The 64,643-nt window shown below is 48.5% G+C and overlaps 1 protein-coding gene, 3 long non-coding RNA genes and 2 other non-coding genes across 8 annotated transcripts in view; 3 read left to right on the top strand and 3 right to left on the bottom strand.

The window, feature by feature from the left end:
• Positions 1–4,474: 4,474 nt before the first annotated feature.
• LOC109284772 (uncharacterized) lies at positions 4,475–9,164 on the top strand. Its single transcript, XR_002092349.2, has 2 exons — positions 4,475–6,710; positions 7,420–9,164. It is a non-coding gene; the product is annotated as an uncharacterized LOC109284772 (long non-coding RNA).
• Positions 9,165–16,592: 7,428 nt separating this feature from the next.
• ST6GALNAC2 (ST6 N-acetylgalactosaminide alpha-2,6-sialyltransferase 2) lies at positions 16,593–44,694 on the top strand. Of its 2 annotated transcripts, none has more exons than XM_006269266.4 (10): positions 16,593–16,829; positions 33,747–33,839; positions 35,244–35,301; positions 36,817–36,991; positions 39,090–39,255; positions 40,399–40,537; positions 40,927–41,030; positions 41,859–41,942; positions 42,385–42,484; positions 43,143–44,694. In XM_006269266.4, the coding sequence occupies exons 1-10, from the start codon at positions 16,729–16,731 to the stop codon at positions 43,308–43,310; spliced, it is 1,188 nt and encodes a 395-aa protein (XP_006269328.1). In that variant the 5' UTR covers positions 16,593–16,728; the 3' UTR covers positions 43,311–44,694. The 2 variants fall into 2 exon arrangements, with proteins under 2 accessions (XP_006269328.1, XP_019349873.2); XM_019494328.2 differs by lacking the exon at positions 16,593–16,829 and adding an exon at positions 30,310–30,473.
• Positions 44,695–46,567: 1,873 nt separating this feature from the next.
• Positions 46,568–51,087, bottom strand: LOC102568400 (uncharacterized). 2 transcript variants are annotated; one of them, XR_001372680.3, is made up of 5 exons: positions 51,001–51,087; positions 49,873–50,018; positions 48,629–48,714; positions 47,790–47,916; positions 46,568–46,645 (listed from the first exon to the last, which is right to left on the bottom strand). It is a non-coding gene; the product is annotated as an uncharacterized LOC102568400 (long non-coding RNA). The 2 variants fall into 2 exon arrangements; XR_002092414.2 differs by lacking the exon at positions 51,001–51,087 and adding an exon at positions 50,855–50,895.
• On the bottom strand, positions 48,322–48,394 carry LOC132252364 (small nucleolar RNA R38). The gene has a single exon (XR_009464258.1). It is a non-coding gene; the product is annotated as a small nucleolar RNA R38 (small nucleolar RNA).
• LOC132252363 (small nucleolar RNA R38) lies at positions 50,091–50,169 on the bottom strand. Its single transcript, XR_009464257.1, has one exon. It is a non-coding gene; the product is annotated as a small nucleolar RNA R38 (small nucleolar RNA).
• A 10,715-nt stretch (positions 51,088–61,802) lies between the features above and the next one.
• The window catches only part of LOC106739427 (uncharacterized), a 3,284-nt gene continuing 443 nt past the window's right edge, over positions 61,803–64,643 (top strand). The window contains exons 1-3 of the long non-coding RNA XR_002092359.2: positions 61,803–62,139; positions 63,225–63,297; positions 63,511–64,643. The exon at positions 63,511–64,643 is cut by the window's right edge and continues 443 nt beyond it. This is a non-coding gene — a long non-coding RNA (uncharacterized LOC106739427). The remainder of the gene's footprint in view (positions 62,140–63,224; positions 63,298–63,510) is intronic.

Genomic DNA, 64,643 nt, shown 5'->3' with positions numbered 1-64,643 from the left:
AAGCAGGCGGCACGCTAGAATTAGGCACAGACGCTTAATGGTTGGTTCAAGATTGTTTACTTACACCGAAGATGGTTGCGGTGTAGGCTGGACAGTTTCCCAGGTAAAGCTCCGCTTAAATCCCCAGTTTGAGGACTCGGACAAAAACTCTCGCTCACACGGAGTTGTCGAGGCTCCGTGGATCCGTTTTTTGCGCGCAGGGAAGAGGGATACATCAAGGATTGAGCTCGGCGATGGGGAGAGGCGAGAGGCTGATCAGACCTCTGTAGCCTTCTTGAAATACGCTGGGTCCAATAGGCTCCGCAGCGCTTAGAGATCTTCACAAGACGTGAAATCTCCTCCTCCTGATGTTCATGGAGCCCTCCAACTTGGGCGGAAACCACTCAAGCCTCTTATACGGCTAGCAAGCCAATCGCTAGCCGCCACGTGGGAATATTTTAACACAAGCCAATAATGGAGCTCGAATTTTAATACAAATGGCAGGAACTCCTTGCAACGTGCATCTCCTTTCTGCAAAGAAGAAATGCACCCTGCAAAGAAAGCTTCAAATTGGCAGGAAAATAATTCAGTGGTGTCAAAGCACACACAAAACAAAAATCATACCCTTGGGTTGTGACAGTGTTATGCTTGTACTTTGTAATGGGTGAATGGCTTCTCAAGTGGCAGTCGGTAAACTTACCTGCTGCAGAGAAAAAAAAGAATTCGGGAACTGGCAGGAATGAAACTTGGCTGGACATCCCGTGGTCCAGCATCTGTGGTTTCATCTGCATGGCAGTGGTATTGTGTCCTGGCAGGGATGCCCCCGGTGTGCCCTGCCAACCCCTCCTGCTCACATGCACAAGCTGTGAATGCATCTCGGTCTCCAGCTGTCGTGGTGCAGACGTGCCCTCCATTACAGCTAGACTCCCTGCTAGATTAAGGGTGGCACATATCATTTCAAACATAAGAGCTTCTGGGCTGTGTTGTGAGCGTTCCTCAGAGCCATCAATGAAACACAGCACGTTCTAGCTGGGGTACGTTTAAGCCCTGGCTGGCACCGGCACAGCTTCCCCCTTAGTGGAGGAGGATCTAGAACTACTCGAGTCAGCGGTGAGGCCCCCATTGACTTTAGGGTGCTTAGACTCAGGATAACACTACGGCTGGTCCCATCTGTCAGCTGCTCCTCTGCCTTCTGTCTCCTGCTTGGGAAAAGGAGAGACTTACTGGGTTCATCTGCACTGGCTTAACCCCGAGCCCAGTTCCTGGGATAATTGTACGGATGCCAGCCGGAGAGGTACCCACCCAGGCCTCACAATTGCACGTCTCTCTGCCTTATCCATCCACCAAGGGGAGGACACAAGTGCTGGAGCCAGGTTATTCCCTACACAGTAAGTAAGGGTTAACCAGTGCTGTGGGGAGCCTGGGTCCAGCCAGATGCCAGTGCCCCTCCCCTGTGCACTCACTCAGGCTTTCGCTGCAGGATCTTTTATTCCCTTCTGCAGCCCTTTCTCTCACAGGGCTTGTCTGGCTTTCCCAGGCCTGGCAGCCCCCCCTGCTCTCCTGGGAAGGCTCCTGGGCCTTGAGTTCTCCCTGGGATAGCAAGAAATCATTGGTCCTTCCCCGGGAAATCTGGGCCGTGCCAAATTACTCCAGGTTGCTAGGTGACCACCTCCATGCTGGTATTCTTCCCAGCTGAATAGGCCTTTTTTTATCCCCCAGAAGTTGGATGAAGTTTCTCAGTTCCCATCCCCCTCCTCTTTATCTGCCCCTCTTTCTTCTCTCTGCTGGGAGATGGGATTAGTTGAGAGGGAAGGAGGCTCCACATCAACACTGAGGGGCAGAAAACCATTAGCAACAAGGCCAAGGCCAAATCAAAGGCAACAGGAATGGCCCCAGTGGCTGGAGCCTGGGCTTCTCTCCAGCACAGAGGCTCTGTTCGTGGGCTCAACTCCTTTAGTATTCAATAGGGAGAAAAGCTCCTGCCGCTCAAAAGGAGGAGGCCAAAGCACCATCACAACCCTTCCCCTTCCCCCACAAGGCTCATTCCCATCTATCTTACTCATTCAGGAGTTAATGTTGAGGGCTGCACGGGGCAGAGAGGAGAGGACAGCATATTTAGTACTCACCAAAGTGAGAGCAGCTTCCCCTGCTGTTCCAGCCTTGGGATCCTTGTGCACACCTGCCTCTTCCAATACGCACTGACCTGGATCAGCAAATGCCTCCTGCTGGGCAGTGGGGGAATCAGGCCCCTTGACCCGCATGTGTAGTTTAACCAGTTTTGATATGTTGCAGCACAATGTGGCATTGTCTCGCCTGTTTAGCAATGCAATGTCCTGCAACACAACGCGGCACAGTCCACTACGGCCCAGTTTCAGAAAGGTGCTTTGGAGCTCCAGTGGGAAATGCCATCAGACCTGTCTGTATCCGGATTGCTGCGAGTACAGTAATACCTGGGGACACTAGGTGGCAGCAGCTTTTTAGACACTGAGATGATTTATCCTGGCATAGCGCAGAGGTGGTTAGCCGTGCAATGTTGTACCATACTGTGTGCCATGAAACTGAACTGCCGTGCCATATCATCTAGACCAGCGGTGTCAAACTCACTTGGTTCCTGGGCTGGATCTGGACTGCAGAGCCCCTTGCAGGATGGATCTGGACATGGTGGTGGCAGGAGAGAGGGTTAATACAGCTCTCCTCCCCCCTGCCACCAACACAGGGGACATCACCAGCAGGGCTCTGTGCCTTGGATTTCACAGTGGGTCCTACCTCCAGCCCTTCTACTAGCCCCAGGGGTGCCACACCACAGCGCCAGAGGCCTGATCCAGCTCACAGGCCACAAATATGACACCCCTGGTATAAACAAATACCCTAATCTGCAACACGCTTTGGTACAACGCAGCAGAGTGCTCTACAAGCTGCTACAGTAACATATACTGTCATCACTAAATCATAACCATCCCCATAGCTCACAGGCACTATCCTTCTGGATCAGGACTCCACTGTATTGGTGCTGAAGCAACATAGGACAAAAAGACAGTCTCTGCCCCAAAGAGCTTGCAAGTAAAAGACAAGGCAAGAAACAACTGATGGAGACAGATGGGAGAGCAGAGAGGAATCGTCAAACGGTATTGGCAGGAGCACAGTGAAGGGCAATGCATGCTACACTACTGTCAACCCATTGCGCCAGGGCTATCCAACTGGTGGCCTGTGGTTGGCACGCTGCTAACAAAGGGTTAATTTGTGGCCCCCAGTCTTTCTCCCAGCTGCCATTCCCCCTGTCACTCTGGCTGCAGTGGCAGCCAGGGTCTCCAGGCTCCAACTCCCTCATCCAACTCCTGTCTCCTAGCCCTGCCCCAGACGCACAGGAAGGTGCAGTGCAGCCCAACTTAAGCCTGTGGCTGGAGAGCTGATGGTTAGGCTGCGGTGCTTCTGCTGTGTGCAGTGTTGGGGAGGCACTTAGCTCAGACTGATGCAGCCTTTACTAGTGCAGGGCCAACAGGGCGTACGGCCCCGGCCACTTGGAATTGGACAGCCCTGCACTACACCATAGATCAGGGGGTTTCAACCTCGTTAGACTCAAGGCACCCCTTGGAAAATGCCAGCTCTTCGCTTTCACTTGTTTTTTGACTACAGAAAATACTAGAGCAATTTCTCTGTTACAAAGAACTCAGAAAGACCACAGCAGATCAGCATGTTTTTTGGATTCGTATTTGAAATCTCTGGGTTTATCTTGTGAATTGTGCACAGGTGCTTACCTACCCAGGAGTACTAAAATTGTGCAGCACTTCAGGGCACCCTTAGAAGGATCTCATGGCACCCCAGGGTGCTGCAGCACCATGGCTGAGTATCACTGCCATGAACTGAGCAACAAAGGAGCACATGGCTGTATGCAAGAGTAGCACTTTTTAAAAAAAGTTTACTCTGATTGGTTCATATAGACTTTAACCAAACTTGTTGACATGCTGGACTGACAAGGCCACAACAGTATTCGGATCCCAGCTTTGCTCCCATGAACACGTCCTGTCACAGGCAAGGTGCACGATAGCTGTGTCACATAAGGAAGGCCTTCTGCTCACCCAACTATCTGCTTGCTGTGCTGCAACTTTATAATACCAAAGTAGTCAAATCACCCCACCTTACCCTGAAAGCTGAGGTTTCTTACAGCTGCTTTTGGGCTTTGGGTACCTCTTTCCCATTCAAGTGAATGGGAAGGAAGTGTTGCCAAATATCAGCCTATGGATCTTCCCTGAAGAAGTAATTCAAACGACTCCCTCATCTCCAACCCATGCCAAACTGCCCTTTTCCAAAGCAAAGCCTTCAGCCTTCATTGAAAAGGCACTTAATTACACCACTCACAACACTGTTTGTGAGGAGCTGGGTAAGCAGTGATAAGCACATCTCTGAAGAAAACACCTGCTTTGGACTGACTTCAAGGTCATTGCTTACAGAGGAGGAGGAGGAGGAGGGGATGGGAGGCAGGGAAGGTGGGCAGAACTGAGGTTCCCATGTCACCCTGCCAAAATGTGGTCTGGTGGCCTGGCCTTGCTGCTTTGCAGGAGACTGGGCTGTGCATGGAAGAAAGAAGAAATGATGGGGGAGGAGGAGGTGCAGTAGCACCTTGCACAGAGCCATATGTAGCCAAGAGATACCACCTTAGCCTGCGACCAGCCAGACAAAAGTGACTCCTGGAAACCCACAATAAAAGCTCCCACGTGGAGCAGATAGGAGGAGCAAAATGCCCAGCAAGGAGCAGCTGGACCCAGGCTGTTTTCCAAAGGAAGAAGGTTTCTGGTAAGTCAAAGGCAGACAGAGTCTACTGTGACACCAGTTAGCCCAGCAGATGCTAACAGGGTAGGAGGCCATACCAGGGCTGGTGTCTCCAGTGGGATGGGTGGGAGCCAAAGAGATGGGGAGGAAGACAGGCAAAAGGAATAAAAGGAAATCCCACATAGCAGGGACACCTGCCCTGTAGCTTGAGGAGCTCCTTTGAAGTCCCAGTGACATGGCTCACCATGGGACCAGACACTGCAGCCCACCATGGGCTGGGGTGCAGTGTCAGCCTTGCTTAGGTCTTTGGGGTAAAAGCCACACATGCCCTGTCTCCAGTAGGCTCTGACAGTGAGATATGATGGAGACCTGGCTTCTATTCTTGGTGGTGCTGCTAACCTGCTGCGTGCTCTCAGGGAAGTTGATTCTCTTCTCTCCTCCCCCTGCCTGTCTTGTCTCTTTAGACCATAAGCTCTTAAGGGAAGGGGATGGGTCTTGCTCTGTGTTTGCCCAACTCCTAGCAGGATGGGGTCTTGATCTCAGGTGGGGCCTGTGGGAGCCACTGACTGACAAATAATAATGGTCTGTGCTCTTGCTATTCAAGGAGGATGAGCTGGTACGGCGGGGATTAACTGGCCCCAACCACTGATGCAGATAAGGCTGTAAACAAGAGCAAGCCATGTTCTCACATGGCGCCACCATCACAGTGTTTGCGTAGCATACCTAGCGCACGGTAACAATCACATGAGCCCAAATTAACCCCACCCCAGGACTCTGCTCTAGTTCCTGCACACATTATAGTGGTGCTTCAGCTCTTTGCATTTCTCCTCTGCAGATCTCCAAGCACTTTATGAGGAAGGCAGCTAATGTCACTCCCTCTCCTCCTCCATTTTATATGTAGGGAAACTGGAGCACAGGATGGTGATGTTACTCAGCTAAGTACATAAATGATACACCCAGAAAAACCCCACAAGTTTTCAGGTGAACAGCAAGCTGTGATGCTGTCAGGTTGCCATACCATTTAGATGTCCACACCAGCACCCATCTAATATCAGGTACATTGTGCACAAATTATTCACTGGCTGATGGAAACACATATGCATCACTTCTTTACCAGCTATTTATCATCACAGCCACTGGTCAGATGGGGTTAAATGGATTGTCAGATCTTTTATTCAGCGAGCAAAGGGAAATGGCCCAATCCACTGTCGAGGCTCACTATTCCAACAAGTTCTAATTGCAGCTGTGCTGAGCTGATGCAGCATGAAGCAGGGCTGGAGTCCTTCATTTCTGTGGCTTGGCAGCAGGAGGATCCAGTTCACCCAGGAAAGCCATTGCAGCTGGTCTGAGAAGGGGGCCCAGGGAGAGGTGAAGCCAGCGGAGTGCTTTGCGTTATAAAATGCCAGGTGACCATTTTACAGCCTTCTCTTCAGGCAGCCCATGCTGATGATTGCTGGGTGGAAGGTGGACCGTGTCACTGCCTGCAAACAACCCCTCAAGGTCAGTCCAGTGCCAGCTCATTACCTCTGCCGTGCTGGCTGGTCTGGATCCCATGTGGAGGCATTTGAACTGTACGAGGAACATAGATGCTTCATGGATGTTGGTTTGGGATTCCAGGCTGAGACCAGGAGCCTAAATCTTAGATTTTGGGGCCATAACAGCTGGCCCCTAGTCTGACTCTGTGCCTCAGTTCCCACCTGTCCAGTGAGGACAGCAGCACTCACCTACCTTACTGGGGGTTGTGAGGAGGAAGTGATGGGAGAGTGTGGGGTACCCAGACCCTTTGGGAATGGGGAGGTATCTCGATGCCTGCAGTAGCTATATGCTCTATGCCTGCAATATGTTCCCAGTTCCCTCCATGTCCTGGCGCAGGGATGCTCAGTGTGGAGTACAGCAAGCTTCCTCCTTGTCCTGCTGCACTTGGGAAGGAAGCTGAATGCCATCATTTGGCTTCAGTAGCCAGGGTGAGTCAGTGCTGAGATGGCGGAGAGCCTGGTGCTTCACGCTCAAACCCTGTAATTACCGCATGGCTGTCTCTCCCTCCATGCCAATATGCAGCTGCTGAGCTAACATATGCATTGTCCTCCCCCCACCCCCCCGACCATATAGGAGAGGGAAGTGCGTGCCCAAAAACTGCACCAGGTCTTGTTCATGTCCCTGGATGAGGGTGGAGAGAGGCATTTGGGGCAGTGCAAAACAGGTGCACCTGGGAGGGCCTACAGCACCATTGCTTGGGCTCCAGCTCCTTGGATGGGACATATCTGCCACTGGCTTTGGCTCCTGGGCTCTGCCCTTCATGTGGGCAGGGAAAAGGTTGTATGGAAGATACTCTCCAAACCCACCTGCCCCTGGTCCTATGCTGTCAGAGAAAGGCTTCCATGAGGGTGGATGAGTATCAAAGTGTGGCTTCTGCAGGCCTGGTGTTGGTTGGTCTTCTTCTGGTCCCCCCTTGTGAGGGAAGGAAGTGTTTGGCTCACTGTGTGTCCGGACATGCCTGTCTTTGGTGGTTCTAAGGCCAAAGGGCAAGGGGTGATTTGACCTAGGCAACTCCTCCACCGTAGAGAGGAAGGAGCAGTGCCAATGAGCACTCAGTCTCCTCCTCCATGGGGCTGTGACTTGAGGCCTGAGTTGTGGGTCCCGGAGTGAACCACCCTCTGCCTTTCTGTGTTTCAGGTTGGCCAAAGTGCTGTTCTTAACAGTTGCTAGATCCAAACCAGATGGGACACTTCGGATGAGGAGGACTCGATCCAAGGCTCATCTATTACCATATATTTTCACCTGAGGGAGCTACCTTTGGGCTGCCCTTCTCCACATCTGAATATTCAGGAAGTGACACAAGCAGTCAAAGCCAGGAGATGCAGCAGCAAGATTGACAAGTCCCCCTCAGTATTTCACACCGGCATGAGCTGAGGGCAGAGGCTGTATCACACTTGACTTGTGTTCATCCCTGTCGTTTGATGAGATTATGAACCACTCATGTCCTGCCAGGACTTCTTAGGTCCTGGCCTTCCCTTTAAACCTGAATCTCTTCTCCAGATGTGATGGGTAGTTGGCCCAGAGGTCAGAAGAAAGAAGAAGTAACACATGGGAACGTAGGGCAAGAAAGGACCTTTGAGCATAGCCTCCTGCTCTCAAAGATAACTATACCATACAATCTTGAGATCCATTTAAAATGTAGTGAGATGCATGTCAAGATTCCTGGGCTCTTTTTCCCACTCTGGCATGAGTCCGTGGCATGTCCTGTGTAAGCAAGTCCCCTTGACATCTTCAGGTCTGTTTCTCCATGTATAATATACTGTACATTATACATAATGCCTATACCTACCATGTAGGAGCAGGGCGTCTCATTGATGTTGTTAGAGTATTTTGAGATTTTCAGGTGAATGTGAGGAATGCAAAGTAGCATGTAGTTCTTTGTTCTGTGGACCTTGGATGGGAGATCCTGTGAGCCACCATCCACCCTTGTCCTGAGCATCTACGAAAAATCAAATCCCACATACTTGTTCATACTCTTTGGTACTACCCTGGGGTCATTTGGGGCAAATATCCTTCACACTCAAGTGACCTTGAATCCAGACCATTGGGCTGGGTAACCAGAAGCCACCCCAGAGAGACAGGAATCCCACCCAGCTGCACAGTAAACATTTCCTCCGGTCCAAATACCAGGTGTCCTTGGAGCACATGAAAGTCCCCACCCACAATCCAAGTCAGAGTTGGGAACACTAATGACTGCCAGAGCTGTGTGACCTGTCTCCTCCTCGTTATTATTTTTTGTTGCAAAAGCACCTTCAAAGCCCAGTAGAAATGGACTGGCACCCTGGCACCTGCTGCCCCCCGCCACTGCCTGCAGTTCAGGCTGGTCATGCGTATGCTGCTCCTTCACATGAAGACATGGCCTTTTTCCGATGGGTGAGCTGGCAAGAGATCGTTAGGTTCATTTTCTCACAGCTATGCTCACTGTGTTTGCTACCAAGGGGTCTGGCATCAGCCTCCTGAATCATCTGCTATTGAATCTGCTGATGTACTGCAGCCTTGCCTCCATAAGCATCATATGGACTGTGTTCCCCTGTGAGGCTGACAGAACATAAGTGCTGCAGGTCCAGACTTTGATCACAAGGGAGATTTTTTTAGGCCAGACTTTCTGCAGTTGACTGAATGCACCTCTGGTCTCTGCTGAAGAAACCATGGGCTTTAAACACACTAGACGATCTTCCGGGATTTATTTCATCCAGCAGGAGACTGCATCATAATACAGCTCATGAAGCTTTGTATCACTAACTTGCCTCTGACAGCAATGCAAAGCAAAGTGTTCTTGTTTTTCTCTCTCTAGCAATGTTGAGGCTCTGGCTCTGTTTCCAAGATATGATTACTTGAATGAAAAGTGATGAATAAATAAAATATATCCAGTTTTTTTCATCTTAATTTCTTCTTCTTTTCAACTTTACCTGGTAACTTCTATAATTAAAGGCTTCCACACTTATTTAACTCCTGGATAAACACCACATACTTTTTAGGCTGACTCGTCAAATTGCATCCTTTCCTAAAAGAAGTGAGTTGCTATATATATATGTGTGTGTGTGTGTGTGTGTGTGTGCATACACACACACACACACACAGAGGTTTCCCTCGATTTATGTGGGTTCTTTATACGTGAATTCACTCTTATGCAATGAGCATATTTAGAGCCATAATTCATTATATGTGAGGTAAATTCACTCTTATGCGATCAGCATAGATGCCCCTCTGCCCAAGCAGGTAAGTTTGTGTGGGGAAGAGAAGGGCCATGGCCCCACTCACCTCAGCCCCAGCTGCAGCGGTCCCAGGAGTGGCTGGCGCCAGCTGCCTGCAGCCACCGGGCTGCACGATGCTCTGCCTGTCCCCTCGTGCCTGGGCTTACCCCAGCTCCTGGGCTGCACCGTGCCATGGTGCAGGCAGCTGGTGTCGACTGCTCCTGGGGCTGCTCTAGCGCAGGCTGGGGTGAGTGTGGACAAGTGGAGCCCCGGGCAGCACAGGGCATAACACTTACCCCAGCCCCAGCCGCAGCAGCCCTGGGAGCAGCCAACACCAGCTGCCTGCACCAGGGCACAGCACAGCCCAGCCCAGGAGCAGAGGTGAGTGGGGACAGGCAGAGCACGGTGCAGCCCAGTGAGTGCCGGCCACACTTGGGGCCACTGCAGTTGGGGTGAGTGCCACTCTGTTCCCTCTGCTTTCCTGCCTTGTGCAACCCGGGAGGGGCACCCCTCCCCACACCCCTTCCCTAGTCCCAGCCTCACTCCCTCTCTCCCTCCCTCCCCACCATGGGAACCTGTCCCTATTTGTTACATTGTAAAGTGGGTTCACTTTATGTGAATTTGATTTATGCGCCGTTCTCCAGGAATGCATGTACAGCATAAATCAAGGGAAACCTGTATGTGTGTGTATATATGTAATATATATATTATATATGTAATAGCATGGAAATATGAATGCAGGGATGGAACAGACTTCAGGAAGCCATCTAGTCCTCTCTCCTCTGAGGCAGCACAAGTATACATAGTATGCTTATACCAACCCTGACAGATGTTAATGTTATCTATTTGTAATAACTTCCAATGAAAGACGTTCCATAACCTCTCTGTTCCATTGCTTCCCTATGCTGCTTCTTACATATGTCTTAATAAAACAATCACAGTTAATTGGTATAGTCTGTAGAACCAAGAATTATTAACAAACAGAGACAGAATTGCCATGCTGAGAATATGAGGTGAACTGATAGGTCTCAGATAATGAATCTCCTGTTTGTAGACAGGGTTTTCAAAACCAAGGTGAGTTATAGTTTGGGGTTTTTTTGGAAAAAAATAATTGTCTTCAATAGTAAATTAACCAAAACTTATAGTCCTTGATGTTATGATCCCCTTTCTTTCCCCCTCTCATGAAGCCTGGGAACCTGAAGAGATAGAGTTCAGAGGACTAGGTGAACTTAACCCTTAATTAGAAAACATAATTATAGATTTAAGTAGCCTAATCTTTAGACTACAGAGTACAGTAAGTGAAGTAAGCTATTTTACCACCTACTTGGAAGCCTGACAAAGGATCCTTTAGTCTGCTTGTTTCAATTCCTCCTGCAAATATTCTCAATTTCCCTTTTTTTAAATCTCTTTTCTCACAATTTTTCAGAGATTTAGTTAGCTGTGTTGGTCTGACGTCCAGTAGAAGGCAGGGTAGATTTGCACCTTATAGACTAACCAAAGTGTGTATGTGTGTCTACAGACAGGTAGATGGATCAATTGATTGATCTATCTATTGATTCTGTAAGGTGCAAATCTATCCTGCCTCACACATTGCCAACAGCTATACATGACATACATTTGTCCCACCATTTTCTGTTAACATAGACATATGATTATTTCAACAGGATTGTAGCTGACTATGCATAGGTAAAATATCAGCTACTGCAACTGTTACTTTTAACTATTATTAGTATTTCCAAAATGCAATTATCAGCACTTGGCCTAGCTTGAGACTGGTGGCTTTGATTAACAATGTCTTTTTTCATTCTGAAGTTGCAGAAGTTTTGCTTTCACAAGAGCTCTTATCAGATGGAGCCTGAAAGGGGAGATTCCAGCTCCTGACACAGAATGGGAGGACTCCCCATGAGGCATTGCACAATCTGCTTTTTTTCTCAGGCATTCAATGAAAGCAGGACTCCCTGCCTCTTGTTTCATCTCATCAGGCCCAAGCCCTTGCTGGGAAGGATCTATAAAATGATACTCTCCAGTGAGAGACCAAGAACAGTTATGGGGTTTTCCAAAGAGAGTCAGGTATCACTACATCTCTAAAACGCTAAAACAGAGACTTTGTAGTTACTATAGAGAATTTTGTCAGTTTGTGTGAACATTTGTTTACAAGTATAATAAATACAATTATATTTTTAAGACTACAAGCGCATTTTCAAATGTCTATGTAGATCAGTGATTTTCAGCCAGGATGCTGCTGCACCCCAGGAAGTTGCAAGACCTTTTTTAGGGTGTTGTGGGTTGCCATGCAATAGTAGCACTTAGGCCTGTGCGAAGTGGCTAGTATTTGCTTCGGATTTGGATTCGGTCGATTCGGGGGACAGCGATTCGATTCGGTGATTTGAATCACTGTCCCGATTCGATTTGGTCAAATCTGATTCAGACATTCGGCTATTGCTGAATCTCCGAATCAGGCAGGCCAGGCCCATCCCCTGCTCTTCTCCCAGCCTGGCAATGGCCACCCTGCCTGCCCGTCCCAGCTCCTGGCTTTGGGGAAAAAAGCCCCAGCTCAGCAAGTGAGTCCCGGGGCTTCTGTTGTTTTTTTCCCTTAAAGGGCTGGAGCTGGCCTGGGTAGGGCACCCGTGGGGGGGCTGAAGGATCGGGGGGGTCGGAGGGCTTGTGCAGAGCCCCCCCAGGCAGTGTGGGGCAGTGGGGGGCAGTGGGGATGCCCCCCCGCCCGGCAGCACCTTGAGCACTGGGGCTTTTTTTTAAAGCATGGAGCTGGGGCGGGGGTGGGGGGAGGTGCTGGCAGGGGTCCCCCCCATGGTCCCCTCCCTCCTCCCCCAGCCCCTCCCTCACGCGCCCCCCTAGTACTTACCAGCTCAGAGTCAGCTGCAGCTCCCTGCAGATTTGGAGAGCTTTGAATTGATTCGGACCTTTTAATTGGTCCCCTGCTTCGATTTGGATTCAGAGATTCGGCTACCGAATCAGGCCGAATCTCCTCCGAATCGAATCACCATCTGAAGCTTTGCACAGCCCTAGTAGCACTGTTAGGTGTGCAAAGACCTACGCATGATTCAGAAGATGAACCTTGAGATTTCAAATAGGAATCCAGAGTGCCAAAAACATCCTGACCTGGTGTGGTCTTCGAGTTCTTTGTAAGAGAAAAATTGCTCTATTATTTTTCTAGTAAAAAAAATGAATGGAAGTGAAGAGCTGGCATTTTCAAAGGATACCTTGAGTCTGATGAAGGATGCCTTAAAACCAAAAAGGTTGAGAACCACTGCTCTAGATGCTGACATACCATAGTAAAGATAGAGCTTAAAACTGCCTCTTTGCCATTGATTCTTCATAAACTGTGGACACAATTCTTCCTCTCACACCTGCTTTATGCAGGCTTAGCTGCAATATTTTATGACCATTGTGCATCCCTCTGTCTTGGCTACTATTATACACTGAAGTTGAGGAGATTAATTTCCACCAAGGGCTAGAGAAGAGTGAGAAAGGAAGGTGTTGGGCCTCACATGAAACAGCCCATTGATAATTTGATGGGGCTATGCACTTGAGGAAGGAACAACTCAGCAAAATCAGTGGAAGTTTTGCCAGCTGGACATTGACTTTTAATACCTGGGACCCAAGTGGGAGGGAGAAAGAGACTGGATATGCAGAGTCTAGGTTTTTAAGTACTGTGCAGCCATAACAGGAAGGCAAACGGATACAGAGAAGGCCCACGAGGCAACAGAGATGCCAGAGGAACCAAACTGATTAGACCCATTACTCTTGCTGAAATGGACTCCGAGGTAGATATATGGAGGCGATTCTTACTTCAGAGCTTTCCCTGCTGGATTCCAGTCTACCAGTAAATGCTGGCTTGTTTAGAAAGCTTGCCAGCCTCATACAATCACTTCCGGTTGCATTCATTTCAAGGAGTAAGGTCACCATCAGGCGCTGAGCTAGTTTGGGCTTGATGCTGGGGTTGTAGAGACAAACGGGGTGCTGTGACCCAATGGTCCCATCTTGGAGTTGAAGGACCTGTAGGGTTCATCCTTAAGGGGTGTTTAGAGAAATGGCATGAAAATGGGAATTCTGAACATGCCCTGGCCAATCCATGATGGTAACTCCATGGCTTCAGAAGTGCTGCTCCTGATTTCCTCATGCATAACTGGAAGAAGGTCAGGACTGTATTCCTATCTAGAAAATATATAATTTATAACATCAAGCCTTAGGTTACTCCATAGAATTTACCTCAATTTTCAGACCTGTGCATTCTGCCTTCAGTTTATTGCTGCTGTTTTGTCACTGCAAATGAACTCTCACAAGTATAATAAATAGCATCAGCAAAATCAAGCTCTACATGCGTTTTCTGCATGTTCCATCAGATGCTGAGGTACCATTCTAAAGATAGCGCTTAAATCTGTCTCTTTGTCATAAACCCAGCTTGTGTGCAAATGCTGAGATAATTTCTCAGCTAGGAAAGTCTCATACGGTACCTGGCCCCCTTTTCTAAAGCTTCACAACTCACTCAGCCCAGGGTTTTCCACGAATGCATTTGCCATTTGTAGTGTTAGGGTAGTCGCAATGGTCAAGGAATTATGAGAGGCAAGGATATCTGTGGGTAATACCTTTTACTGGACCTGCTGCATTGTTTGGATAGTCTTAGTCAAGTTTTGAATGCAAGGCATGCTTCTGCTTAGTCTTTTATGACAGTCTACAAAGTTATCTCATCATGGCTCTCACAGTCAACAAAGCAGCATTCCACCTCTGACTGCAACTTCAGCATCCTGATGCAGCTACTGTTTCACCAACTGAATGTAAGAGGATGAATATTCATGCAAGCGTAATTGTATTACTGCGTGTCAACGAGGGTTTGCATAATGAAGGGTGGGGGGTGTGTACAGGGGCATGCTGGCTGCGGGGTCAATGCGGTTGCATGTTTTGTGGACAGTAGAGCTTTTACTATACATTTGTAATGAGTTTGTAAGGCATCTGCTTGTATGCTGTAGCTACATATGAATTGGTATCACTGTCTACTGGAAAATCTTGGAGAATGAAATAGTGCAATTATTATTTTTTTAAAGTTTTTTAAAGTTTTTTTAAAGAAGCTTTTCTGATATTTTCCCATTGATTATCATTCCCTGTTTGTTTGTTTTTAAATAAGATATTTCCAAACATGGACTGTTATCATTAAAGGACTGTTATCATTAAGACAATTAATTTCACCATGTGACTAAGCTGGTCATAGGCCTGGAAAATGTTTTAAGGGGGCCAAAATATTTTAAAATATTTCTTATTCTGAAAATAGTCAAGAATACATGGCAGATGAAGCCAGTTGATTGGACAGAAGTTATGATTTAAACCTTGTAATATGATTTTGAAAAAAAAAAATTCCCAGAAAGTTTGAAAAATGAAAACTATCCTAATATTTTCCCTGAATTTAGTTTTTATTTTGCAGCCAGCTCTAATCATCAGAGATGGTGAGAAAGTGTGTGCGTAGGGGGATGCTCAAAAATGTGTGCGGTTGTGTAGGTGTGTGTGCAAGTGTGAGAAAGAGTGTATCTGCGAGCATACACCACGGTAGCTGTTCATACATGCATGGATATGGAATATGGCTTGTGTGAACTTGCATGCATTTGTGTGTCTCATTAGAAAGATGAACGAGTATGATTTAAATATCAGCGTGTACTTGGAGTGCACGCATGTCCGAACAAGACTGATGGTGTGTTTTGGAGCGAGTCATTATGGGTGTTTGAGAGTGCTTCTCGTTTTATGTAAGAATAGAGCTAAACAGCAAAGATTTTAGTTATTTACAGGGAAACGTACGTAAGAGACAAAAATCAAAGTGACTGTATCGGAGTGTGTGTGAAGAAGGATGACTCTGTGTCATCGGGTGCATTTATATAAGGATCTAAGAGCATAATTGAATTTTAATTTGATGGCTGAATAATTTAAAAAAACACACGAAAGTGTTTCAGGTTAGCTTAATCTAAAATGATTTTTTCCCTTTTTATTTTCCTTGGTGAAAAACAACAACAATAACAAGAAAACCCTTAATATTACAGTTATTTTGGGGGGAAAGGGAGGGTGACTTTTTTTTTAATCAAATCAAATTAAGTATTGTCTTTAATCACTGTTTTGACATTAAGAGTCAAAACAGCTCCTTTTGAAATAGCCAAATGGGATAATTTGGGGTTATTTTTCAATGTATCTGTGTTTATTTTCCCCCCGGCTCAGATCCACAAATGGTTTGGGTTGAACTGCACCTGCCTTTTAAGTGAATAAACTCTCCAGCCTTCTTCGTGAGTCAGTGGGTAAAAGCTCATGAGGTTATCGGCTGTTGTATCTCTCCAGAGGCATCTGGTTTTGCAGTGGTGGTGATGCCAGGAGCGGCAGTGCCTGTGTGGGGTCTTTTCTTTTTAAATGTCCTGGGGGCATCGTTGTATGTAGAACAGCGATTCTCAGCCGGGGTCGCACAGGACCCTGTGGTGCCTGGAGATCCTTTTAAGGGGATCCTATGTCAGCACTGCTAGCTTTGCAAGCATGATTCCCAAAGCAAACCCCAAAGATTTTGAACAGGAACCGTTCAGAATGGTCGTTCTCTGTTCTCCGAAACAGGAAAGGACTGTTCTCTGTTACTTTCCTGGGGGGAAAAAAAGAGTGGAAACCTAGCGCTGGCGTTTTCTGATGGGTACCTTGAGTCTTTCCAGGGGTGCCTCGAGTCTATGCTGGTGGCTCAAGTCTTTCCAGGGGTGCCTGGAGTCTACCCAGGCGTGCCTCAAGTTTTTCCAGGGCTGTCTCAAGCCTTGTCCAGGGCGCTTTGAGTCTTTCCAGGGGTGCCTGGAGTCTACCCAGGGGTGGCTCAAGTCTTTCCAGGGTGCTTCAAGTCTTTCTAGGGGTGCCTGGAGTCTACCCAGGGGGCGGCGCTGGCCGCGAGGGGGTCTAGGTGCGGCCCCCGGCAGGAGCCCCGCGCGGGCGGGCGGCAGGGGCGGTCTCAGGTGCAGCACAAAGTTGGCCGGAGGCCGGGCCGGGAGATGGTGCGGGCCCGCCCCGCCGGCCGGGCTCGGGCTCGGGCTCGGGCAGGGGCAGGGGCAGGGAGAGGCGGCGCCAGGCTCCTCCTCGGCCGCGCCCCGCCGGGGCTCCGCGCCGCACGTGGCGGACGGGCGGCTGGAGGGGAGAGGAGGGGCGGCGGCCCCGGCGGAGCGGGTACGGGTACGGGCGCGGGCGCCGCAGCGGGGGACGGAGCCGTGTGTCCGCGCCCCGCACTAGCCCGATGGGGGCCCCGCGCTGGAGGCGCCGCTGCCTCCTGCTGCTGCCGGCGCTCGCCTTCTCCGCCGTCCTCTACGGGCGCTGCCGCCCCGCCGGGGGGGGCAGGTAAGGCCGGGCCGGGCCGGGCCGGGCCGGGCCGGGGGAGGGGGGTCCCCTCCAGGTGCCCGCAGCAGCCGCCTCCCGCAGGGCTGCAGCCGTCGGGGGGAGCCGGCCCGGTGCCCCTGCCGCTCGGCGCCCTCCAGCGCGGCCCGGGCTGCAGCCTGCGGGCTCGGGGCTCCTCCGGGGCGGGATAGTGTGAAGTGGGATGCGAGGCCAGGCAGGCTGGGGCGGGGGTTGTCTCCAGGGAAGGGTCGGTGCCCCGTGGCTGGGGCACCAGTGCGTGGCATCCCCCTGCTCGCTGCAGCCTCAGGTGCGGGGCAACGAGGTGACCGTTCTCCCCGTGCCACTTGGCAGCGAATCAGCGACTGGCACCGGCGCTGGCATCTTGTCGTGCTATGTGGTTATGCCGCGGGATACGCTAAGCCCTGGGAATTGGGGACCTGTTTGGAAGTCGCTAGAGATCTAACACCAGATCCATGCCCACTCCCTTCCCCAGCCATTTGCTAGAGCGGTGAGGCCAGCCTGTTGGGCAGGTGTGCCACAAATTAATCTCCACACCCTTCTCAAGTGCCACTCTGATCCCCTCTCCTGCCTGATCTGCTGCTCTGTTTTCTGCTCTTTGCTCTCTAACCCATCTGCTGCTCTTTGTGCTCTGTGCCCGTCTGCCGCTGTGTTGCCTGGTCTTCCTCCCATCTGTTGCCTGCCACACACAGAGGCTGCCCGTGCCACTGGTGGCATGCATGCCGCAGGTCTGCCAGCCCCGCTCTAGAGCAATGGTTCTCAACGAGGCTGCCGCGAGATCCTGTTAAGGGTGCCGTGGGGCGCTGTGCTGTTTTAGGACTGTTAGGTGTGCAAACCTCTAAAGATATCAAATTCACCCAAGGAACCTTGTCAACCTCTACTTATGATTCACAAGATAAACCCAGAGATTTCAAATAAGAATCCAGAGTGTGGAAAACATCCAGACCTGGTGAGGTCTGTCTGAGTTCTGTCTCACAGAAGAAATGCTCTGGTATTTTTCTATAGTTAAACAGTGAGTGGAAGCTAAGAGCTGGCACTTTCACAGGAGCACCTTGAGTCTAACACAGTGGTGAACCACTGCTCTAGAGAAGCTGAATTCTCCCTGGCTTAATAGGCATCTTTGGTCCTGTGATTCCCTTTCCCTTTTCAAAGCGGCACTGAATGGAAACCTCTTCCCCTCCCTATGGCCCTGCTTAAAGGTCAAGTTCCTACCACAAGTAGGAGCGCAGACAGCTCCTGCACCATGTCCCTGACCTCAGTTGCAGTGTTTAGTAAACAGGGAAGGATTGTAATGCCTGACTCCCACATAGAGCTTCTCAGCCAGCAGATGCTTGGGACCCTTTTACAGGTGGAGAAGCCGAGGCACAAAGAGGTGGAGGAATTTGCCTTAGATCGTGCTGCAGGTCCAGTGTCAGAGTTGGGAATAGAAACCACATCTCCTGACACCCAGCCCAATGCTTGCTAGAGACCTATAATCAGAGACCCTCAAGCCTGAAATCCTCTACCTATGCTGTAACCTTTAAAAGTCTCAGCCCCAATTTATAAACCCTATATCTGATCTGGTGACCTTGAAGCCATATGGAGATACTGAAGGCTGTGATGGGCATGCTTGGTGTATAGAGCAAAGCCCCACATAGAGAGCTTGAGGTCAGGTCAAACAGTCTGCTGCTACTACAGTGCACGCAACATTGGGAGATTAGCAGCTGCCATGATTCATCTCATAGGTGGCTGAGATACAATGGGGATTTCTGTATATATAGCTTGTACCTCATGGGACGCCATCTGAGGAAAGGGACTATATAAATGTAAGCTGTTCCTGTGTGCATGCTGACTTCTGTGTGCTGGGGCTGAGTCTCTGGGGCTTGGCATTTTATAGCTGGCAAAGTGTCTCCCCACTGCCACAGGAAACATACCTTGTGCAGATACACGAGTGTGTGGCAGCTGCTGCCATCGCTGGAGAGGGGCACTGAACCAGAGACCTTCAGAGCTAAAGAAAGAGTTGCTACTACCCCTGCTAAGAGCCGCAGTTCTGCGGCTATTGGTGGAACAGCTTCTGCCCTCTGTGGTTTGGCACAGTCCAGCCTTGCACTCGCCAGTAGGTTACGCTTGCAGCAGGTGCCAAGCAATGCAGAACTAGGTAAACTCAGTCCAAAGCCTTTCATGAAAGGCAAAGGTCCCACCCCTATTCTCCTTGCCAGATGCCCATGCTTAAAAACATCCCTCACTGGCAGGAATGGCCAGTTGTTATTAATGCAAAGATTATTAGTGCTTGGCAAAAGATCCCTCCTGTCACCATAGCTCCTTCTGCTGCACAGCTCAGAGCCTTGCTTTGGATGCTAAGCCCTTGGTGGCATGGAGCCCCTCCTTGGTATTCATCTCGCTTGGGCTCTCTTCAATGGGTTTGCTTGGCTCCTTGTTTGTTTTTGATGGGAGCTGTTCTACTGTGTACTCTCCTTTATCTGCAGGAAATGTGGTGAGGATAACAACAACTTCCCATCAGATTTGTAAATTCAAAAGCTCTTATAATAGCCCTGCCTATGCTCACCCCCTCCTATAAGTTAGCTGCCTAGTGTCCAGGGTGCCACACCTCCTTTTGAGAAAAGAGTTGCATTGATAAGGGTTCAGCAAAGACTGCCATCTCCTGAGTCAGCCAACCAGTCCAAGGTTGTGCGTGCTGTTGCTTTGGCACATCATGGCTGGTGACATCAAGACCTTTCAATATGCAGTTGGCGTCTCGTTGATGCAGCTTTGGAGCTTGATGGTGACCTGCAATGGGGCTCTGCACCTGATCAGAGAAGGGGTTGTACAGGAAATCCAAGAGGCTGGTTGCAATACCTGGCAAGCTTTGCAATGCTGTTTTGCATCTTACCCTCATGGTACCACTCCATGATCATTCAGTCCAGCAGCAGTGAGTGGGAAATGAAGAACTTGCGGCAGGCACCTCCCTGTGGCATACCAGCAGGACCAGTGACCTAGAGAGATCTTGGAGGACTTCAATGGCTGGACAAGCTTTGAACAGACTCTGACGCTTTAGGCTGGCATTCTCCACAGTGCCTAAGGTGCCCAAATCCTATGAGAAATGGGCAGCAGACACCTTTAAGTGGCTTTGCAAATCCCAACTGTGACTAGATCTTCTTACTGGAGGCATCATTTTAAGAAGAGAAGCCACCCACACTGGCAGCAGGTACCCCTATGATAGATCTGGCAAGCAAGAAATAATACTGAGCTGAGCAATGTGTGCCTGATTGAAAGCCCAGGGAAGTCAGTGGGAAAGATCCCATTAATTTCAGCTGCTCTTGGCTCAGGTTCTCTGGGAGTAGCCCACAGTCCTATGAAGACATTGGTGCTTTTCATGAGAGGAATGAATGGCTTCAGGAAGTGGCTGATCTGTGGGAATGCTGAGGGAGCTGTTCTGCTCCAGCAAGGGTTAAGGGACTAAGGTTCAGGATTTGGGAACAACCCTCAGCTTCTGGGGTAGTGGCAGAGAGGACAGGTTTCTTTTATCAGATGTCACCAGAGTGTCATAGCTCAGTTTTGGCTTTGTACACTGCAACTCACACCTCTAGCCAGTCCATCTTCCATGGGGGAAGTCTCTTACTGTTGATGGGATTCTGGTAATTAGTAGGTTGCCACACTTTGAGAGGGATGTGGACAACCTTGAGAGGGTCCAGAGGAGGGCCACTCATATGGTTAGGGGCCTGCAGGCAAAGCCCTATGAGGAGAGATGGAGGGCCCTGGATTTCTTCAGCCTCCACAAGGGAAGGCTGAGAGGTGACCTGGTGGGCGCCTACAAATTCATCAAGTGACGGGCAGCAAGGAATAGGAGATGCTCTGTTTACCAGGGCACTCCTTGGAGTAACTAGGAACAACAGCCACAACCTGATGGAAAGCAGATTTAGGTTAGATATGAGGAAGAACTTATTTACGGTAAGGGTTGCCTGAATCTGGAATGGGCTTCCAAGGGAGGTGGTGCTCTCCCCTACCTTGGGGGTCTTTAAGAGGAGGCTAGACATGCACCTGACTGGGGTCATTTGACCCCAGCGCTCTTTCCTCCCCAGGGCAGGGGGTCGAACTCGATGATCTGCTAAGGTCCCTTCCAACCCAAACATCTGTGAATCTATGAAAGGTTCAGGGAAAGCAGCATGCTTGGGGATCTTCACTCATGGCATAGCACTTGTCCTTTACAGACCTGGGTTTTTGCAGTGGAGTCTCCAGCAGATCTGGGATCTGCCTGAGATTATTTTAGCAAGAAAGGTTCGAACAGATTGGAAACTACTTGATAATTCCTGTGAGGTGAGTTATCCCACAACAGCCAGGAAGGGATTAATGAGCTGCCATGATCCCAATCAGCCCTGCTATATCTCTTCTTGGTGTCAGGCCTGAAAGGAGGTGTTAAAAAGGAGGGAGGAAGCAGAGCAGGCTGGCTTAAGGTGCCCAGTTGGAGCTGGGAGAAAACAGATGTCTCTGAGCTGCTGGATGTAGTACAGGGCTATAGGTTGTAGCTGTGTTGATCTAAGGACATAGGCAGACAAGGTTCTTTGTTGAGGAGTCTTGATCCCAGGAGCCTGTTGGGTAGTGGGAGGCAGCTGGTTCCAGGGAAGTGGGCTGAATTCACTGGTGTTAATGGGTCTTTTGGCTTGTGGTCATAATGGACTCTGGAAGGCATTGATCCCTCTTGGTGACTTGGCAGGAGGGATTGGATGCTACTGTAATGGAAGTGGGCTGAAGACTGTATGGGAGAAATGAAGATAGGTGTGCTGTGCTGAGGGGGGTGTGCAGGACTGGGACCTCTGTCCCAATCCTCTGCTCCAGAGTGCCCTCTTTGAAAAAGGCTGTGCTCCCTAAACACTACTTAGCTTTCAACTGCTCCAAGGAAGCTGGAGCATAAAACATTGCATGTCGCTCAGGCAATTCATTCAGTTCCAGCAGGTCATGTTGTACTCAATGGGAAGTGCTGAATTATACTGAAATCTGTTACTTAATTAGGAGCCTGAATTGGAAGCAAAGATCTTTTGGAAACTTGGCTACTGGTATAACTTCCTCAGCTTCCTTATGCAAGGGACCCAGCTGGGCACAGCACAGCAACTTTGTTAGGTCAAAATCACAGTGATTCATAGCATGTGTGTTATAACACTCTTCCAAAGAATACAACATCTTAGGAGAAGGATTGAGAAGTATGCATGGGAGCTTGTGTTTTGCACCTGTGGTAGAATAGACTTCCTAGGTAACTAACTGGTAACCAATGCTCTTCCTGCAGACATGAATGCCTGTAGAACAAATATGTGCTGTTATTTTAAAAAGGGGCCTTTGCAGGATATGCTCTCCTTGATCTTGTGCCCATTGCTCCAACTTTGTTAGTGGGGGTGCCTCATGCTTAGCTGTGGTATCCCAAGGGTCAGCTCTGGGATGCCAGGTGAGAGTTGCTCTCTGAACCTGTGAGCTGGAGTAGGGGGCAAAGCTCCCTTCAAGGATGGGGAGCATGGCAGGCCAGTAGGGGTACTTCTGTGCTGATCCACCCTCCTTACTGCAACCGACCACCTACCAAGCTCCAAGTGTCTTCCCTGGGGCACCTACGACTGGCCGGCTCCTTTCCTGAAGCATACCCACAAGCCTGGGGTAACCGCTGCCACCACCTGGGGTCTGGTCATTGCCTGGGCCCTGTGCCCCCCGGGGTGCACAGGCCTTGTAGACCTTTAAGGTCCTAGACCCCCTGCGAGATCTTGAAGCACAGAAAGTAGCCTCCCTTAGCTGAACCAAGGGAATGCCCATTCCCTCTCAAACATGTACCACAAAGCTTGTTATAGTTGATAGCTTTATTGGGTAGAGAGGGTAGGCTTGGGGAGGGGTACGAGTAAAGAAGTATCAAAAGAATACCCAGAGCAAACAGAACTGGCCTGATATCCATTTAAAATGCTTCTAAATTACTATAAGATACCTTTCTAGTTCAGTTTCTGATAATTTACTCACTTCAGCATCCCAGAAGTGGGTGAGCCTTGCAGAGGTTCAGTCTGCTGTATAAAAGTCCCAACATGGCTCCCCTTCTCCCTGGAGAGCCTCTCTCCTAAATAGCTGCCTCCGACCTCACCTGCTAGCTCCAGTCACAGCCAAATTGGCAACCAACCAATTTGAAAAGCATCACACCTTGACCTAGACTCAAGCCCCTGTCCCCAGGTCCTGAGGTCAGAGCTCAAAGCATAGGGAGGTCAAGCTCCCTCCTTTGTACCTGCGGTCAGTCACTAACCCAGGGCCACCACGTTGACAGACACATGAGAGACAAAAGGGAAACAGAAACCCCCCTGAAAGCTGGAGGCTGGAAGAGGATTCTTCCACCAGGAGTTGTCATCCATGGGCAGCAACCCCAGACCCCATGAAGTCTGAGGTGGAAATTAGGCTCCAGGCATCACAGTTGTGCCTATCTCTGTTTAGTCTGAGCTAGGCACCATTCAGGGCATTGGGAGCTGAGCATCATGTCTTTGGCCCACTTCTGCCCCAATAGTTTTCTTTATTCTCCATCTCTCTTGGGCCAGGCTGGCTGTTGTGCAGCAAAAAAAGGCACGTCCAATGAGGGAGTTGGGGTTGTAGGCAGGAGATCTTGTCCTCTCTAAAGCACCCCTCCAGGCAGCCGCAGAAATGGCCCCAGTGGGAGCCCAGCTGTGCATGTGGGTGAGAGGCTTCTGCGACTGGTGTGGAATTGCCAAAGGGTGCTGGTGGGGCTAGCTCCCCCCGGCCTCACTCAATACTTTACTTCATGAAACAAAAATGCCTTGTTCTGCTTAATAGATGACTAACAAATCCTCACAGGTACCACAGATTGCATTATAGGAGCCCAGGGAATGGAGCCAGACCTACCCAGCATTGTGTTTGACATTATCATATCATGCCTGAGCCATATCTGAGGCAATATTTTGAGACTACAGAGGTCAGACCCAAGGATGTTTATTAATTGAGCGGCATCATTTAGCTCAGCTCCTGTGTTGTTAGCCTGTTGACTGCTTAATGACACGTAGGCTTAGAGAGCCCCTTTTCATTTTCAAAGCATCTTATGACCCTGAGAGGATGCATCCCACCCCTGTACCTTAGTGAGGGAGGAAAGAGATTGTGTTGGTGAGGACAGCTGAAGCCAAGGTTAGACTCTCAGACTGAAAATAACTCAGTTCTTGGTATTTGCTCAATTGCAGGGATTAGAAGAGTTGAAATAAATTGCACCTCCTACGTTAATAGGACCATGCAGGGACCTGTGTGGCTCCCGCTGAAATGTAGAGCAGCTTCCGAGACAATTCTGGCCCATAGCACACAGGCAGTGCTTCTGTGGAAGGAACCTGACTAATGTGATCATCCCCATTGTATTGATGGGGGAAACTGAGGCACGGAGTGGTTACAATATTTGGCCACGGCCAGAATTGATGACTTAAAGGGACCATGCAGAGCCCCCCATGCAGTGGGGGGCAGCGGGGATAGCCCCCCTGCCTGGTAGCACCTGCTGAGTCGGGGCTTTTTTTTTTAAACAAGTGCCAGGAGCTGGGGCAGGTGGGGCAGCCATTTCCGGGCTGGGGGGGATGGGCCTGGCTGATTTGGAGATTCAGCAGCAGCCGAATCTCCAAATCAGATTCGACCGAATCGATTCGGGACAGTGATTCGAATCACAAAATCAAATCACTGTCCCCCAAATCGGCCAAATCCGAAGTGAATACTAGCCGCTTCGCAAAGGCGTAACATTTAGGTGTCCAAGTCCCAATAAGGATCTGGGCTGATTCACTGAAGGCATAATTGACACGTGGCTTAAACATAAAAGCATAGTTATTGCATGAATCACATTGATTTCTGCGAGCGTCACAAAGGGTAATAGTCTGGGCATGATTTTTTGTACCCAAAGCGCTGGGGAGAAATGCCTTTTCTTTGCCAATGCAGCCAGTAGCTGCAAAGGGATAGGGGTGTGGTGGCAGCTGGAAATCTTAACTTCAGCACTTTAAGTAGCTATCCCAATTCATTTTTCCCCCACCATTTTCTAATGGTTCAAATTCACACCAGCTGTTTTTCGTATCTAGCGAACTAACCCACCAGGAGGGAAAGAGGGTTTGTGACAAGTTTCTGAGTTAGGTCTCAAGAGACTGGGCTCCAGTCTTGCCTTTTGTCAAGAGGACTCAACCCCCCATCTCTCACCTCCCCGGACCATGCCTGTCCAGCCAGGCTAGCAGAGGTTTACTGTGGTGGAGCCTGAGAAAGCCCAAGACTGTGCCTTGGTTAATTCATTTTCCCTTGGAGGAGGGGTGCGGAAAGGAGACCTGAGTTTCAGTCCCTGCCCCAATAAGCAAGTATTTTATCCAGTAATTTTTACTGTAAAATACACGGAGGCCTGAGGCCTCCCCTCTCTCTGGGAGAGGTCTCTCTACTAGGCTAGAAAGTCAGGCTTGCTCTTGTGAGTCCTTCCTCTCCCCCAGTGAATTTTGAGTCCTGCCACGTAAAGTGGAGCTGCTGCAGGAGAGAAGGAGGGAGCCCCTGGGGGTATGGAGAGCTAATAGCTTGGTGGTTCAGGCTCTCCCGTGGCTCTGAGGGGTTTGAATCTTCTCGGTTTCCATGCCTGGGTGAAGGCTCTGGGCACTGAGCCACCGAATAAAATGTTGGGTGCTGCTCCACCTCCTCTGGCCGCTTTTTGAATCGAAGGACTGAGGTCTGCTCAGGTTTTGAAAGGGAGGGTTTAGGCACCTGCTTCCAGAAAGGAGTGCAGGGCTTTAGGCACCGTCCTGCTGCCTAGAGCAAGGCACCTCTGGCCATGGCTGTGCTCAGCGGCTGCTGCGGTTCCAGGGACAACTGGGTGCTGAGGTGGCCATGATCCTGGTGAAGAGGCTCCTCTGCTGCAGAAGTTTTTCTGCCACCATAACTGTGCCTGTTCCTCTAAACAGTGGAGGTGCTGACAGAGTAATGCCCACACCTTGTACCTTAAAATTTCCACATCCCTGCCTGATATAGCTCTGCTGGCACTGGCAGGGCTTTGCAACTCAGGCAAGGCTGTGGTCCTGCAGAAGTGTGGCTTTTGGGACATACTCCTGGCCTCAGTATTTCTTCTTGTGTGGCACAGGTGGCTCCTGACTACTCTGGTTTCCTCCCTTAGGTGTCTAACGCTCCCCATGCACCGAGTGAGGTTGCTGAAAGCTGTGGTCCCTGCTAGAGTGGCGGGTGCTCGAGCCCTTTTGTGGGCTAGTCCATGGGGAACTGAAGTGAAGAGAGCCTGCCTCTCAGCAGGGTGACTAAGGGGAGCACCTTGGGCGCAAGCCCCAGAATCTGACTTGGGTGAGGGCACAAAAATACCAGCTGTGCTGCTGGCTGGGTAGGACCGCTGCCCCCTGGTTCACGACTCTCTGGTTATGCCTCTGCTGTCTGTAAAGTGGACATGATAGCCCTGCCCTCCATCACAAGGTGAGGTGGAGACCGAGGTGTTCAGGTCTGCTGTGATGGAGGCCACATAAGCGCCTCCCACATTTCTGTCACTGGGGCCAGCGCCCTTGTGTTGTCTGGATAATGACAGTCCTGACTTCAGAACCGCTTCTTAGCTGGAGTCTTCCCTCAATGCTGGTTTTATAGAGAAACGTGGAGGCTTCAGCTGCTGAGCCCTTGCTCATGTGCTGTTTGGACTCTGCTAAGCTGCAGAAAGCTTGGTGTTCAACAATTTGTTGTGTCCTCCCTGGGGTTCAGGATATCAGGCATCATAAGATCCTGCAACCAAACCAGCCTTTGGCAATGTGGTTAATTAAAATACAACTGAGACACCCCTTCCCTGCCTCCCATGATCTGATTCAGCACACATGGTATTTATTGCTGCTGCCCTGAAACTTTTAAACTCATTCTACTGTTGACCAGTGATTTGACCTGCTTGTAACATGAGAAAATATGGTAGCCGCGCTGCTTCCACAGACCCTCACCTCTTGACTTGGACTTCAGCCTGGGTTCACTTTGCAAATAGATAAGCTGTTGGGAACAGATTACAAGAGCATGATTTGACTTCTGCTACAATTTACCTAGAACTAGGGGTGGGCATTCTCAGTCAGGTCAGATTTATTTAGATCCTCATGATAAAGCTTGAGGTACCTTGCAGAGGTTTCAGTCCAAGAGCTTCTGAGTGTTTTACAAGCGTGAGAAATGTCCGTATCTTACATGCTTCCAATAGTTATGTTAGTGGACCTGGTCACAACATGACCGTTGCTTTTGGTTGCATGACTGACCCAGGTATTATTGATCGTATTGGGGGATTATGTAATAAAGCCTCATGCTGCTACATATATAAATCACAAGGGGAGTTAAGGCCTGAAGCTGTCCTTGAGCTCCCAAAGCACCTGTCTGCCTTCTCACAGTGAATTCCTCTAGATACTCTCAAGCAGTGAAATGCTTATCCCCTCTGTATGCCAGCCGTTAGCAGGGCAGTGTCCTCCCCTTGCACCGTGGGCTCTGGTTCAGTGAGGCATTTCAGTTGGAGATTAACTCCAGGTCCGATTGGCTTCTAGCATGGTCTTAAGCAGTTAAAGCCATTCTGCGTGGGCGAAGTGTCACAATGCAGCCTTTAACCAGGATTCCTCATTGTTGAATGTTTAGACCAGTTTCCAACAGGTGTCTGGAGGGGTTTTTGGGCCTCTGCCTTGCCAGCAACAGGCATCATTTTGCCACCCCAGCCCAGGGGTGATGTGTTGGAGCCGATGGAATCCCTCACACTTGCGTGGTTGGCAGGTCACCTCCTGGACACCTGGTACCCCTGGCTAGTCAGGAGAGCAGTGGCATAAATCTGGATGGCAGGCTCTCAGAGCCTGCCTCTGACCTAACGTTGGGGCTCAGAGGGCATCGGGAAAGGCTAAGCAGAAGAGCCGAAGGGATGTGAGCCTCCAGAAGAGGCGTGGCTTGGGGAAAGAGGTGCAACCTAATGGCAGGGCCTGGGATGGTTTTACTTCCCTCTTTTGCCTAAAAGAGGCAAAACTCCCTATGGGGAACCTTCTTCAATACCACACTGACAGCTTGGCCAGCAGCAAACAGAGCTCTCAGTGGGGTTTAACGCAGGAAGACTAAAGCCCCATGATGTTATGAGTAATAACACTCCAACCCCTGGGCAATTAGAGACCCCTGCCAGAGCTCCCCTCCATGGGGCCTCCTCTTAATCTTCCCACCATTAGAGGCCCACCTGTAGTTTATCAATGACTTGGTTTTTGCCTTCTCCACATAGTTTACCCAGGCTATTTGCACAGCCTCTTACATTCTCTGCTCAGCAATCCAGCGACATACCAGAACCCTACAGCGTGTGTAAATATGCATTTAGGGAGTTATAAAACGTATCAAGTATGCTGGGGAAAGAAATCTCGATGACAAGTGGCTACTGTGCATGTACAAGGGCTACCTTTCAAACCCAGACTTCCACCCTGCTTGGATTTCTCTGTTCCCTGCCCACCCAAAGCAGCCAACCGTTCTCTGCCACTGCTGGAGGCACCAACGCAAAGCAGGGACACACTGTGATGGATGTTGTTCGGATCATGATTAGAGGCCATTGCTGCCATGAAGATTTAGACAAGGGGGAGTGGATCGGGGTATGTCTACACGGCACTCACAGGTGTCAACGTAATATGTAGACACTATCAGGATACTACTAACATGGTACAATAGCCACAAGGGTGTGGCAGCACAGACCCCCATGTAGCCATCCCAGTAAAACCCATGGTGCCAGGCAAACTTGGGCAGCTCAAATAAAACCCTTGCCGTTGTGGCTTTGCTGCCATTGGTTCATGAGTGAGCTAGATTAAAGTCACATACTGCACTCAGATCTCTTGAATTGTGTTAGGCACAAGCCCAGCAAGAGACTTGTCCAAGGTCAGACAGCAGGTTGGGATTATAGCCTACTTTTCCTCACTTCCAGGCCGGCTGTACCCAACTTGTGGCAAAAACCTTCCAGCGGCCTGTCAGAACATGAGGCTGTGGAGCAGAGGGGTGAGGAAGCAGCTGATTGAGAGGAAGGAGAAGAGAATAAGCTGCGCTGCCAAGTGAAACAAGGAGCACCAAGATTCAGCCTGGAGGGAGGGAGTGGGAGAGAGAGAGATGCAAACCCATGTACTCTTCAGTTGATGGGGTGGAGGTGGAGGTACAGGGGATGCTGATCTGCCTAGGAGTCTACTGGCAATGCTGGTGAGGCCCAGGATGCTGCTGAGTAACCTGACCTGCACCTCCTCCTCTGCTAGGGTTTGGGCTGAAAGGAGTCTTTGTACCTACTTTGATCTGCAAGACGTTCTCCCAGGATGAGCTAGAACTCAGGTAGCAGAAGAGAAGGAGCTTAGTGTGTGTTGGATACATTAGGAAAGCAAGCAGGGTTTCCTTCCTGGTAGAGGCCATTGGGACAGTGGCATCCTTTGTGACATGTAGCAGCCTGAACACTACATCTTGAGGGGGCCACATCAGCAGGGCATTGGGAAGGGGCAGCAGGTGGGTAGGAGGCATGCCTCTTTTCTGGCTGGCAGATGCAGGTCTGCACTACCCGGAGAGCGTCCCTCCCAGGTCTTTCCTGAGGCAGGCGTAGTGCGCTGGTGAATGGAGACGCAAAACTCTAGAAGTCTTGGTTCAGAGATGATACCTTTTAGACCAACTAAGAAATCACAAAAAAAACCCTTTTTTCTGCCAAGTATCATCTCTGAACCAAGCCTTCTAGAGCTTTGCGTTTCTTTTTGTCTTGGACCAACACGGCTTTCAAATACATCTGGTGAACGGAGCGCATCCTGGGATCCCTGGGGCAGCTACATGGAAACCCAGCCCCAACGCAGCACCATCTTCTCTCTCCCAGAAAGCTGAGGGCAGGGGTCAGGCGGTGAGCTCTGTTCTCCATCTGTCTCCGAGCTCCTCTGCGAATGTCTTGTAAACAACGTGCTCCTTGTCTCGGCTACAAGCAAGTATTTTAATATGGGCACCTGATGATATACCTCCCCCTCCCCCAGGCCACCCCCATCTCGAGCAGAGTCTGCCCTGGGAGCTGCTGTGAAGCGAACCGTCTGTTTGCTGATGAATGGGAGCCTTTTTCCCCTTCCCAGGGGGCCCACGCAGCATGTTGGAGGCAGAGCCTCTGTAAACGTATCTCTCCTGGCCCTGAAAGTGCAAGCATCCAGGTGGCCTCAGGAAGGCTCCTTCTCATCTGCCAGGCTGGGCTCTCTCCTGCTTCCCCTCCCTCCATAACACAAAGGAGCGGAGAGCCCAGTGCTGCCGGTTCTCCCTGACTGCACAGAAGGCTTTCAGGATTGGGCCTGTTTTTCCTGTCAGGGTCTTTTTTAATCAAAGCAGTTGCTTAGAGCAGTCTGAGCCTTGCCGGTGCTTGACACCAATCCGCTTTGAGTCGGGTGGAGGGTAACCCTGATCCACTGGCGTCTCGGCACCCACAGAAAGGTGGAGGCAGAGTCTCTAGGAAAGTCACGTCCCCCTTTGCGCCCCACATCTAAGGTCTGTGTTTCACTCCTGGGGGCTGCTGAACATGAAGACCGCACAGGATGCATGCGGTGAAGCTCTGGAGACGGCAGAGCAGCGGCCTGTGTTCAGACTCGGGGGGGCCATTGAGGCGCAGATTTCAGCTACCTTTAAAATGAGCCTGCAAGGTTTTATGATCAGCACTAGCATTTGTAGGTAAGCAAGCTGCGCCTGTAACATGGGCAGTTAACCAGTAGGTTTCAAGGTGTAAGACTCTCCAAAGCACTGGAGCGTTTGCTTAGTTGTCCGGTGTATTTTTTAACCTCCTCGTTGCAGCTTGAGAAATTGTCCATTGCATAATAATGGGGACCATTGGATCAGTGTGGTGATCCGGCAGGGAAATCCTAGGTCCATCCAGCTCTCCAGAGAAACTTGTGGAAGAAGAAGGCTAGAATGGTTCAGGTTGGAGGGTGCCAGAACTGAGGCCTAGTTTCAGGCTATTGGTGATTCGGGAGCCAGACATGGATTTCAGTTTTGGGTCCGAGCAGTGTCAATGTTTGGGCGTGAGCCTATCTGGAGACTTGGTCCAGGCCCTTTTCTGGATTTGTGTTTTTTCTCCATAGGCGTGTGACTCAGTTTGCACGTTGACAATGGAGCAAACAAAATGACCCTGTTGCTCAGGAGCTGGGGGACAAAAGGATGGTGTCGCAGTTTGCCTTTGGGATTTTCCTTACCGGGACATGGCAGCCTGCTGCCATGTGGTCGACTGATGGGGTAACTCCTTATACCAAGGGGAACAGAAGAAAGTGAAGCAATGAAACACTAAAGCTACCCTCTCATCTTGGTGAAGCAGAAAGGATGCTGAGGAGGCAGGAGTGTTTGGCCTCTGGCTGGAGGCATGAGGGAGCTGGCTTGGGCAGGCAGACTGCTTCATTGCGGTGCTCCTCTCTCTGGAGCACAGGCCATGTGGGGAGTTTGGGATCTGTGCTCATTGTTGACTGGACATGGATGCAGTCCTGCTGCTTGAGCTCTGGGGTGATGTTATTTTTACCCATGCAGCAGTGATGCAGGTGCTGTTTGTGCCTCTTTGTGTTGCTTGCTCCAAATCTTTGTGGAGAGGGACTGAAAAGAGGCTGGCTGTGCAGCTGATTCTTCTCTTAGTTTCATCCATTCACTGTAACAGTGATACTCAACCAGGGTGTTGCAGTACTCTCAGGTGCCATGAGATTATTTTAAAGGTGTTGCACAATATTAGCACTGGTAGTTGTGCAAGCACCTACACATGATCCACAAGGTAAACCTAGATATTTTAAATAGAAATCCAGAGTGCTAAAAACGCTGAGCCCTGCTGTGGTCTTTCTGAGTTCTTTGCAACAGAAGAATTGCTGTATTTTTTTTTCTGTAGTCAAAAAATGTGTGAAAGCTAAGAGCTGGCATTTTCCAAAAGGTGCCTTGAGTCTAAAAGGGTTGAGAAGTAGTGCACTTTAAGAAGAAAAGGACTGTGATGACTCCCATTCTTTTAGTTTCCCTTAGGACAGTGTTTCTCAATGCAAGGTTGTGTAGATGGGACTTTAACTCCTTGCTCAATTGAAAAAATCAGTTGTTTGCACTTCAGATAGATGGATCAACAGATATCTCAGACAGTGCAATTTTGTGGGGTTTTGTTTTTATCATGGTGGGACCAGGGTTTTTGAGAACCACTGCCATAGGAAGTTATAGTGTATGGGGGAAGGAAGCTAAAAGCACTTCTGCCCACCCTAAATAACAGGCTAGAGTCAGCACAAGCAGAGAGGCTTTGGGGGCTGGGCTGTTTCTCAGTCCCTGCGAGGCTGCCTGGCCGTGTCAGAGGTAATGTTTAAGCAGCGACATTCTTTGGCTGAATGATAAACCAGCCACAAATACGGCTGTCCAGATCCAGACCCCAGAGTCTTCTCACACCCCTGGAAGTTGATTGTGCCTTCTTCTTCCTGCCTTTTCCTCATCCTACTTTCAGAATATAGTACTGGCGAAGGGTGCCAGACTCGCCCGTGTCAGACACAGCACGGGTGAAGGCACAGCACCAGTCTGCCTAGTTTGGAGCTGCCCATAAAGGCAGAGGAACCTTCATGTGCTATCTGCACCTGTGGCTTTTCTCTTTAATGTAGCTTTTGTGCTTACAAAGGGCACCTGGTCGCCCTGCCCATATGTCTGTATCTTATATGCTTCCAATAGTTATGTTAGTGGACCTGGTCACAACATGGCCGTTGCTTTTGGTTGCATGACTGATAGCCAGGGCACCTGGCAGCCCTGCCAGCTGAGGTCTCTGTTGTACCCGTTGGCTTCCTGGGTGCCACCCAACACATGCATGCCAGAGGTGGGGACCCTAGAGATGGATGTATGGTCTCTGTGGTTGATTCAGTCCTTGGCTTCTCTGCCAAGGGCATCTGTGCGCCCTGTGGAAAGTTTCTGCAATGAGGACACAGACTCACTTCCTCTGAAATAGCCCCCAGAGGCAAGAGATTAGTATTGGCTAAAGCATTCATATGGAACAGTGTTCTGTCAGAGAATACTGATTCCACAATGGGGATTAATTGATTTCATCCAAGCTTTTGCAGAAAATGATTACAATGTTTTATAGTGACTTCTTTTGTCTCATTTTATTCAGTGGAATGTGTTGATGAGCTCAGAAAAAAAATATTTTGGAAATATTTGTACCAAACATTCTGATATTTGGACTGTTTGGGCCAAATTCAAAAGAAAGCCAGGTTTTGACACCTCAGAACTTCCTGGGAGATGGAAATACCAAGTGCTGACCAACTTAACTAAAGACTTTACCAACCAATGCTGAATTCAGAGACAATTTTGTCATTAGGAATCTGCAGAATAATCGGTCTCCCCACCTTTTCTGAAAAAAAAACAATCAAACCTGACCTGGATTGTCCCAAACTTCATTGGGTTCTCCTAACCTGGTACAAAGGCTGGAAAGGTGCTACATGCTAAACAGTATAAAATAGTAAATGCCTTTGGGAACTTCTGGTGGCAAAGTGAAGAAGCTCTGAGAAACAGCAGGACAGACTGATTCCGCTTGTAAATATTGGAAGGTCACTGTGGGTAAAACTCAGGTCCTAGCAACTTGGTACTGAAGAAGGAGACCTGGTTTGACACTCACCAAAGCCACAGGGAGCTGATGCAAACTCTTTTCTCTTAAGCTTTCTGCATGGCATCTCATATTTTGCAAGTCTGTTGTCCCTCCTGCTAGGTTGAGGGACATACGCCCTGCCCAATCCTGGTACCAGTTGGATGTAACCAAGCTCCTCTTTGGCTTAATACGTTTTTCATTTTATTGGGTTCCATGAATCCACTTGACACATTTCTTGTCTGTGCTGCTGGGGGTACCTCTAGACTGGTACGTTCCCCCTTGAGGTGGGCAGGACGCTCGGCTGACATGGGGCGTGAGGGATTTGTGGGACCTTCCCCTCTGAGGTGCTCTCCGCTTGGTCTCTGTTCTAGCCTGCTGCAGCAGGAGCCCCTTCTCTTGGTACCCCCGGAGCTGTCTCAAGAAGCTGGGAGCCACGACCTGACTCGAGAAAGCATCATAAAGAGGTAAGTGGTGCAGGACGGGAGGAGGAATTTAGTTCAAATGTCTTGATTTTTTCCCCCTGTTGATTATTCTAAGTGGGTGGGAGAGGGGAATATCATGGACTTCTATCTCCAGGGTTTTAAATAGGACCTGATTCTTACAGCATCATAACCCTCTGGGTTTTATTGTCTTCTACCATGAACTGAGAGTTGGTGGGAAGTGATGGGCTGGCAACTGAGCACATGAAAACCCACTCGCAATCCTCAGACCAGATACATCTCAGGAGATCATGGCACAAGTGTCTCCTACGTTGTCTTGTCCATGGACCTCCCCCCAGCTCTGTAACAGCCATCTGTAGATCAAGAGGGAAGTTCAGTCCCTTCAAACAATTAATTTCTGGTGGTACTGGAATGACAACAGCATCTCAGTTCATGAGGGACACCAAGCAAGGGTCAGATGGTGAAAACTTTCAGTTACCACCATCTCAGTCTGGATCTAAACTGGCTGTTTAGTGATTGATGCATTTCCTTTAGCTTATTGCCTTGGCTTTTTATGTTCCCAGTGACAGACATCAGCACCCTATAGGGGCCCATTGTCTCCCAGGCTTAGCACTGCCAAGATTGCATTTCCTTAGGGTGACAATCTTTGAACAGAGCCCACACAAGACCTGAGCATCTCTTAACTCCCACAGCTTACAGTCTCAGGGAAATCTAGGTTGTGGGTGTATCTCTGAGGTATATTTACTCAGCAAGGGAAGGTGTGAATATAGCTCAGATACACATTTGCAAGCTAGCTCTACATCTAGTTATCTCAGATACCAATAGTGACCACACAGAAGCCCAGACCTCAATATGTGCAAAACGACCAAGTCACTAAGGACCTAGACTGGGTTGTGCAGCCTGCTCCCACAGTTGTCAGTGTGGCTTCACCGTTGCTGGTACCTGAGTTAGCTAGATTGGGTTTGCCTAAACGTGCTGCAGTGACACCTCAACTTCCAGCATAAATAGACAAGACCAAGAATGTACTATAGTCCCCATTTAGGCAAGAGGAACTGGGACATATGGCAGTTAAGGGATTTGAACGTGATGACACAAGAAATCAGTGGCAGGGATAGGAACCAGACTCAGAATTCCTAACTCCTAGGTGTGTCCCAGGACCTGCCTTCCTTCCTTCCTTCCCACTGCTGGATGTTGGGAGTGCTCACCACCTCTGAAAATCGTCCCTCTTGACCTCAAGTCAGTGCCCTCCCTATTCCCACAATGGAGGTAACTAAATGTGGATAGGAATGTGTAAAGCTAACTAACAGAAGCTGTATCTAAAACCTACTGTAGAGGCTGGCAGATTTCTCAGTGCATGCCAGAGAAATCCACATAGGCAGTGTCCCACCCAAGAAGGATATTTATTTCTTCTCTTGTTCTTTTCCCCAGAGGGCAGCAGTCTAAATATTCTCCTGAGCTGGAAAAACCCAAACCCACCTGGGAACAGGTAATAAGCACATTCAAACTGCTTTTTCATTGTCTTTCTGAAGCTTTTCATTAGTTCAGGCTGGAATGAAAAGGAGGGGTGGAATTTTCTCTGAAAACAATGTCTTCTGTTTGAAAGGTATTTGTGACATCTAAATACACACATGCACGTACGTGCACAAGCTCACACACACGTGACATTTCTACAGTGCAATCTATGTTTGCAGGAAGAACGGGCAAGTCTGAAAGGATTAGAGATTTGTTTTGAAAAAACACCCAAGATTTCAGCCACTTATTAACAGGTCTACTTTCCAGACCTCTTGAGCCTGCCAAACTGAGCCTGAAGACACATGGGAGGAGGTGCTGAAGAACACAAAGTGAAGGTTAATGGCTAGTGTTGGTGCCAGGCTAGATGATCTCTTGGGCCTTTTGGCCTTGAGCTGTTCTGTCTAACCGAGGTTGGCTGGTGTGGACAGAGGCTAAGCAATGGTAGAACCCCACTGCTGTAATGAAGCTAGACACCGGTGTCCTACCAGAGCTTGATTTGGTGCCTGGTGAAGGCAAGTGGAGTCTGACTACAGGGAGAAATGGATTTGATGTAAGCTCAGGTCCCTTAAATGTATTTACATGCCTAACACCCACCCAACTCAATACCTTTTGAGGATCTGGGCTATGGTGCCTAGTCATGCAGTCCTTGCTTAGCATCAGGTTCCCAGTTTGCACCAATTTACACTGGCTTGCCGTGCCATGTTGAACCTTGCTTGGTCACCAGGCAATGTAAGCTGTGTATTTGCATAGCTTTCCAATTGTCTTGCCTGGTCAGTGGAGATGGGGTCTCCCAAGAGCTCCCTTCCCCCACTCTGCATTCCTGCTTTCCTCAGACATTCTCCATGTATTAATAGCTCTGGCTGAAACATCGAGCCTTAAACCCATCCAAGGAAAATACAAATGGGCCAGTGAAAAAATATAGGGTGCTGTGGAAATTCCTGAGTCATTAATAACATCTTGGAAACCCTTAGCGGAGAATTAAACTTATGGAAGAAACAATAGTGCTCCTTTTTACAGAGTGTTTTTCACCCTCTGAGCAATTTATGAGCATTGATTAACTCATTCTCCAAATAACACTTGAGAGCTAGGGATCATCCTTGAATTTATAGCCAGAGGGAGGGAGTGACATGATTAAGGTCACACACTAGGTCAGTGGCAGAGCCAGCAATGGACTGTGGGAGTCCTGAGCCCAGAATCTGGTGCTCAGACTAGATTGTATGCAGTCTCTTTGGGGAATAGGTCATTTGATTTGTTTAGCAGGTAGCCCAGTGGAGTCTTAGACTATGATGAGTCTTCCTAGAGTACTACGTTAGTAGTAGTAGTGAACATTGCTAACAAGTTATTTAAGTAGTTGCAGTTGCTGAAGAGAGAGATGGAGGCTTCTCTGTGTGGTTAGAATATATCCCTGTGGTGCACTCCGGACTTTCTTTGGAGACATTCAAGAGAAACAGATCAATTTGTGTCTGAACCATGGTTCCTCTTCTTTTAGCCCAGCTCCTGCCTGCAGTCACTAACATCAAAAGTGAAGGCAGACTCCAAGTTTGGGAAGCTCTTTCACTTCCGTATCCCAGTGCTGATGTGGGACCGTCACCTAACCCCAGAGACATGGAACAAGCTGAAGGAGCGTGGTGTCCCTTATGGCTGGCAGGGCTTGTCCTACGCAGGTAATGGAGCAGATGGCACAGTCCCCTTTGTCACATGCCAGATGTCCCAGCCCCTTACCCGTTGCATGGGGATGACATTCCCTTGTTACCTTGCTAGGCGGGCCTGGTCCCTAAACACCACTGGGATGTGCGTATTGTAAGTGCAGTGGACGGAAAGGAAGAAAGGAGGGGTGGCAGCCTATAAGTATATCAGGAGCATTCATCAGGGCCTGGGGAGCATCTATTCACCAAGGACCCTCAAGGGAGGACAAGAAATAATGGGCACAAGCTGATTGAAGATCTCTTCAGACCGGATATAAGAAAAAACTTCTTTACAAGCCGAGTGCCAAGGGTTAGGAACAGGCTCCCCACAGAGCTGGTACAGTCACCCACCCTGGCAATCTTCAAAAAGCATCTTGATGCCCATCTTGCTGGGGTCATCTGATCTCAGCAGTCTTTCCTGCTGAAGTGCAGGGGGGCTGGACCCAATGATCTGCAAGGTCCCTTCCAGCCCCTAACATCTATGAAACTATGAAAGGTGACCTGGAGAAAGATTGCGAAGCCCGTTGCCAGTTATCTGAGCCTGTTTATAGAGTCCCCATTTCCTGTTTATAAAGACAATCCCCAGCTCTTGTGATTGACAAACCTCAGAAGAGCTTGGTATCATCACCTATTATGCAGAAGCAGAGTGAGGCCCAGTTTTGCCCCCAACAGTCCTATGGGTCAGGAGGAGAGCTAAGGCTAACACCCAGCTTTCTCCAATCCCATCCCAACGTATGCCCCTACAAGCTTCGCTGCCTATGCCTGAATGCAGGGAATAGGTTCAACTGCATTGCTTTATGTACCCTGACTCCATATCCTGTCCCTAATTCCTGCCACCACCCCAGTGGGCAAGGGCCCATGTCACCGGAGCCCCCAGGTTACGGAGCTCCAAATGGCAGCCTGGTTGGCAGGGCCAGCAGAGAGACTATGGATGAAATGGGCTGTGGATCCTGCACTTGCTTAAAGACCTTAGCAGGAGAGCGTGGTGGGGGGGATGCTTGCCAAGGCTGCAGCCTTTGGGAGGACTTCAGTCTCCAGAGCCACTGCCTGGCACTTTCCAGGAGCATTCATGCTCTGAGCTGCATGGTTGTGAAGGGTGGGAGGTGGGGGCAGAAGCAGCTGGGGAGGTGAGCGGGATGGAGAGGCAGGGGCTGCAAACATCATAGTCACACTGACATTTTCAAGGTTCCCTCAGCGACAGCTATCTCATTTCCTCGCTGGATAGGGCTGGGCAGACCACAGCCGAGGCCTAAACCTGATTTACAGCTAGGACCGGGTCTCTGTTTGGAAAGGCTTGCGGGGGTATTGAGAGACCAGAGACAGAGGACACAGCAGACCTGACTGGGCTCCGAGTCCATACCATGTAAACAGAGGGGTCGCTATCTGGTTGATAAAAGCCTTCCTCCCCGGGGAGACAGGAGGGAGAGCCGGGTGGGAGTGGCGGGGCTGAGAAATGCTGCTATCAGTGTCTTGTGACATTTTCCTGAATAAAAGCTCCTAGTGTCTGCGTGATTATTAACTCGGAGTGAAAGGATCTCAAACAACCCGCTCCATTGTTGCAGGCCATTGGCGGCAGGGGACTGTTTCCCTTCCCACTCTGTGCCCACTCCCCACGCCTCTCGAGCTGCGGCCGGCAGCTTGAATCTCTCAATTGTGAGGTGATGATGGAAGCGGCCGGGGGCAGAGGAAGAAACAAAACAGCGTGGGCAGTGCCAGCTGCAAGGAGCCATGGTTGGGAGGGAGAGGGCAGGGCATTGCCTCAGAGCAAGGCTAGCGAGTGCCATAGGCCCCCACCCCACGGATGCCTCCCATTGGGACTCCCACCACCGCCCTGCCACCTCTCCAGAACCAGCCACATGGACTCCAGCCGGGCTGGGGTCGGGGAAGAGGCTTCTGTCCTGGATCACTTAAATATGGAGCACATTTCTTTTTCTAGAAGATTTTAGAGGCAAGGGATGCTCAGCATGGGCAGGAAAATGCTGCCCACATACTGAGCTGGTGCAGGAGTCCATTACAGGCCGTATATAGCTGCCCCTCTACCTATTCAGCACCTGCCCCTTCTTGCTTTGATCCCCAGCTATTGCCTCCACCCTCCGTCTCCTCAATGACTCTGCCAACAGATGGCTGATTGACAGAGCCAGCTTCCCTGGAGACTGCATCCGCTGCGCCGTGGTTGGGAATGGGGGGATTCTCCAAGGATCCCGGCAAGGCAAGGAGATCGACGCGCATGACTTCGTCTTTAGGTATGGGCAGTTCCACGTCGCTGGGACTCCTGGGAGCTGTAGCCTGGGACAAGCCACCAGCTGGAGGGATGTTCACCTTTGGCACAGGTCCATTTTTTCAGCTTTACTGATGAAGGGACGCCACTGGAAGACCTGATGGGTTAAAGCTGTTCTCAGTTAGGGGAGTTCCAGGTTCACATAACTTGCATTCTTGCTGCCCAAAGAGAGCTGTGGGTGTTCTGCTTTAATGCATATGATTTTGCTCAGTGCTCCAGCAGTGGGGGTGAGATTGTTAACCATTAACAGTGACACTTCATTGCAAATCTGAGGCAATATCCTCCTTGCCTTTCATTGCACAGTCCCCTTTTCAGGTGATCTTGGCCTATCATGGATTATTCCCTGGCAGGAGATATTCTAGGCCCTTTAAATCAACACAGCTTCATCCTGCATGGAGTCGTCTGCCACAAGGGCTCTTTGCTGAGAGGAGCACCATTAGGTCCAATGTGGAGAAACAAGGACCTGGTGTTCATGTTATAATATCAGGTCTGCACCTTGGCCGAGGTGAAGGTGCCTGTGCAGTGCCCTGTATAACAGTGAGGGACGGGGAAATGGAAGCCAAAGATGCCAGAGCAAATCCCTACTGCCGTAGAAGTGGCTACAGGGTTTCTGTTGCTTGAGCAGAGCCGGTGAGACCTCCATGGTGAAATTTTGCCTGAGCAACACCATGGCTGGGACTTGAGCTGGGCCTCTGAGGTTATATCTGGACTGCTTTCACAGTGTTCCTGAAGGCACTGCCCAGGTGCCGGCCCCTGGGCACCCACTCCTGCTGTGCCCTGCCCCGTTCTGCGTTTTGTGTGTATCTAGTGGAAGAGGGAACGTGGGGTGGGGCCTGCTTCTCTGCAGTACTCTCAGGAGCACTGCAGACACACGACAGGGGTAATGCAGGTATCGATCCTCTGTGCTGGCCCATTGTCGTGAAGCCAGATGGCTTTTTGGAGGTAGATGGAGAGGCAAAAAGTTACACCTTTACAACCACACAAACTGACACACACACACGACCCCAGAGGGACACAGCGTTGATAGCAGAGGCAATGTGTTGAGTGCCCTGTGGTGAGAGGGCAGCCCTTTATCAGACCCCTCATCTTCACCCTGGTCCTTCCACAGGCTCAATGGAGCTGTGACCAAAGGCTTTGAGGAAGATGTTGGGATCAAGACCTCCTTCTACGGCTTCACAGTGAACACCATGAAGAACTCTCTCATTGCTTACAGAGAGTACGGCTTCACCCGGGTACCCCAGTCCAAGGTCAGGAGTTCAGGCTGGGGCTTGCTCTGAAAACCTTTGGTTGGATCTGGAGACTCATCCAGGTTGAGGGATGGAGCATTACCATCCTGGGCTGGCTGGCTGGCTGTCAATGCGCACAGCCTGGGAGAATAGCCACCTACCGTTCTGCCTGGGACGAGGCCCCGGCTCCTTTCTGGGTCACCAGAAACCTTCCTTGTATTTGGAAATCACTGTTTGTTGCTCAGTGTCTACATCTCCCGCTCTTCCTGCCAAAGCACGTGTTTATCTTCTCACCCTACATGTGCGGGTGGATGAACGAGGTTTCTTCTTCTAGGCAGGGTTGAGGGTGTGACGGGGCCGGGCTCTTCAGCTTCTAAAGCATGATGTGTCCTGTCCCCTCTCCGCTGCAGGAACTACGTTACATTTTCATCCCCTCGGACATGCGCGATTACACCATGCTGAAGTCGGCCATCCTAGGCAGCCCTGTCGAAGACGGTCCTGACAAGGGTGATGAGTAAGTAACCCTACCAGTCTGTCCCAGACCCACCCTAGCCTAACCAGGCATAGAGCTCTCTTGGCAACTGATACCCTCTCTGCCCAGGGTGGGTATTTCTGCAATGGTCCTCAGTGCTTACATGGGCCTTGTTGCTGTGATTTCAGCCTGCCTCTACCCTTAAGATATTCCTCCTCACAGGCCCTGGGAGGTAGGGAAGTGCTATTGTCCTCTTCTTACAGACTGGGGTATTATGAAGCTAAGTGACTTGCCTGAGGCTGCACATGAAGCCTGGGGCAGAGGAAGAACATGGGTCTCTCACATCCCAGGCTGCTCCCTTCTCCACTAAATCAACCTTCCTTTCTCTGAACTTTAGCAATGCTCCAGCCCCCAGTGGGACTGACTCAGTAAGCAGCCTTGGAAACTCTAATAACCCTCTCTACAGCACTGCAGTACTTAAAGTCTCCACATATGGAAATGAATCTCTTTGATTTGGTGGTCCACTTTCACTGGCAACCCTTGTTCCTTTGCTAATACAAGGGAATGATCAGAACAAGGCAGGAACTGGACAGCGGGGCCCACCTTTAACACTGTCACAAAAATAAAAGCCTGTTAATGCCTGGCTGAGTTGCTGCCCCAGAGGCCGTATGTTAAACCCCAGCACCCAGGGAGCGGTGTATTTTCCTTCAGCAGTTGATATTTTCTCACAGCCTGACCTCTCTGCCCTTGACAAATGGCACTGCTGTTTAGTCTAAACAACTAGCCTCTTTTTTAGGTTATAGCATAAATACCAAGTTGTGCAAATAGCAGCATGATGTGAAATGATGTTTTTTGATCTCCCTGCCTCAGACCATCAAAATATTTTGGACCAGAGGCATCTGCAAAGAAGTTCAAGCTGCTGCACCCAGATTTCATGCATTATCTAACAGCAAGGTAAGGAAAACAAGGTGTCTTTGGGCAAAACACTCCTGCAATACCACAGCTCCTGTTCAGTGCCACACTCCCCCAGGTCTATTCCCAGGAACCTGCCCCTGAATTACTAAGCACCATCAAACTCAGTCAGTCTTTCTGCTCTTGGCATTCAGTCTCTTCCTCACCCTGCAGTCTTCCTCCATTGCTGCAACCCACTCCAGTGACACTGAATGTGCTTCTGCTCACACACAGGAGTCAGTTCTGTCCCATTCATAGCTGTGCAGCTCACTATGATCCCTTTGGGAATTACCCCAAACTGTTTCTGTCCATTGCAGTTCAACCCAGTTTGGTTCCTTGCAGGCTAATGTGTCTTCCTTCAGCATTTCCTTCGTTATGTTTGCTGTGGTTGAAGCCTCCGTTCCTCCTGAGCTTGTTTGTTATAATCCCATCTCTTTGCTCACAGGTTTTTGAGGTCGGATATAATCAATACACAATATGGCTACCTCTACATGCCCAGTACTGGTGCCCTCATGTTGCTGACAGCCCTTCATACCTGTGACCAGGTAAGAGGCTTTGAGTGGGGGGGTACCTTTCTTCAGTGCCCCATACTCTATGTGCATGTCTACAGTGTCGTGATTACAGATCATGTAGCCATACACAGGTTGACTTTATACCACCTAGCTTGGGTACCAGTACCAGTCTGGTTAAGTCTGTATGGATCAGGCATGGATTTACCTGCCCCAGTATTTACCCAGTTTCTGCAGGGGGATTGGCAGTCAGCACTGAGCTGTCACAGCTAGTGTCCCAGCTGGCTTGGGTAGGTGGATCTATACAAGTCGCATCTTGGCTGCAGCACAGATTAATACCATTAGCATAAATTTAAGCTGAAGGCACGATACTGGCAGTGGAGAGTGGAGCCATTGGCTCTTTGCCCATCTCTGCTAAGACCTAATGTGTTTTGGAGAAGGCTCAGGTGATCCCAACCCTGATGTTCCATCATCTCGCTGCTGGCATTTGGCTGTAGCTCCAATGGGCTGCTGTGTCACACTAACCAAGAAGGGTGGAGTAGGCCTGGCAATGCATTATGCCCCACGTTCCTGGTCCATTTGGCATTGCTGGAATGGGTAGCCCCTTATTCCAAACACTGGAGTAGAGACTGCCACAGGTTGGACCCCTCTTCCTTTCCCATCTCATTTGCACCACCTTTCACGCTTCCTCCAGGTCAGTGCCTATGGATTTATCACCGACAATTATGAGAATTTTTCAGACCACTACTACGAGCTGGAGAAGAAGCCTCTGGTGTTTTATGCCAACCACGACATGCTGCTGGAGGCTGAGCTCTGGAAGAGCCTGCATCGGGCGGGCATCATGAAGCTATACCAGCGATGAGGCAGGCTGGTACCTTATAGGGACAACTTCCCTGCATTCTCTGGATAGAAAGAAAGCATCCTTCTCCTCTTTCCCATGGGGTCCCTTCTCCCCTTCTGAGGCTGTCAAGAACTTATAGGCAAATGGGGCCTATTCACTCATAGCCAACCCTACAAACTGAAGTAGACGAATTGTCTCGACTCGCTCCTCGGGTCCAGGCCGCGGGCTGGAGGGCTTTACTTGGAGGCTTCAGAAGTAGCAAAGCACATGTGGCCAAGTCTGCTCAGGCCTTTTTGGCACTCGGCTGGAGACAACAGAACCTGGAGCTGCCTTTGTCACAGGAAAGCTACGCGGCTTCTCCCAACGCACCCAGGATGAAGTGGGCAAGAGCTGCCAACAGCTGTCAGGGTGCATCTTCTCATCTCCCAAGGGAGTGTGATGGCACCAACTGGGGATGCTGGAGGGTCCCATTACCCTACTTCCTGTTATACACTGCCTTTCCTCAGCACACAGCTTCCAGCTGGAAGATGTGCTGCCTACCACTGCCTCCTGCCCATCAACACCAGCTTCCTTCAGGACTCAAGAGAGCCCCAGCCCTATTTCCTTCTGCCTTTAAACTCTTCCCTCCACCCCTAGTGTAATGCATCACAACACTCTCCACAGCTGAAGAGAGCCAGGTGGAACTTGTGGACATTGCTCAAGTGAACCAGGTAGACAGCCAAAGAGCATTACTGCTGGGCACAGTGAAGCCTTAATACTATAGTCATCTATAACCCCTCATCACACTCATGCTCCACTTCCTGGGGGGAACTTCATTCTTCCACCTCGCTCACCACAAGACGAGGTCAGACTGCTTCCCGTACATACAAATGTGTTTCAGCCCTTGTTTAGCTTGTCACTCCATGTTGTAGTCATCAAAGGTGATGGGAGTTTTTACAGGTAAATTGCAGCAACCCTGCCCTCAGCTAGCTGGAACCTCAGAGGCAGATTGGGGTGGGTGGACTTGTGTAAGGCGGGTGATAGAATCACAAGGCAGCAAGTGCCTTATTTGCATTTCAAATCAATGGTGCCTCTGGGTAGACTAAGAAAGAACCTACTTCTTTTAGAGATAGGAGGGGACCTGCCACTCCATTGTGTAAGACAAAACCACCATCAAATTTCATTTGAAAACAATTAGGCAACAGATAGTGGGAGGGGGTGGGATCTTTAACCCTTAAGCCACGTTGTCAGATAATGAAGTGTAAATAGGACACATCAGATCAGCTACAGGTAAGTTTATGTGCTACAGGAATGCTGCAAGGGCTAAGGATAGATGGATGGGTGCGAAAGGACAATGGGGAGAGATGAAGTGTAATTTGAAACATTTTCCCACTTTGTATAATTGCATAAATGTTGAATGATCTTTTTTCCTTTTATGTTCTCTTTTGTTGTTTTAGCCAAGGGGCCGGGGCAAAACATGACAGGTAGAGAGGCTGCTATAGAAAGCAAAGCACAATGCAGTGTGTGACTGGTGTTATTAGAGGGCAGGTTGGCAGGAGGGGGTTGCCTTGCAGTGACAACCAAAGTAGAGAGGATGAAAGACTGTGAAACCTGTGACTGACGGTCACTAGCAAAAGCTGATGCAATCAATTCTAACTCACAGAGCCAAGGGGTTCAGTGCCAGATTGTTTCAACCCAGCAACTAGAATTTAGCAATTTTTTATAGTTTAGTCTTTGTTTGCTGAAAGTCACCATGGTAGAATTGCACTCAGCTCTCCAGTTATGGTTGGGAGACATGGCATAGTGGATAAGCACAGGACTGGGGTACAAAATACCTAGAAACTCAACCCAATTGTTACAGACTAGTTTTGCCCTCTACCTGTTGGCAACATGCGCATTAAGAGCATTTTTGTACATTAGCCAATTTAGACGCGCTCCCTTATGCATAAGCGTCATTTGGCAGACAAAAAAATGGGTTTATTGTCCAAGACCACATTATAACCACACAACCCGCCTCAAACATTAGCTCAACAGTCTCCAATATAGAACTGGCATTACGGGGTCTCTTGCCTTTCGCAGGCATAGTGACAGTGTCTCAAACATATTCTAGAGACAGGTGCACAGTAAAAAAGGGTCTTGCATGCCTTGTAGGTACCCAAGTATCGTGCAGTTAGCAAGGTGAAATGGAGCATGCGGTGAACCTTTCTGTAAAGGCTGGCCATTTAATTAGCAGGAACAGGCACTGTTAGCCAGGCTGAAGCATCGTTAAGTTAGAGGGAAACAGGCTTTTATCACAGTCTTCAAAATGTAACAGCAAGTGGGTCATTTTTGGATTACAGATCCATAGAGCCCTTCGCAGGACACTCAAGGTAGCTTTATGTAAGTATACAGCAGGGGAAGAGGTAGGTTAACACAAGCTACCCAATGATAACGAGAAAGTGACTGCCACTGTCAGACTGGAAGTGCTCTAGGCAACCAGGTTCTCTCAGGCCAGACACTTTTGTTGGTTCAAAAATTGCATCCTAAATTTTCATTCTCTTCTCTCACTTAACTGCCTCCGCTTGGGCTGCTGCCAGCATGAGCATCATCTGGCAGGAAAAAAGGCTTAAATTTTAAAGCTCTCAAAATGCAACACCAGGACTGGAAAAAGCAATGAAGTTGCACACTATATTTCTTCCAGCTCCAGCTACTAAAGACAGTCTAGGCTTAGTCCAACAGACAGGTTGCCGCTTTCTATAACCACTGGACATCAATTCAAATGAAATCCATTTATAGACGTGCTCTGGAAGTGGTGGGGGGGTATGCTTTAATTAGCACGGCTCCCAAGAGCCGTACTAATTAAAGTACACAGAGCGTCACACACATCAATGTCCCCATGCTGAAAAATGGCGGCGGGTGTGCTTTTAACCAAAGCTCATCGAACAACTTTTAGTTAAAGCACCCCTACTGCCATTTTTCAGTGTGGAGGTGCCAATACATCTGACACTGGAGTCTGCTGGAGCATAGCAATTACCACACTCAAGCAGTCTCAATTAATTGAGCCTGCTCCAACACGCTGTAATTACAGCGCATTGGAGAAGCCTCCCTGCACACGTACAGGAGCTCAGTTACTACCAAGGGCCAGGCAGGGCTCCAAAGAGGATATTGCTGACTTTCAGACACCCGTTTCTCAAGTACACCCCGCTACTTCTAGTAGTTTCTTTTGAACCTCTGCTGTACAAGAGAATCAAATGACAGATGCTGAAAACAGTTAGTGCCAACATTGGTTTTAGCTTATCACCAAAAGAATCTCAGGCATCCAAAATTGTCAGCGATTTATTTATTTTTTTGTCTGAACAGCACTTCTCTCCAGCCAGTTCTGCTGAAACAGGACCTATCTTGGAAAAGGGAAAAAAAGTCATTACATTTGACAAGAGAAAGGAGCTAGCTAGTGTCTAACTAAAGCAGAGATTGTGGCCAGACACAGAAACTTTTCACTTGTATTTTACTAAAATAACAGTGTCTGAGGGGGCTGAGAAGTTTTACAACTTCAGGATGGATGACAGGTCAGTTCTTGCTCTATTACTGACTGGCACAGCAATCGGAACCTTTACTTCCTGAGATGCGAGTCTGGCCTTGCCCATGTCACAGCTAGCTGCGCTAGAGCCGTGTTCCTGCCACTCCAAGAACTCACCCTCTCCATATGCATGGTACGAGTGTCCATTTGCTAGTGAGGCAAGGAGTTTGTGAGATAGCTCAGGAGCACAAGAAAATCCCCAGTTACCTGGAAGCAACCATTTCACTAGTGCCTGAGAGCTATCTAGTACCTACTGATCAACCAGGAGCATATTAGAAACAGATATGTAACTCCAGGTCAGCGCCTGCAGCTTGTAACATCCTCAAGTTAATGGAGACTTTGGTGACTAATGTGAAAGCTACTGCCTGGACACACAACATACCTGAATTTGGTGTAATTTTATTTGAATTTGGTGCAGAATTACTCCAGAGAAAACCAGGACAAACTCATCCCAGTATAAGCTGTGTGCACCTACTAGCAAACAAGTATTACCTACTCTCCTACCACCTAGTGGCAAGGCACTACCCCGAATTACTTGTCTACTCTAGATCCTTAAGTAGCTTATGCTTGCACTGAAGTCACTAGGAAATCACACCGCACAAACATCTTATGTGCCCAAGTGCTAATAGATGTTATCTAGATACAGCAAGTAAGGCTTACATTGGCTGGATCCAGGAGTTCTGTCATTCTCCACAGTACTAAATGCTTATCTTATTTCTACTTTCTATTTCTAGTCTGGCTCTTCATTTTGTTTTTCCTGAAGCCTGGCAGCTGCAGCTATTTCCTAGTAAGCTATGCCCCCTCAACTGAATAAACCCCGATGTGTCCAAAGTGGGACATTAGAATCCATATAATACAGCAAGTGCAGAAAACTTTGTACAGGAAGATCCTGTCCAGTTCCTACACATTCAGTGTGAATTATTCAGCATCTCTTAGAACCAAATGTTTTTCCCTACCCAACATACCAGCTGCCAAGCCCAAATGAGTTCCAGTTCCGTTACTTTCAAATCCACTGTTCAATGCATGGCAGCTCAGGACATCATGCAGATACTCCACAGGCCATCAGCAAACACACCACGTGCCTTCCAAACCCTGTTAGAAAATTTGAACACTGAATGCGAGTTGTTAGAGGAATGGAGATCATTATTAGTCATTTGGAAATACTTTGAGATGGCTGCCTGAAATGTTAACTGCAAAAGTGTTTAAAGCTTTAAGAATGAGGAGAAGAAAATTCATAAAGGGTGTCAAGCATAACTGACTTGCCCAAAGTCGAGCAGCAACTGGTGTCAGAGTCCAAAATAGAACTTAAATCTCTAAGGCCCAGTCTCTTTCTGTTAGTCACTAATGCTTCTGGATGGGAAGCAAAGCAATCCCTCATGATGAGTATGGATGAAAAGGCAGGGCACTGTTTTTACTCCAGTGGGACAGCAGTACAGCACACAGAATAATGGCTTGTTTACAACTATGACTGATGTGGAAAAATTTTGTCCCTGGTTTATGAGCCTCAGATATTCATTTCTCCCTCACAGCTGAGTTTTCAGACAGGGATAACAGTACATCATTGGCTCAGACAGACTTGCAGGGACAAAAAGCAGACTGGAAAATGCAGAGTTAGGAAACCTCTAAAAACAGACCAGGTCACAGCATGCTGAGAAGCAGCATTAAACCTGTCCAGGAAGCCAGCATTGATCACCATCTTTCTGACAGAAATGTGTTCAGCAACTATGTACTCTGGGCAGCAAGAGCAGGTTACATTTCTACTCAGGTTTTCCACAAGCCATGCATTATTCTAGCAATTTCCTACCTGCTTGCAATCAAAGCAATCACCATGGGTGTGCAAGAGGTAGCTTCTATAGTTCAAGACAATGTCTTAGAAGGAAGAGCTGCACCCTGTGAACACCAAGCAGAAGCCATGTATTAGAGAATCATCACACAAGCTCTTATAAAGGGAAACCAATTCCCACTCTGCAAACCCAGTTCAGATAAAGTAAAGCATGCACTGCAGAGTCCCAGTATTAGAAACCCACAAAGGAAGGTATCAGAGGGCCAATTTTGGATTACAACCCAGACCTTAGGATGGCCATGGCCTGTCCTACACAAAGCCAAAAGGTACCTTATCAGCACTCTCCTCAACAGCAAGAATCTATAGTCAAGATTTCCTATGATAAATCCTTGCTTAAAGACACCAATGTAGATGATAATTTGTGTTACCCACTGTTATTAAAAAGCGTGCCCTCCCTATCTCTTGGCAGCTACAGGGAGGGGGTAGGCATATTACTTGAACCAACTTTAAATCTCACTTCAACTCATTTTAAGCAGACACCACTCTTCGGTGTTATATAGACACTTTTCCTCGATCAGCTCCCTCCCCACACCTAGGAAGAATCCGACACTGCTTTCTGTAATACCGTCGAGGACCTTTTTGTCAACTGCATTTGGGCACATGGAAAATATAATCACTGTATCTCCAAAAGAAGCTATTATTTAGCTTCTCAATTCCCTTTTGAGTCACCACCTGGCATCTGCGAGTGACACCTCCCTGCTCCCCACCAGCGAAAGGCATGTTTCCGAGCATCTCTGGGTGAGTAAACAGACCAATTATTCTTTCAATAGGCCTATTTCTGTGGCAAGGGCACTTCTGGGATGAGCTGCATCAAATGTCTCCATTATGGAGTGTTATCTAATCCCTCCTTGCTCCATTCTCCCCCACTCACCTTTGACCGTGTCAACAACCAAACGGCCTGCCCAGCAGACAGATTTAGATTCCCATTCAACCTTTGGCCCTTGAAAGCAAAGGGTTCTGCACTCAGGTGTCCGCTGCAACAATACAGCAGCGTGTGACTGGTACCCAGCCGAAAAACCAATTAATTCCATTAATCAAATGTTTGGGCTTTTCTCCCTGCTCCCATCAGCCTCCAGAGATCATGGCAGTGTCACCCAACACCACTGTACAATGAAACAGCCTTGCTTCCTTATCTCAGGGACAATGAAAGGGAACCAGCCAGTCGTGTGACTGTACAATACAAGGCAGATGCTACAATGCCTCACCACTGCATAGCGGATGCAGAGCAACAGTGGCTCATCACAGGATCTCCTCAGAACCAGACCCTCGGGAAACTGGATGACAGCATCTTTGGCTCTGAATCCCCCATTCTTCTTTGCGAAAGACAAAAGACGTGCCGCGCTCTGGGAATCTGTGAAGAGGCCAGAGGTTTAGTCATTTAAAATCAGGTCGTTATTTAAAATCATTTAAAAACTAGTAGTTGCTGAGCCTCAGAGTTACAACTCCACAAAACAAAAATACTTTTTTCAGACAGGGATAACTTCGTATCATCACCAGCTCAGCTTTCGCAGCCCAAAAGCCCCTCATGGGGGTTCACTGCGTGCTCTGCCCTGGTTGAAAACGACACCTGGTGGAGACAGTCCGCTCTGGACATGCTCCCATTTTCAGGCTGGCCGTTTCAACGAGAGGTCAGACTGTGCAAAGGGATGCTAACGAACCATGCCTTCGCCAAGCCACGCCACTGGCAGACAGTTTTTCCCACCCGGGTCTTCAGAGTCAGCATTGCCGCTCCTTACAACACTCAACACGACTGCAGAAAACTCCCCTTTTCCTTCTCGTCCTTGCCCGTTGCCTGGACGTGCAGCACGTGGCACCATGGCGTGCTTTACAGTCAGTTATCGCCTGGCCCCGTGGCAAGACGGGGGGAGAGCGCCGATTTCTGGGGTGTACCGCCACAGGAGAGACTCATCCCACGGGGCGAGGGCGGACAACTAGGGGAGCCACCAGACAGCTGGGCTTTGCATCGTCCCCCCGCACAGCATCCCCGGGCACTCGCCCTGTGCCAATGCCCACCCAGGATTCCCACGTGGGCACAGCCCTCTCCGTGGCAGGTGCTGTTATAAGGGCCCCCCAATCACAGCCACTGCTGATGCCCAGCGAGGCCGCCCCGCAGCCTTCAGGGGACCGACCCCCGGGCCCAGCCCCGCCTGCGAGGTGCACCACGGGGCAGCTGGGGGGGCACCTTACCCCGCAGAAAGCACCGCGCAGGCGGGCGGCCGCCCCCACCAGAACCGCCCGCCCCCGCCGGCCGGGCGGCCCGCCGCGAGCCGCGCCCTCCTAGCACGCGCCGGCCCCGAGGATGGCGCCGGCTCCCGCCCGGCCCGAGCGCTCACCGCCAGCCCCGCCGCCATCGCCGGCCCTGAGCGCAGAGGAGGCGGGGCCTGCGAGGAGCCCAGGCCTATCCCGCGCAAGTCTCGCTCCAGATCTCGCGAGGTTTGCGGGGAGTGCTGGGAAAGCGAGTTTGTGCTGCGTGGGATGGGATGGACTGGAGGGGAAGGGTGCTACGAGCTGCCTCACGGCCTCAGCCAGGTGTCTGAAGTCCCTCGCGCCCCACGGGGCTCCTGCTTGGTGTCAGTGATCCTCAACAGGGCGATGCAAGCCCCCCGGATGGTTGCGGTCCCTTTATGGCGCCCAGGCTTCGTGATTCACCAGCCTGGAGATTTCACACAGGAACCCACAGCCTGGCCTGGGTGGCCTTTTTGCCAGAAAGACTGATGTATTGTTTTCTCTCCGTAGTCAAAAAATGAGGGAGAACTTAAGAGGCAGCGTTTTCGGAGAGAATCCCTCCCTTCGCAGGGGTCTGTGCCGCGGCTGCTCAATGGGGCTTGAGGTGACCTAAGAGGCCAACAGACCGGCCCCCAGGACGGAGCTGCCGGTCTTCTCCCTCTGCTCCCTCGTCTCTGCTTTGAGGGCCAGGAGCTTTACCCCGAGACGGGCGAGGCGGCGCCGTTGGAGTCCTTCCAGCTCGTGATGCTGAGGGGTGCCTGAAGCCTGACAAGGGGTGTCTTGAGTCTAACGAGGTTGAGCCCTGCAGCTGTGCAGGATATGACGAGAGGCAGGAGGCGCACGTTACAGGGGGGAAAGACAGTCCCTGTTTTGTTTGATACAGGTGCTTATTCTGTGCTCATTGCTGTAGAGCTGATGTGAGGGGTCACCCACGTAGTGCCCAAAACCATGGAGGGGCGTGAGCTGGGCAGTAGGCTGACAAGAGAAGACAGGGTAGAGTTGTGCCTTATAGACTAAATCCAAGATTCATAAGCTGTCCTAAATAGCAGCTCTTGTGTCATCGGATGCTACGAAGAGACGTCGTCCATTGTGCATGTGGGAAGAGGGAGAGGCCACTTCATGTTGAACACCGGTTCTGATCACAGCATTCACATCGTTTGTTCTCTCATCAGGGAAATAATTGTCATTGCTAATGATGTGACACCCGTTGTTCAGGTCTGGTGTTTTGCAACTAGCATTGTACAGCTGTGATCTAAAAGTCACAGCTTAAAGACTTTATGAGTGTTTAGGATTTTCTTTGGGGGGGGAGTGTTCACAAGTGTTCACAAACTATACCCGTGAGCCCAGGATAGATTTGATTTCAGTAAGTCCCTGCTCAACTGCACCCAGTTGAAATCAGAACAGGACACTAGAGCCCAAAGCAATCAACTAGACCATTATCATGCTGTTTAGTAATGGTGTTTAGTCATTCTTTACATACATGGTGTACTGGTAATAAACAAAATAGATAGTATTTGTCATTTCCACAGAGTTCTGTATCTTCGAAAGGCAGTCTAGGCATGAGTTAATAAATTATGGCTATGTATTAAGTAAGTAATTAGGAAGGGATTTGGGATTAATGGAAGATTAGTTAGTAAATGTGTGTACAGTGCTTTGAGTAGATAATGAATTCTGCAAGTGTTCTGATTATCGTTTGTTATTAGAAGATGCTGCAAGAGCCATGGAGCGTTACCCAACCCCTGAACTGTAACAGACTTCAAAGACCCCAAAAGTGCACATCTCCAAATGAAACAGATGGAATCAGCAAACATAAAGAATTCCTGCCCCTCCCCTTCTGGATTTGATCTGCTCATTTGCTTCTAATGGGAAACAGGCAACACAAAAACCTAATGGCCGAAAGTTAAAAATTAGACACACACAGGTTAGAAATGAGATAGTGAAAGTGATTAACAAGGGGACCAGATACTGTGAATTCTCCATCTTTTGATGCCTTCAAACCAAGGAGGGAGATCTCCAAGTTATGTATTAGTCACGAGTTTGGGGGATCAATACAGAAGTATATGGGTAGACAAGGTTCTTCAGGTGAATCTGATATCTTTTATTAGACCAACTTAAATAGTTGGAAAAAAAAATTTTGGCAAGCTTTCAGGTTTAAAAACCCTTCATCAGGCTGAGGAAGTCTCTGCAGTTGGACTGTGTTCTCTTCCTGGATGGGATAATGTGGGTGAAATTCTATGGCCGGCATTACACAGAAGGCCAAACTTGATGATCTAAAAATCCTTTCTTGTCATATTTTCTCTGAAAATAATGAATATGGCTCCTACAGTTACCATGTGTTTTCTCAAAAGTGGCCAGGAAGCTGTATGTATTGGCCAGTATAAACTGGTAGTGAGACACTCAGTAACGCTGTACTTTCATATTCATTATGCTGATGGCAACAGTGCTGCAAAGACACCTCTGACTCTAGATGCACTCACCGTGGGGGAGCTGATGTTCCCATGTTCTTGAGTGCGATGTGAGCAAGGATGGTCTTCAGCCAGCTTATCCCGAGTGCTGTCTGGGTTCCCAGGAGGAGGCAGGATGGGTTGTTTGTTTGTTTAGCCCTGGGTCTCTCTGCCCTCGCTCTATTTTAGAATCTAACTTTCCAAAGCATGGAACTAGCCTGAGCCTAGGACTCTCTGCTCTCCAGCAAGGCCAAGTTTAGTCTTTTAAAAGTCTCAGACAAAGCAAACAGAAACCAAACAGCTTCTTCATTTTCTGCTCCCATTCAAGAGAGTGGGTGTGGGTGGGGAATCAAGGAATCTGCTGGGGCTCTTTTGCAGTGGCTATACTGGAATAGACCAAGTGCTTCTGACCACCTAGAAGAGCAACAGAGACAATAACTGGTGTCCACCTTATCACATGCAGAAGTCCCTGGTGCGGAGGGCAGTGTAGGGTCAGGCAAGTTGAGCCTAAGCCCTGGCGAGTCTGTCCCATTGTTAATAGTCCTGGTTCCATGGGGCATAAACCAATACCCATCTGTTCCTGACCAGCCCTAGCAGCCATCTAGGGCTGATTGTGACCCAAGGACATGATTTTTAAAATGCTGTCCTGAGGGCCTGAAAACCTCTCAGTAAGCCTAATCATAACAATGGATAGGTCAGATGTTCTTCTCAGACTTACGGTATGTCGTTTATAGTACAGGTATATATAATATTTATTAGCAGAACCAGGCTAATTACCACGAACAAGCATGAAGCCTCCGTGAAAAGGCCTTTTTCTACTATGGGTGACAATGGCAACCCCTCAAACTCCACCAACCCAACCGCCTAAACAAAAACCCTTAGAAAAGCTACTTTTATAAGCCCCAATAAAATAAACCAAATAGGTTGAAAAAAGACCTATTAAAACTCTACTCCATGCAGAGGAGCCAGAGGCTCCACAAAATTCACTTAAGACTTGGCTACAAGCATTGATTGTGCATGGAAGAAGCTCAGATATTACTATGGTGCACAGCTGCATAAAAGGATAGACAGGCTGACCTTGCAAAGGAATGTATGTACAGTATTTAGCTAACTAACAAGTAAGCAAGCCAACACAGTAAATACAAATCCCAGAACAGTCTGTGATAAACATAGCATGGCTATAGTTATTTAAGATCACACAATCACAGTGAATCAGAAAATGTTCCAGAGTTTATTTTACAAGAATAACAAAGTCTCTGCAGCGTAAGAGCTGACTCCCAACTCTCTCAGCTTTTAAATCTGTGTTGGCCAGCAGAGAGAATTATTTTTTTGGTGAGCAAGGGACTGCGTGGATGAGCCAAAGGAAAATGAACAAGGTTCCTCTGGGCACATCACACATACACAATATATATATATATATTGCTTCTCTACAAAGTGTGTCTATGGGAATCTTGGTTTTCTTATATTCGGGGTTTTACTTCTGAGACTTTGTTCACCTGTAGGGGGCGTTCATGTTAAACAAATCTTTAGGGGAAAACTTTGCTTTAGAATTACAAGGTATGTAAAAGTCTCATAGAATTTAATAAAAAATTATAACCTTTCTATTGGTAGTAAAACCCATCCTGTGGAGCTGAATGGTGACTGATATCTCTGTTAAAAATGCAATGTTTCATGGGAAGGTAAAAGACCCTCTTCCCCACAAAGGACGGTCATGGATTAAGTAATTATGAATTCCCCTGCAGTCTTCATCAGTTAATGGTGGCTTATGTCCTTGCACATGAGAATTTATATCCCTTATACATTTCTGTCCTGTCTCCTTCAACAGTAGATGCTGTTATCTTCCATGTAAATGTCTAATCCTTTTTTGAATGCTAATAAGCTCTCAATCTTTGTAAGGTCTTGTGCAAATGAGTCCTTCGGGTTAAGCGCATGCTGTGTAAAAATGAGAATGACACCATTTCACATAATAATCCCTGGGTCTTCCTATATCAGTCAGACAAACAGCAGTCATTACTGTTTACTGAGCTGTCTTGAGTTTCACCAGGGAAGTGCAATATTTTTGTGGTACTGATTATCTCCAAATCAGATACCATAGTGGTGGGCAAAGGGAAGGAAGGAAGATGGCAAGACTTCCACTGACTACAGTAGGGGTCCAATTCCATTCCAGAAGGGAGAACTGGAGAGCAAGGTCACCTTTCCAATACTCCCACCTGATTCTGCTTTTGCCTGCTCTTATGCATTACAAGCCTTTCCACATGGGGAGATCTGCTTGCTTAACTAAGTGCTAGCAATTGAATTTCTTTCCTTCTCAGTGCCCTGCCTGCTACAGTCTCATCCAGCAGCAAACGCCAGGGTGAAGGAAGACTCAGAGAAGCAGAGCATGTTTTGGATTTGAGACCTCCCACTGTGGTTATCAGCTTAAACATATGGCTGGGAAAGAAAAGGGTATTTGAACTTATTCAAAAGAGAAGTCCCCCATTGCTAGATGTTCCCTGCAGGCAGCAATCTACCACACAGCCTAGGTCTGTAAAGCACAGGGGGGGAGCAACGTTTGCAGAGTTGCTGAAGAGACGGCAGGTTTAGTTTGTTACATCTGTTCTTTGTGTTCTTCTATTTCAGCTGCCACTGCACTGCACACAGGACAGAGAGCTGCGAGGGATGGTCTGGGCCACCGGTATTATTATAACCCCAGATGGTTTTATTCTGTATGCACTACTAGTTATGGGGGGAGCATGGGACACAGCCTGGGCTTGCTGTTTAGAAACCTGCTTGCACCCTATCAATCCCCACCTAGCTCTTGCCATGAGCCATATCTGCTCTCTGGATCCATGCCCAACCCAGTGCCCCCCTGCTACTGCTGAAGCTGTGGTGGTTTAGTGCACCCCTAGGGTTGCCAAAGTCCAGTTTCCAGACACTGGCATCCAGCTGGACTCTTGACAAACCCCTCAGTTCTGAGACTATCCAGGTGAAAACCAGATGGATGCCAGCTGATTGAGAACTAGTAGTTCAGGTATTAGACCTCAAGGAGAAGAGACCTTTATGTTATCTAGTCATACTGTGGAAAGCAAAAGCACAACCTGGGGTACTTCAGCCAAAATTGTGGTGTTTCCAGTGATTCAAAACCAGATCAGGTGGTACAGAGAACTAAGGCCCCCAAAAGTAGAGAACAGTGGACAATATTTATCTCTACCTGGACAAGCTTCAAGTACATCCTTAGATCCACCCCTCCCCTCCAGGTCCTTTAAGTCAAAGTTACACTTTAGACACAAACATAAACTCATTGCTGGATCGAGGCCTAAGCAAGGGCCAAACTAAAAACTGGGTGCCTTGACTGATGGGCATACTATTTGAAAGTGCCCATGCTAGAGCTTCCAGATACACATTGATTCTTCCTGAGTGTGTTGAGGTGCCTGAGTTCAGAGCCCCAGTGTGGATCCTCCACTTGAGGGAACAGAAACCGATCTCTTGCTTCATTTCTTGTTAAATGGCAGAAGAAACAAATGAATCACCCTCCCACACTGTTATTTTGTCAACTTCCTCCCAACTTTGTCTCTACCCAGAAGTTTTCACCTCTACCCCCAGCCAAGCTTTGGGGGGACTGCCCATGACTAACACTGAACGGAGTCTTCTGGGTGTATATTTTAGGATGTATCAAGGCCATAGAGGCACTGAAAGAAAAAACGAGGCATTTGTCTTCAGCCTCAGGTGCAAGGTTCTGGTCAACCAGTCCAGCATTTTATATAGTGGATAGGCTGTATTAGTCCTTTGAAGGGGTAAATTATAACATAGGTCCATCAAATACATCATTCCTGTTATTGTAAATAGGTACGTAAATGCTGGGAACAGTCAGATGCACTTATTGGGCAATAGGGATTCAAGTGATCAGTGGGCAAGTGACTTAAAAACTCCTTCCTTGTAGATGTAAAAAATTCCTACACAGATAGCTACATGTGCGCATAGAGTATGTGCAAATATGTAAGATGTGCGCCTACATACACGTGCTATGTATGTCACTTTAAATACATACAAAGGAGCAAGTCAATTTTATGAATTTACCAATTTGCCAGTTAGTTTTTAAAGCTAAAAATCTAATCAATATATTTGCCAATTTGATGTGTGTTACAGCCAATGATGACATGAGTTTAATTAGGATAGCTTCTCTTTGAGTTCAGGCAGTGTTAGCTTGCTAATTGTAATGTGGGGTTCTCTTCAGGCCAGCTTTTATCTTAGTATTTTTCATAACAGCACATTGTATATTCTTACCCATCAACAGTTTATTATTTCACCAAGGGTCACAGAAGAGTATAATCACAACAGTTCATCCATCAAGTTTATATGCAATATTTTAGGCACGTACTGAACATACAAATGCATTCTCGGAAACAATTGTCATGAACAGGATTGAGGTCAAGTAGATATACAAATTGCCAAGATTTCTTATCGCATTTACTTAAAATTCTTCAGTGCTGCTAACACATTTATCACACCTCCAAAAGCTCCTTGAGGAATAAGGATGTAATTGTCTTAAGACACTTTTAGGAAAAGGGTCTTTGGCATTTGAGTTGTTTGATATGAAAGTGATATGTTGAAGTTATCAACAGCAATTGCAGGTCTCTGCAGTGAATTTACTTGCTCTCACAAAGCAATAACATGTAGATGGCAATATTTACTAAAAACCCAAAAATGGGAGCTTGAGGTCTCATTGAGGAGTGGAGACTCAGCAAGATATTTTTTTTAATATATACATGAACAGAAGAAGAAATGCGGTCCCTGAAATTATACTCCTCTACTGCTTCTAGTCAGCCCTGATAACATCAAAGGAAAGAGAGTTTGTCTATGGGGCTGGTGGTACTTCTCAGTTTTGCAACATCCTCGGTGGGTTCAACAACCCTGAGATGCACACAGTAGCCTCTGGTTTATTTATCTGGTGTCAGGATGGCTCCTATAACCTTTTATTTTCTACTGGATGCTCGAATGACCTTTTATTAGCTTTTTATTTTCTACTTGAATACCTAGTTTCCAGCTCTCAGTTTTTCTGTGGCTTTCAAAGATATCCAACAGGGGCCACACTGAACAACCAATATGTCCAACCCTTTTCTCAGCTGGAGGGGGTTTGTTTCATTCAGGGTATGGGCATATTTAACATTTGCAATGCTTTGGTGCTTTAAACCTGCTATAAAACATGAGGGGCGAGATGATGCCTGGTGCTATAGTACTACAGATGTACAGTGTGCAAAACGACTGAATGAAGCAGGAACAACTGTGAAGCAGTTAAGATCATGTTTACTCTTCCTATTATTTAAAAGATGGCCTTTCTGTAGTGGCCAAGACTATCAATAGAAATTACCCCCTGTTATCCAATTTCTTTTACTATTTCCAAGTTAGACTCTTGCAAGGAAACTGTATCTTTTGGTATTCTCTTTCCTTCTTGTGCCTGAAAACTCTTATCACTTCTGGAAAAAATAATCATTATAGAAAGGAAACAACAAAATAACTTATCGTTCTTCTAAGTTTAGTAGGACTAGTCTGTACATTCTTGGTTATATCTAATATCTCTTGTTTCACATCTCCCAGGGTTTATAATCAAATATGAGACATTATAATGGAGAAACAAGGCAGATTACTTGTGTATAGCAAGATGGATATCTGATTCCTAAGGCAGACATATGGATGGACTACTTCTAATTTGAGATCACAGGCATCTGAAGGAACAAGAGACATTATCTGATTTAATTCAGGAGGCAGTCAAATGGACAGTTTGTAATTTTGGATGAAAACACATGAATTGGCCTTTGTGGCATCTAGGAGATAACCCTAACACAGCAAGCTGTTCCCAGCTAGCTTCATCTCACAGCTTCCCATCAACTCCTACCACAGATTCACAGTATATAATGACCACTTTGCAGAGGAAAGTAGGCTGTTACTTTGCACAGCAGCAGTTCAGACTTCTTTTCTTAACTAGGCCAGAAGAGAGAAGTTTTACCCAGGTCCTAAGTGTGGCAGATTCTTGCCTAAGTACTTAACACTAGTCTTCTTTAGTCATCTCAGGGCATCTTCACACATGCTCGGGGGTGGGGGGGTGCTTTAATTAAAGCGGCTCCAAGAGGCACTGTGAAAGCACCCTCAGTGTCACTTGTATTAAGTGTCCTGCATTTCAAAATGGCAGCTGGGTCACTTTAGCTAAAGCTTATTCAACAAGATTTCATTAAAGTGCCCCCACCACCATTTTGAAGTGCAGAGATGCTGAATATATGTGAAGTGGAGGCTGCTGGAGCATGCTAATTAGCACAGTCCAGCAGACTTGATTACTTTGCACACATCGGAGCAAGAGTCTGGCACGTGTAGAGGTGCCCTTAATTTCTATTATTATTACTTCATCATCTTTCACTTTGGCTTGGCTATGATCATTTACCCAAACTGTATGGTGCCCTGTGGATTGGTCTTATTGTTTTTATGGTTTCTAGGTGGAGTTCAGACTAGGTACATTCTGTTTTGGGGTAAACCAAGGTGGACAGCTTTCCTGATTTTTGAGGGCTCTCTGTAACTCTCTCAGTAAGCATCATGAAGATGGGACCCAGGTCAAGAAGTCAAGATCAGGTCTGAACTCCCCCCCCCCCCAAGGTTGGGAGTGAACAGGTCAGGAGTTTGGTGAGGCCCACCTCTGACACGGCAGATGTCATGTATCCAGGGCATATGCTGACATACAGGTTTTGGCCCTGTAGAACAATGGTCACATATTATCCAAACACCCACATGAGTGTGACCAGTACAGGGGGGAAAGTTTCTTGCCTTTGATCTCTCACACAACTTCTCTCCAAATGACATTTCAGACCTTGTACCATCCCTCCCTGGCCACTGAGCCAGTCCCTGTGCCCCATTCATCTCCTCCCACCCAGCTCATGCATGGAGCATCTTTGCCACCTAAGCATGCCAAGCCCCCAACATACGACCAGATCCCTCTGGCAGATGCTCTCCTAAGGGGCTCTCCACTAGAAGAGTGGCAAATGAGATAAGGCAGGAGTGCCCACGGGCGGATTTAGAATTTGGAAAAGGGGGGGGGGCAGATGGTGAGATGAATCATCATGTATGAAACAGATTTTTCTCCAGTTAAAATAAACTAGAAGCTTTACTAATATGCTAGGGCCTTTGGCTGTACTGAAGCAAAAACAAATATAACTTCATTGGAATGAGTTAAAAGCAATCTGCAGGACTGTGAAATAGGAGCTTCAGGAGCAACTAACAGACAGCAGAATTGCAGAACAAAGGCTGGCTTGACTGGTGGAACATCAAGACCATTACAAAGAAGAGAGGGTCGTTACTACCTGTGGAATGAAGAGTTTAGAAGGGATCAGGTCGATAACAGTGAGCTATGAAGTCAATTGATTCCCTCAGCATGGCCTGGCCATTGGTTTTAAACTCTGGCTGCACCAGGAATCAGAGGAGGGTGCAAGTGCACCAGCTCACCCCCTGGACTTGCACTTGGGGGTGGCCAATCTGCGGCATGGGTGCTACAAATTGCACAGGCAGCCTCTGTGTGTGGTACATGACAGACTGGGGAAGGAGTAGGCAGCACAGTGGTAGATAGGGCAGGAAGCAGAAAGCAGAGCAGCAGATCAGTCAGGGAGCACAGGGTTGGAAGCAGAAAGAGCAGTAGATGGGGCATGAGAAGGGGATCAGAGTGGCACTTGGGCAGGAGGTGGGGCTAATTTGTGGCACACCTGCCAAAAAGTTTGGACCTCCCTAATTTAAGGAATCTAAAGGGAAGCCTCAGCCCACCAAGTTATCCCTTTTCTTTGTTTCCCCAGGCTACTCCATGGCTATCTTTAAAACCCTCACTGTTCTTGGGTATTGTCCAAGGATGGCCTGAAAGAGAGTCAATAGACCCACAGTCTGTTTGCATCTCTACTACTGATTCACTGAGTATCCTGAGGCAAGTCTCTGAACCTCTCTTTGCCTCAGTTTCCCAATCTTTAAAACAGGGATGATGGACTGTCTCTTTCATTTGTAAATACCTTTTAGACCTACAGATGGAAAGGGTTGTATAAATGTGAACAGTGGTATATTTACATAAGCACTGAACTCCCACTTGATTTCAATGGCAAGTACGATCTTTGGGTATTTGGGCCTAAGCCTTATTAGCATGATTATTATTTTGCAGTGCTTGTAGTGGCCCACATGCTCTGTTAAACCAACCAGGTCATTCAGAGTCTGCTCCCTGGAACCCTGGTGTCTCATTTCAACCACAAAGGAATGAATGTAGGGAGTTTAATAAATGAATGTCTAGCCTTGCCACCAAAACTTAGGAAGCTGCTATAGCTTCCTATCCAAGGAGCTGGCCTGGCTCTTGAAACCCAGGCAGACTGCTGTCCCTTTCATCCTGCTCATCATTAGCTCCCACATCATGTTTCAGGCCAGGCCACAGCAATGTAAATGGCACTGGGGAATAGCAGCGATAATAACCAAGAAAAGCAGCACCGTTTCAGTTTGCTGGCAGGATTTTCCTCTTTTGACCCTGAAACGCCGCCTCTGCAACTCAGCATCCTTTATCTCAAATGTGCAGGAATTCTTTCATGTCTAGGCCTGGAAGGGATTTCAAACAACCAAACAAACAGATTTGCAGCCAGTCGGATAATTAAAGTGGATCAGCCAAGTTCTGATTCTCTTTGTACTCTGGGCAAAAATTTAAGGGAAGGAAAACAAGAAAGGAGGATGGCTGTGGGGGAGACTAGGCTGTGGACACCGCCTGAATTCTGTCTCTTTTCCTGCAAAAATAATTCTCCAAGGGGAAAGCTTGGTGGTCAGGTATGTACACTCATCAACACGAATGCAACCAAACTTCCCATATTCTGGGCTAGACTGGGACTGGGATTGTAGGTTTTACACTCTTAAATGGATTTTGGACACATGGGACATAATGGAGCTACATTCCTGCCAGTGGGCATGTAGTGGTAGGAGCCATGGCTCCACTCCCTTGAGCCAAGTCTAGTCAGTTCATCTGAGCTAGAAAGGAGACTTTTGTATGGCTGTTACAAAGCAAAAGCAAATTGTTACCTTTCCCCACACTACAACTCACAGCAAAGGAGAGGAATTATAATTGAGAAGAAGTTATGCATTACCCCTTCCCCAGGCATGAGCCTAGAAGCATAATCTACTCCTATATAAATCATCAGTAGTTACAGCATGCCCAGATTAATCTCCGAGAGACAAAGGATGGGAGCTTATTACCACTTCTTAGGCACTGTCTGAATAATCTGGGCACACCGAACCAAAATCAGCTAGATGTAAAACACCATTGAAGTTGCATTTGATTATACCAGATCTGACTGTGACCCATTTTTGCTCACCCCCTCCACAAGAAATCAAATCTAGTAGAGACCTAGGGAGGCAGAAAGAAAGCTTTCCAACCACAACGGTGCCTAATCAGTCAGCTGAGACATTTCAGAAATGCTTGTCTCTGTTCTTCCGCTTGCTGTGGGTGGGAAGGGATTTGCCCAATGAGCCAGTGATACGTTGGGTTGTAAACTCATCCTGTTTGTTCTGAGAATGACTGGTTGTGGGAATGACTCTGGTAGGTTTTTGTCCCAGGTCCCAGCTGGGGCCTGGAATTAATAGGCTAAAACTCAGTGCTAATGTAAAGAGCTGGCAGATTCAGTAAAAGCATCTGCTTGAGCTGGATGTTTGCACAGTCCTCCGGCTCCTGCAGTCTCTTCCCAGTCTCCCTCGGGCCTGAGCAAACCCTGCCATGGTGCCTGCAGGGATGATCTCCCTTCTGTCTGGGTAGGGAGCACTGCAATTTATTCCTAGTAGAGTCTAGTCTTACTGCCCCAAATGTGGTGCGGACATGCATGCTTATTGTTTAACCTTCCCTTCTCTTTGCCTTTCCCAAGGCCTAGCCTTCACCTGTGAGCAGGCCAAAGGAGCAGGACAGCACAGCCATCCTTCTCCCTGTTCATTATGAAGGTACCACTTCTAGATTGCCCCTCTTCTCTATAAAGCCTTTCACAGATTTGCCTATAGCTTATTTCAGTCTGCCCAGTCCCATTCCCTGCTTCCCTCCACCACCATCACTTGCAAAGTTTCACCCATCCCTTCCTAGTGTGACCTTGGCTGCTTTTGCAGTCTGAAACAGCCTCCCCCACCCTTCCTCCTCCACAGCTCATCGTCTCTCCTTAGATTTCAGATGAAGACCTACGAACCAGACATGGACCCTGAATCCTTGGAGATCTGCTCACGAGAGAGGCAGAGATTCCTGTGCGTTTCTTCCTAATCCATCGTACTTGTTTTGCTGTTGACCTAACAAATCTGATATTTCTAGAGGTTATTCTGCCTTCAAATGCCTCTATATTTGCACATTTCAAGCACTCTCATTTTTCCCCACAGCTGTCATCTAAAACAGTCTTGCTGCTGAAGGAGAGTGGGAGGGGAAAATACATACGGTAATAGAAAATGGCTGCTCCCTTATGGCATTTGTGTTTACTTGCCATGGGATAGGGAAGAACTCAGTGGTGGTAGCCCGCTCCCCTGGCCCATGGAGACAATGCTTGCACCATTATTTGATGTGTGTTCCTGAAGCTTATGCCATAGGAAGTCAAGTCTAGTGGTTAGAGCAGGAGGGCTCTGTTCCAGACTATGCCTTGAACTTGCTGCATAGCTGTGAGAAATTCCCTTAATCTCATGCTTCTGCAGTAGTGAAAAGAGGATTATGCTGTGTTTAGTTACCCATCTTGTGCAGTGTCAGGCGTCAGGGCACCCAGTAAACTAATTAGTCCCCAGCTGCCCCTTGTTACCTGCATGGGCCTACTGCCAATTGCCTAACAACCCCCAGCTGGCCCCAGTTGCTTGCATGGGACAAACAGCAGCTCTTTCAAGATCCATTAGATTACTCTGTAGAATATACACCTCTATCTCGCCCTGGGCTTCTGGCTCCTTGCTTCTAGTTCTCTGGATGCTGCTTGTTGGCTTCCTGGCTTCACCCTTGGTCCTGCCCCCCCAGCTTCTGACTTACTGGCTCTTGACTCTCTCACCCCTGTGCTTCTGGATCCATCCCAGACCCCTGTCTTCTGACAACTGGTTTGTGGCTTTAGTTTGGCAATCGCCCATTGCCTCTGTCATGCCCATGATATGGGGTGAGGAGCTGTGAGTCACCAGGTAAAATATGTTGAGGTCTGCAGATGAAAGGAGCTATGGGTGAGGGGGTGTAAAGTGTCTGTTAGTAGTATGTCAGTACTCTTCATCTGTAATCTCAAAGCACCATGTTGAGGTAAATTAGAATTACTGCCACTGTTTCAAATGGGGAAAGGAAGCAG

Source organism: Alligator mississippiensis, chromosome 8 (assembly GCF_030867095.1).
Source record: "Alligator mississippiensis isolate rAllMis1 chromosome 8, rAllMis1, whole genome shotgun sequence".
NCBI lineage: Eukaryota > Metazoa > Chordata > Crocodylia > Alligatoridae > Alligator > Alligator mississippiensis.
This window is presented reverse-complemented; position numbering and strand designations above follow the sequence as displayed.

Coding starts and splice junctions, on each gene's coding strand:
- ST6GALNAC2 (XM_019494328.2), top strand. CDS start 30,325: ATGAAGACCGCACAGGATGCATGCGGTGAAGCTCTGGAGACGGCAGAG. Junction 30,474..33,746: donor ATCAGCACTAGCATTTGTAG/GTAAGCAAGCTG, acceptor TCTCTGTTCTAG/CCTGCTGCAGCAGGAGCCCC. Junction 35,302..36,816: donor CCAAACCCACCTGGGAACAG/GTAATAAGCACA, acceptor CTCTTCTTTTAG/CCCAGCTCCTGCCTGCAGTC.